Genomic DNA, 72,089 nt, shown 5'->3' on the forward strand with positions numbered 1-72,089 from the left:
AACCAGACGCAGTTGCCTGTGGGGACACCTTGCAACTGGGTTGTATCCTCATCCGTGCGGAATTTCAGCAGGCAGCCGGCCACTCCTGGCCACAAGGCCCTGGACATGAACCATGGCCTTTCCCCAGAGAAACAAAAGTCACCAGGCCAGGTTCCTGATGTCAGTTTGCAGGAGGCACTTGGCACTGTCAAACCAGACGCAGTTGCCTGTGGGGGCATTTTTCATCTGGGAGGCATCCTCAACCGTGTGGAATTTCAGCAGGCAGCCGGCCACTCCGGCCACTCTGGGCCCCGGACAAGAATGATGGCCTTTCCCCAGAGAAACAAAAGTCACCAGGCCAGGTTCCTGATGTCAGTTTGCAGGAGGCATATTGGCACTGTCAAACCAGACGCAGTGCCTGTGGGGGCACATTGCAACTGGGATATATTCTCATCCGTGCGGAATTTCAGCAGGCAGCCGGCCACTCCGGGCCACCAAGTCCTGGATATGAACCATGGCCTTTCCCCAGAGAAACAAAAGTCACCAGGCCAGGTTCCTGATGTCAGTTGGCAGGAGGCACTTGGCACTGTCAAACCAGCCACAGTTGCCTCTGGGGTCATTTTTCATCTGGGAGGCATCCTGATCCATACGGAATTTCAGCAGGCAGCCGGACACTCTGGGCCACCAGGCCCTGGATATGAACCATGGCTTTTCCCCAGAGAAACTAAAGTCACCAGGCCAGGTTCCTGATGTCAGTTTGCAGGAGGCACTTGGCACTGTCAAACCTGACGCAGTTGCCTGTGGGGGTGTTTTTCATGTGGGAGGCATCCTGATCCATGCGGAATTTCAGCAGGCAGCCGGCCACTCCGGGCCACCAGGCCCTGGACATGAACCATGGCTTTTCCCCAGAGAAACTAAAGTCACCAGGCCAGGTTCCTGATGTCAGTTTGCAGGAGGCACTTGGCACTGTCAAACCAGCCATAGTTGCCTCTGGTGGTACTTTCATTCTGGGAGGTATCCTGATCCGTTTGGAATTTCAGCAGGCAGCCTGTCACTCGAGCCACCGGGCCCTGGACATGAACCATGGCCTTTCCCCAGAGAAACAGAACTCAGCAGGCCAGGTCGCTGATGTCTGTTTGCAGGAGGCACTTGGCACTGTCAAACCAGCCACAGTTGCCTTGGGTGGTACTTTCGGTCTGGGAGGCATCCTGATCCATGCGGAATTTCAGCAGGCAGCCTGCCACTCCGGGCCACCGTACCCCAGAAAAGAATCATGGCCTTTCCCCAGAGAAACAAAAGTCAGCAGGCCAGGTACCTGATGTCAGTTTGCAGGTGGCACTTGGCACTGTCAAACCAGCCGCAGTTGCCTCTGGTGGTACCTTTCACCTGGGCGGCATCCTGGTCCGTGCAGAATTTCAGCAGGCAGCCGGCCACTCCAGGACACCAGGCTCAGGATATGAACCATGGCCTTTACCCAGAGAAACAAAAGTCACCAGGCCAGGTTCCTGATGTCAGTTGGCAGGAGGCACTTGGCACTGTCAAACCAGCCACAGTTGCCTGTGGGGGCATTTTTCATGTGGGAGGCATCCTGATCCATGCGGAATTTCAGCAGTCAGTCGGCCACTCGGGGCTACCAGGCCCTGGACAAGAATGATGGCCTTTCCCCAGAGAAACAAAAGTCACCATGCCAGGTTGCTGATGTCAGTTTGCAGGGGGCACTTGGCACTGTCAAACCAGCCACAGTTGCCTGTGGGGGCACCTTTCATCTGGGAGGTATCCTCAACCGTGCGGAATTTCAGCAGGCAGCCGGCCACCCCAGGCCACTCTGGGCCCCGGACAAGAATGATGGCCTTTCCCCAGACAAACAAAAGTCACCAGGCCGGGTTCCTGATGTCAGTTTGCAGGAGGCACTTGGCACTGTCAAACCAGCCACAGTTGCCTTGGGTGGTACTTTCGGTCTGGGAGGCATCCTGATCCATGTGGAATTTCAGCAGGCAGCCGGCCACTCCGGGCCACCAGGCCATGGACATGAACCATGGCTTTTCCCCAGAGAAACAAAAGTCACCAGGCCAGGTTCCTGATGTCAGTTTGCAGGAGGCACTTGGCACTGTCAAACCAGACACAGTTACCTGTGGGGGCACCTTTCATCTGGGAGGTGTCCTCAACCGTGAGGAATTTCAGCAGGCAGCCGGCCACTCCAGGCCGCGGGGCACTGGACACGAATGATGGCCTTTACCCAGAGAAATAAAAGTCACCAGGCCAGGTTCCTGATGTCAGTTTGCAGGAGGCACTTGGCACTGTCAAACCAGCCACAGTTGCCTGTGGGGGCACCTTTCATCTGGGAGGCATCCTGATCCGTTTGGAATTTCAGCAGGCAGCCTGCCACTCGAGCCACCGGGCCCTGGAGAGGAACGATGGCCTTTCCCCAGAGAAACAGAACTCAGCAGGCCAGGTCGCAGATGTCTGTTTGCAGGAGGCACTTGGCACTGTCAAACCAGCCACATTTGCCTTGGGTGGTACTTTCGGTCTGGGAGGCATCCTGATCCGTGCGGAATTTCAGCAGGCAGCCAGCCACTCCGGGCCACCGTACCCTGGAAAAGAATGATGGCCTTTCCACAGAGAAACGAAAGTCACCAGGCCAGGTTCCTGATGTCAGTTGGCAGGAGGCACTTGGCTCTGTCAAACCAGACGCAGTTGCCTGTGGGGGCATTTTTCATGTGGGAGGCATCCTGATCCATGCGGAATTTCAGCAGGCAGCCGGCCACTCCGAGCCCCCAGGCCCTGGACATGAACCATGGCCTTTCCCCAGAGAAACAAAAGTCACCAGGCCAGGTTCCTGATGTCAGTTTGCAGGAGGCACTTGGCACTGTCAAACCTGACGCAGTTTCCTCTGGGGGCATTTTTCATCTGGGAGGCATCCTGATCCATGTGGAATTTCAGCAGGCAGCCGGCCACTCCGAGCCCCCAGGCCCTGGACATGAACCATGGCCTTTCCCCAGAGAAACAAAAGTCACCAGGCCAGGTTCCTGATGTCAGTTTGCAGGAGGCACTTGGCACTGTCAAACCTGACTCAGTTTCCTCTGGGGGCATTTTTCATCTGGGAGGCATCCTGATCCATGTGGAATTTCAGCAGGCAGCCGGCCACTCCTGGCTACCAGGCCCTGGACATGGACCATGGCCTTTGCCCAGAGAAACAAAAGTCAGCAGGCCAGGTTCCTGATGTCAGTTTGCAGGAGGCACTTGGCACTGTCAAACCAGACGCAGTTGCCTGTGGGGGCATTTTTCATCTGGGAGGCATCCTCAACCGTGTGGAATTTCAGCAGGCAGCCGGCCACTCCGGCCACTCTGGGCCCCGGACAAGAATGATGGCCTTTCCCCAGAGAAACAAAAGTCACCAGGCCAGGTTCCTGATGTCAGTTTGCAGGAGGCATATTGGCACTGTCAAACCAGACGCAGTGCCTGTGGGGGCACATTGCAACTGGGATATATTCTCATCCGTGCGGAATTTCAGCAGGCAGCCGGCCACTCCGGGCCACCAAGTCCTGGATATGAACCATGGCCTTTCCCCAGAGAAACAAAAGTCACCAGGCCAGGTTCCTGATGTCAGTTGGCAGGAGGCACTTGGCACTGTCAAACCAGCCACAGTTGCCTGTGGGGGCACCTTTCATCTGGGAGGCATCCTGATCCATGTGGAATTTCAGCAGGCAGCCTGCCACTCGAGCCACCGGGCCCTGGAGAGGAACGATGGCCTTTCCCCAGAGAAACAGAACTCAGCAGGCCAAGTCGCTGATGTCTGTTTGCAGGAGGCACTTGGCACTGTCAAACCAGCCACATTTGCCTTGGGTGGTACTTTCGGTCTGGGACGCATCCTGATCCGTGCGGAATTTCAGCAGGCAGCCGGCCACTCCGGGCCACAGTACCCTGGAAAAGAATGATGGCCTTTACACACAGAAACAAAAGTCACCAGGCCAGGTTCCTGATGTCAGTTTGCAGGAGGCACTTGGCACTGTCAAACCAGATGCAGTTGCCTGTGGGGGCACCTTGCCTCTGGGAGGTATCCTGAACCGTGTGGAATTTCAGCAGGCAGCCTGCCACACCGGGCCACCGGGACCCGGACAAGAATAATGGCCTTTCCCCAGACAAAGAAAAGTCACCAGGCCAGGTTCCTGATGTCAGTTTGCAGGTGGCACTTGGCACTGTCAAACCAGCCGCAGTTGCCTGTGGGGGCACCTTGCAACTGGGATGTATCCTCATCCGTGCGGAATTTCAGCAGGCAGCCGGCCACTCCTGGCCACAAGGCCCTGGACATGAACCATGGCCTTTCCCCAGAGAAACAAAAGTCACCAGGCCAGGTTCCTGATGTCAGTTTGCAGGAGGCACTTGGCACTGTCAAACCAGACGCAGTTGCCTGTGGGGGCATTTTTCATCTGGGAGGCATCCTCAACCGTGTGGAATTTCAGCAGGCAGCCGGCCACTCCGGCCACTCTGGGCCCCGGACAAGAATGATGGCCTTTCCCCAGAGAAACAAAAGTCACCAGGCCAGGTTCCTGATGTCAGTTTGCAGGAGGCACTTGGCACTGTCAAACCAGACGCAGTGCCTGTGGGGGCACATTGCAACTGGGATATATTCTCATCCGTGCGGAATTTCAGCAGGCAGCCGGCCACTCCGGGCCACCAAGTCCTGGATATGAACCATGGCCTTTCCCCAGAGAAACAAAAGTCACCAGGCCAGGTTCCTGATGTCAGTTGGCAGGAGGCACTTGGCACTGTCAAACCAGCCACAGTTGCCTCTGGGGTCATTTTTCATCTGGGAGGCATCCTGATCCATACGGAATTTCAGCAGGCAGCCGGACACTCTGGGCCACCAGGCCCTGGATATGAACCATGGCTTTTCCCCAGAGAAACAAAAGTCACCAGGCCAGGTTCCTGATGTCAGTTTGCAGGAGGCACTTGGCACTGTCAAACCTGACGCAGTTGCCTGTGGGGGTGTTTTTCATGTGGGAGGCATCCTGATCCATGCGGAATTTCAGCAGGCGGCCGGCCACTCCGGGCCACCAGGCCCTGGACATGAACCATGGCTTTTCCCCAGAGAAACTAAAGTCACCAGGCCAGGTTCCTGATGTCAGTTTGCAGGAGGCACTTGGCACTGTCAAACCAGCCATAGTTGCCTCTGGTGGTACTTTCATTCTGGGAGGTATCCTGATCCGTTTGGAATTTCAGCAGGCAGCCTGTCACTCGAGCCACCGGGCCCTGGACATGAACCATGGCCTTTCCCCAGAGAAACAGAACTCAGCAGGCCAGGTCGCTGATGTCTGTTTGCAGGAGGCACTTGGCACTGTCAAACCAGCCACAGTTGCCTTGGGTGGTACTTTCGGTCTGGGAGGCATCCTGATCCATGCGGAATTTCAGCAGGCAGCCTGCCACTCCGGGCCACCGTACCCCAGAAAAGAATCATGGCCTTTCCCCAGAGAAACAAAAGTCAGCAGGCCAGGTACCTGATGTCAGTTTGCAGGTGGCACTTGGCACTGTCAAACCAGCCGCAGTTGCCTCTGGTGGTACCTTTCACCTGGGCGGCATCCTGGTCCGTGCAGAATTTCAGCAGGCAGCCGGCCACTCCAGGACACCAGGCTCAGGATATGAACCATGGCCTTTACCCAGAGAAACAAAAGTCACCAGGCCAGGTTCCTGATGTCAGTTGGCAGGAGGCACTTGGCACTGTCAAACCAGCCACAGTTGCCTGTGGGGTCATTTTTCATGTGGGAGGCATCCTGATCCATGCGGAATTTCAGCAGTCAGTCGGCCACTCGGGGCTACCAGGCCCTGGACAAGAATGATGGCCTTTCCCCAGAGAAACAAAAGTCACCATGCCAGGTTGCTGATGTCAGTTTGCAGGGGGCACTTGGCACTGTCAAACCAGCCACAGTTGCCTGTGGGGGCACCTTTCATCTGGGAGGTATCCTCAACCGTGCGGAATTTCAGCAGGCAGCCGGCCACCCCAGGCCACTCTGGGCCCCGGACAAGAATGATGGCCTCTCCCCAGACAAAGAAAAGTCACCAGGCCAGGTTCCTGATGTCAGTTTGCAGGAGGCACTTGGCACTGTCAAACCAGCCACAGTTGCCTTGGGTGGTACTTTCGGTCTGGGAGGCATCCTGATCCATGTGGAATTTCAGCAGGCAGCCGGCCACTCCGGGCCACCAGGCCATGGACATGAACCATGGCTTTTCCCCAGAGAAACAAAAGTCACCAGGCCAGGTTCCTGATGTCAGTTTGCAGGAGGCACTTGGCAGTGTCAAACCAGCCACAGTTACCTGTGGGGGCACCTTTCATCTGGGAGGTGTCCTCAACCGTGAGGAATTTCAGCAGGCAGCCGGCCACTCCAGGCCGCGGGGCACTGGACACGAATGATGGCCTTTACCCAGAGAAATAAAAGTCACCAGGCCAGGTTCCTGATGTCAGTTTGCAGGAGGCACTTGGCACTGTCAAACCAGCCACAGTTGCCTGTGGGGGCACCTTTCATCTGGGAGGCATCCTGATCCGTTTGGAATTTCAGCAGGCAGCCTGCCACTCGAGCCACCGGGCCCTGGAGAGGAACGATGGCCTTTCCCCAGAGAAACAGAACTCAGCAGGCCAGGTCGCAGATGTCTGTTTGCAGGAGGCACTTGGCACTGTCAAACCAGCCACATTTGCCTTGGGTGGTACTTTCGGTCTGGGAGGCATCCTGATCCGTGCGGAATTTCAGCAGGCAGCCAGCCACTCCGGGCCACCGTACCCTGGAAAAGAATGATGGCCTTTCCACAGAGAAACGAAAGTCACCAGGCCAGGTTCCTGATGTCAGTTGGCAGGAGGCACTTGGCTCTGTCAAACCAGACGCAGTTGCCTGTGGGGGCATTTTTCATGTGGGAGGCATCCTGATCCATGCGGAATTTCAGCAGGCAGCCGGCCACTCCGAGCCCCCAGGCCCTGGACATGAACCATGGCCTTTCCCCAGAGAAACAAAAGTCACCAGGCCAGGTTCCTGATGTCAGTTTGCAGGAGGCACTTGGCACTGTCAAACCTGACGCAGTTTCCTCTGGGGGCATTTTTCATCTGGGAGGCATCCTGATCCATGTGGAATTTCAGCAGGCAGCCGGCCACTCCGAGCCCCCAGGCCCTGGACATGAACCATGGCCTTTCCCCAGAGAAACAAAAGTCACCAGGCCAGGTTCCTGATGTCAGTTTGCAGGAGGCACTTGGCACTGTCAAACCTGACTCAGTTTCCTCTGGGGGCATTTTTCATCTGGGAGGCATCCTGATCCATGTGGAATTTCAGCAGGCAGCCGGCCACTCCGGGCTACCAGGCCCTGGACATGGACCATGGCCTTTGCCCAGAGAAACAAAAGTCAGCATGCCAGGTTCCTGATGTCAGTTTGCAGGAGGCACTTGGCACTGTCAAACCAGACGCAGTTGCCTGTGGGGGCATTTTTCATCTGGGAGGCATCCTCAACCGTGTGGAATTTCAGCAGGCAGCCGGCCACTCCGGCCACTCTGGGCCCCGGACAAGAATGATGGCCTTTCCCCAGAGAAACAAAAGTCACCAGGCCAGGTTCCTGATGTCAGTTTGCAGGAGGCATATTGGCACTGTCAAACCAGACGCAGTGCCTGTGGGGGCACATTGCAACTGGGATATATTCTCATCCGTGCGGAATTTCAGCAGGCAGCCGGCCACTCCGGGCCACCAAGTCCTGGATATGAACCATGGCCTTTCCCTAGAGAAACAAAAGTCACCAGGCCAGGTTCCTGATGTCAGTTGGCAGGAGGCACTTGGCACTGTCAAACCAGCCACAGTTGCCTGTGGGGGCACCTTTCATCTGGGAGGCATCCTGATCCATGTGGAATTTCAGCAGGCAGCCTGCCACTCGAGCCACCGGGCCCTGGAGAGGAACGATGGCCTTTCCCCAGAGAAACAGAACTCAGCAGGCCAGGTCGCTGATGTCTGTTTGCAGGAGGCACTTGGCACTGTCAAACCAGCCACATTTGCCTTGGGTGGTACTTTCGGTCTGGGACGCATCCTGATCCGTGCGGAATTTCAGCAGGCAGCCGGCCACTCCGGGCCACAGTACCCTAGAAAAGAATGATGGCCTTTACACACAGAAACAAAAGTCACCAGGCCAGGTTCCTGATGTCAGTTTGCAGGAGGCACTTGGCACTGTCAAACCAGACGCAGTTGCCTGTGGGGGCACCTTGCCTCTGGGAGGTATCCTGAACCGTGAGGAATTTCAGCAGGCAGCCTGCCACACCGGGCCACCGGGACCCGGACAAGAATAATGGCCTTTCCCCAGACAAAGAAAAGTCACCAGGCCAGGTTCCTGATGTCAGTTTGCAGGTGGCACTTGGCACTGTCAAACCAGCCGCAGTTGCCTGTGGGGGCACCTTGCAACTGGGATGTATCCTCATCCGTGCGGAATTTCAGCAGGCAGCCGGCCACTCCTGGCCACAAGGCCCTGGACATGAACCATGGCCTTTCCCCAGAGAAACAAAAGTCACCAGGCCAGGTTCCTGATGTCAGTTTGCAGGAGGCACTTGGCACTGTCAAACCAGACGCAGTTGCCTGTGGGGGCATTTTTCATCTGGGAGGCATCCTCAACCGTGTGGAATTTCAGCAGGCAGCCGGCCACTCCGGCCACTCTGGGCCCCGGACAAGAATGATGGCCTTTCCCCAGAGAAACAAAAGTCACCAGGCCAGGTTCCTGATGTCAGTTTGCAGGAGGCACTTGGCACTGTCAAACCAGACGCAGTGCCTGTGGGGGCACATTGCAACTGGGATATATTCTCATCCGTGCGGAATTTCAGCAGGCAGCCGGCCACTCCGGGCCACCAAGTCCTGGACATGAACCATGGCCTTTCCCCAGAGAAACAAAAGTCACCAGGCCAGGTTCCTGATGTCAGTTTGCAGGAGGCACTTGGCACTGTCAAACCAGCCATAGTTGCCTCTGGTGGTACTTTCATTCTGGGAGGTATCCTGATCCGTTTGGAATTTCAGCAGGCAGCCTGCCACTCGAGCCACCGGGCCCTGGACATGAACCATGGCCTTTCCCCAGAGAAACAGAACTCAGCAGGCCAGGTCGCTGATGTCTGTTTGCAGGAGGCACTTGACACTGTCAAACCAGCCACAGTTGCCTTGGGTGGTACTTTCGGTCTGGGAGGCATCCTGATCCTTTTGGAATTTCAGCAGGCAGCCGGCCACTCCGGGCCACCGTACCCCGGAAAAGAATCATGGCCTTTCCCCAGAGAAACAAAAGTCACCAGGCCAGGTTCCTGATGTCAGTTGGCAGGAGGCACTTGGCTCTGTCAAACCAGAAGCAGTTGCCTGTGGGGGCATTTTTCATGTGGGAGGCATCCTGATCCATGCGGAATTTCAGCAGTCAGTCGGCCACTCCGGGCTACCAGGCCCTGGACGAGAATGATGGCCTTTCCCCAGAGAAACAAAAGTCACCAGGCCAGGTTGCTGATGTCAGTTTGCAGGGGGCACTTGGCACTGTCAAACCAGCCACAGTTGCCTGTGGGGGCACCTTTCATCTGGGAGGTATCCTCAACCGTGCGGAATTTCAGCAGGCAGCCGGCCACCCCAGGCCACTCTGGGCCCCGGACAAGAATGATGGCCTTTCCCCAGAGAAACAAAAGTCACCAGGCCAGGTTCCTGATGTCAGTTTGCAGGAGGCACTTGGCACTGTCAAACCAGACGCAGTTGCCTGTGGGGGCACCTTGCAACTGGCATGTATCCTCATCCGTGCGGAATTTCAGCAGGCAGCCGGCCACTCCGGGCCACCAGGCCCTGGACATGAACCATGGCTTTTCCCCAGAGAAACAAAAGTCACCAGGCCAGGTTCCTGATGTCAGTTTGCAGGAGGCACTTGGCACTGTCAAACCAGCCACATTTGCCTTGGGTGGTACTTTCGGTCTGGGAGGCATCCTGATCCATGTGGAATTTCAGCAGGCAGCCGGCCACTCCGGGCCACCAGGCCATGGACATGAACCATGGCTTTTCCCCAGAGAAACAAAAGTCACCAGGCCAGGTTCCTGATGTCAGTTTGCAGGAGGCACTTGGCACTGTCAAACCAGACGCAGTTACCTGTGGGGGCACCTTTCATCTGGGAGGTGTTCTCAACCGTGAGGAATTTCAGCAGGCAGCCGGCCACTCCAGGCCGCGGGGCACTGGACACGAATGATGGCCTTTACCCAGAGAAATAAAAGTCACCAGGCCAGGTTCCTGATGTCAGTTTGCAGGAGGCACTTGGCACTGTCAAACCAGCCACAGTTGCCTGTGGGGGCACCTTTCATCTGGGAGGCATCCTGATCCGTTTGGAATTTCAGCAGGCAGCCTGCCACTCGAGCCACCGGGCCCTGGAGAGGAACGATGGCCTTTCCCCAGAGAAACAGAACTCAGCAGGCCAGGTCGCAGATGTCTGTTTGTAGGAGGCACTTGGCACTGTCAAACCAGCCACATTTGCCTTGGGTGGTACTTTCGGTCTGGGAGGCATCCTGATCCGTGCGGAATTTCAGCAGGCAGCCAGCCACTCCGGGCCACCGTACCCTGGAAAAGAATGATGGCCTTTCCACAGAGAAACAAAAGTCACCAGGCCAGGTTCCTGATGTCAGTTGGCAGGAGGCACTTGGCTCTGTCAAACCAGACGCAGTTGCCTGTGGGGGCATTTTTCATGTGGGAGGCATCCTGATCCATGCGGAATTTCAGCAGGCAGCCGGCCACTCCGAGCCCCCAGGCCCTGGACATGAACCATGGCCTTTCCCCAGAGAAACAAAAGTCACCAGGCCAGGTTCCTGATGTCAGTTTGCAGGAGGCACTTGGCACTGTCAAACCTGACGCAGTTTCCTCTGGGGGCATTTTTCATCTGGGAGGCATCCTGATCCATGTGGAATTTCAGCAGGCAGCCGGCCACTCCGAGCCCCCAGGCCCTGGACATGAACCATGGCCTTTCCCCAGAGAAACAAAAGTCACCAGGCCAGGTTCCTGATGTCAGTTTGCAGGAGGCACTTGGCACTGTCAAACCTGACTCAGTTTCCTCTGGGGGCATTTTTCATCTGGGAGGCATCCTGATCCATGTGGAATTTCAGCAGGCAGCCGGCCACTCGGGGCTACCAGGCCCTGGACATGGACCATGGCCTTTCCCCAGAGAAACAAAAGTCAGCAGGCCAGGTTCCTGATGTCAGTTTGCAGGAGGCACTTGGCACTGTCAAACCAGCCACAGTTGCCTGTGGTGGCACCTTCCATCTCGGCGGCATCCGGATCCATGCAGAATTTCAGCAGGCAGCCAGCCACTCCGGGCCCCCAGGCCATGGACATGAACCATGGCCTTTACCCAGAGAAACAAAAGTCAGCAGGCCAGGTTCCTGATGTCAGTTTGCAGGAGGCACTTGGCACTGTCAAACCAGCCACAGTTACCTGTGGGGACACCTTTCATCTGAGAGGTATCCTCAACCGTGAGGAATTTCAGCAGGCAGCCGGCCACTCCAGGCCGCGGGGCACTGGACACGAATGAGGGCCTTTACCCAGAGAAATAAAAGTCACCAGGCCAGGTTCCTGATGTCAGTTTGCAGGAGGCACTTGGCACTGTCAAACCAGCCACAGTTGCCTGTGGGGGCACCTTTCATCTGGGAGGTATCCTCAACCGTGTGGAATTTCAGCAGGCAGCCTGCCACTCGAGCCACCGGGCCCTGGAGAGGAACGATGGCCTTTACCCAGAGAAACAGAACTCAGCTGGCCAGGTCGCTGATGTCTGTTTGCAGGAGGCACTTGGCACTGTCAAACCAGCCACAGTTGCCTTGGGTGGTACTTTCGGTCTGGGACGCATCCTGATCCGTGCGGAATTTCAGCAGGCAGCCGGCCACTCCGGGCCACCGTACCCTGGAAAAGAATGATGGCCTTTACACACAGAAACAAAAGTCACCAGGCCAGGTTCCTGATGTCAGTTTGCAGGAGGCACTTGGTACTGTCAAACCAGACGCAGTTGCCTGTGGGGGCACCTTGCATCTGGGAGGTATCCTGAACCGTGAGGAATTTCAGCAGGCAGCCTGCCACACCGGGCCACCGGGACCCGGACAAGAATAATGGCCTTTCCCCAGACAAAGAAAAGTCACCAGGCCAGGTTCCTGATGTCAGTTTGCAGGTGGCACTTGGCACTGTCAAACCAGCCGCAGTTGCCTGTGGGGGCACCTTGCAACTGGGATGTATCCTCATCCGTGCGGAATTTCAGCAGGCAGCCGGCCACTCCTGGCCACAAGGCCCTGGACATGAACCATGGCCTTTCCCCAGAGAAACAAAAGTCACCAGGCCAGGTTCCTGATGTCAGTTTGCAGGAGGCACTTGGCACTGTCAAACCAGACGCAGTTGCCTGTGGGGGCATTTTTCATCTGGGAGGCATCCTCAACCGTGTGGAATTTCAGCAGGCAGCCGGCCACTCCGGCCACTCTGGGCCCCGGACAAGAATGATGGCCTTTCCCCAGAGAAACAAAAGTCACCAGGCCAGGTTCCTGATGTCAGTTTGCAGGAGGCACTTGGCACTGTCAAACCAGACGCAGTGCCTGTGGGGGCACATTGCAACTGGGATATATTCTCATCCGTGCGGAATTTCAGCAGGCAGCCGGCCACTCCGGGCCACCAAGTCCTGGACATGAACCATGGCCTTTCCCCAGAGAAACAAAAGTCACCAGTCCAGGTTCCTGATGTCAGTTTGCAGGAGGCACTTGGCACTGTCAAACCAGCCACAGTTGCCTCTGGTGGTACTTTCATTCTGGGAGGTATCCTGATCCGTTTGGAATTTCAGCAGGCAGCCTGCCACTCGAGCCACCGGGCCCTGGACATGAACCATGGCCTTTCCCCAGAGAAACAGAACTCAGCAGGCCAGGTCGCTGATGTCTGTTTGCAGGAGGCACTTGGCACTGTCAAACCAGCCACAGTTGCCTTGGGTGGTACTTTCGGTCTGGGAGGCATCCTGATCCTTTTGGAATTTCAGCAGGCAGCCGGCCACTCCGGGCCACCGTACCCCGGAAAAGAATCATGGCCTTTCCCCAGAGAAACAAAAGTCAGCAGGCCAGGTACCTGATGTCAGTTTGCAGGTGGCACTTGGCACTGTCAAACCAGCCGCAATTGCCTCTGGTGGTACCTTTCACCTGGGCGGCAATCTGGTCCGTGCAGAATTTCAGCAGGCAGCCGGCCACTCCAGGACACCAGGCTCAGGATATGAACCATGGCCTTTCCCCAGAGAAACAAAAGTCACCAGGCCAGGTTCCTGATGTCAGTTGGCAGGAGGCACTTGGCTCTGTCAAACCAGACGCAGTTGCCTGTGGGGGCATTTTTCATGTGGGAGGCATCCTGATCCATGCGGAATTTCAGCAGTCAGTCGGCCACTCCGGGCTACCAGGCCCTGGACGAGAATGATGGCCTTTCCCCAGAGAAACAAAAGTCACCAGGCCAGGTTGCTGATGTCAGTTTGCAGGGGGCACTTGGCACTGTCAAACCAGCCACAGTTGCCTGTGGGGGCACCTTTCATCTGGGAGGTATCCTCAACCGTGCGGAATTTCAGCAGGCAGCCGGCCACCCCAGGCCACTCTGGGCCTCGGACAAGAATGATGGCCTTTCCCCAGAGAAACAAAAGTCACCAGGCCAGGTTCCTGATGTCAGTTTGCAGGAGGCACTTGGCACTGTCAAACCAGACGCAGTTGCCTGTGGGGGCACCTTGCAACTGGCATGTATCCTCATCCGTGCGGAATTTCAGCAGGCAGCCGGCCACTCCGGGCCACCCGGCCCTGGACATGAACCATGGCTTTTCCCCAGAGAAACAAAAGTCACCAGGCCAGGTTCCTGATGTCAGTTTGCAGGAGGCACTTGGCACTGTCAAACCAGCCACATTTGCCTTGGGTGGTACTTTCGGTCTGGGAGGCATCCTGATCCATGCGGAATTTCAGCAGGCAGCCGGCCACTCCGGGCCACCAGGCCATGGACATGAACCATGGCTTTTCCCCAGAGAAACAAAAGTCACCAGGCCAGGTTCCTGATGTCAGTTTGCAGGAGGCACTTGGCAGTGTCAAACCAGCCACAGTTACCTGTGGGGGCACCTTTCATCTGGGAGGTGTTCTCAACTGTGAGGAATTTCAGCAGGCAGCCGGCCACTCCAGGCCGCGGGGCACTGGACACGAATGATGGCCTTTACCCAGAGAAATAAAAGTCACCAGGCCAGGTTCCTGATGTCAGTTTGCAGGAGGCACTTGGCACTGTCAAACCAGCCACAGTTGCCTGTGGGGGCACCTTTCATCTGGGAGGCATCCTGATCCGTTTGGAATTTCAGCAGGCAGCCTGCCACTCGAGCCACCGGGCCCTGGAGAGGAACGATGGCCTTTCCCCAGAGAAACAGAACTCAGCAGGCCAGGTCGCAGATGTCTGTTTGCAGGAGGCACTTGGCACTGTCAAACCAGCCACATTTGCCTTGGGTGGTACTTTCGGTCTGGGAGGCATCCTGATCCGTGCGGAATATCAGCAGGCAGCCAGCCACTCCGGGCCGCGGGGCACTGGACACGAATGATGGCCTTTCCCCACAGAAATAAAAGTCACCAGGCCAGGTTCCTGATGTCAGTTTGCAGGAGGCATATTGGCACTGTCAAACCAGACGCAGTGCCTGTGGGGGCACATTGCAACTGGGATATATTCTCATCCGTGCGGAATTTCAGCAGGCAGCCGGCCACTCCGGGCCACCAAGTCCTGGACATGAACCATGGCCTTTCCCCAGAGAAACAAAAGTCACCAGGCCAGGTTCCTGATGTCAGTTGGCAGGAGGCACTTGGCACTGTCAAACCAGCCACAGTTGCCTGTGGGGTCATTTTTCATCTGGGAGGCATCCTGATCCATACGGAATTTCAGCAGGCAGCCGGACACTCCGGGCCACCAGGCCCTGGATATGAACCATGGCTTTTCCCCAGAGAAACAAAAGTCACCAGGCCAGGTTCCTGATGTCAGTTTGCAGGAGGCACTTGGCACTGTCAAACCTGACGCAGTTGCCTGTGGGGGTGTTTTTCATGTGGGAGGCATCCTGATCCATGCGGAATTTCAGCAGGCAGCCGTCCACTCCGGGCCACCAGGCCCTGGACATGAACCATGGCTTTTCCCCAGAGAAACTAAAGTCACCAGGCCAGGTTCCTGATGTCAGTTTGCAGGAGGCACTTGGCACTGTCAAACCAGCCATAGTTGCCTCTGGTGGTACTTTCATTCTGGGAGGTATCCTGATCCGTTTGGAATTTCAGCAGGCAGCCTGTCACTCGAGCCACCGGGCCCTGGACATGAACCATGGCCTTTCCCCAGAGAAACAGAACTCAGCAGGCCAGGTCGCTGATGTCAGTTTGCAGGAGGCACTTGGCACTGTCAAACCTGACGCAGTTTCCTCTGGGGGCATTTTTCATCTGGGAGGCATCCTGATCCATGTGGAATTTCAGCAGGCAGCCGGCCACTCCGAGCCCCCAGGCCCTGGACATGAACCATGGCCTTTCCCCAGAGAAACAAAAGTCACCAGGCCAGGTTCCTGATGTCAGTTTGCAGGAGGCACTTGGCACTGTCAAACCTGACTCAGTTTCCTCTGGGGGCATTTTTCATCTGGGAGGCATCCTGATCCATGTGGAATTTCAGCAGGCAGCCGGCCACTCGGGGCTACCAGGCCCTGGACATGGACCATGGCCTTTCCCCAGAGAAACAAAAGTCAGCATGCCAGGTTCCTGATGTCAGTTTGCAGGAGGCACTTGGCAGTGTCAAACCAGCCACAGTTGCCTGTGGTGGCACCTTCCATCTCGGCGGCATCCGGATCCATGCAGAATTTCAGCAGGCAGCCAGCCACTCCGGGCCCCCAGGCCATGGACATGAACCATGGCCTTTACCCAGAGAAACAAAAGTCAGCAGGCCAGGTTCCTGATGTCAGTTTGCAGGAGGCACTTGGCACTGTCAAACCAGCCACAGTTACCTGTGGGGACACCTTTCATCTGAGAGGTATCCTCAACCGTGTGGAATTTCAGCAGGCAGCCGGCCACTCCAGGCCGCGGGGCACTGGACACGAATGAGGGCCTTTACCCAGAGAAATAAAAGTCACCAGGCCAGGTTCCTGATGTCAGTTTGCAGGAGGCACTTGGCACTGTCAAACCAGCCACAGTTGCCTGTGGGGGCACCTTTCATCTGGGAGGTATCCTCAACCGTGTGGAATTTCAGCAGGCAGCCTGCCACTCGAGCCACTGGGCCCTGGAGAGGAACGATGGCCTTTACCCAGAGAAACAGAACTCAGCTGGCCAGGTCGCTGATGTCTGTTTGCAGGAGGCACTTGGCACTGTCAAACCAGCCACAGTTGCCTTGGGTGGTACTTTCGGTCTGGGACGCATCCTGATCCGTGCGGAATTTCAGCAGGCAGCCGGCCACTCCGGGCCACCGTACCCTGGAAAAGAATGATGGCCTTTATACACAGAAACAAAAGTCACCAGGCCAGGTTCCTGATGTCAGTTTGCAGGAGGCACTTGGCACTGTCAAACCAGACGCAGTTGCCTGTGGGGGCACCTTGCATCTGGGAGGTATCCTGAACCGTGAGGAATTTCAGCAGGCAGCCTGCCACACCGGGCCACCGGGACCCGGACAAGAATAATGGCCTTTCCCCAGACAAAGAAAAGTCACCAGGCCAGGTTCCTGATGTCAGTTTGCAGGTGGCACTTGGCACTGTCAAACCAGCCGCAGTTGCCTGTGGGGGCACCTTGCAACTGGGATGTATCCTCATCCGTGCGGAATTTCAGCAGGCAGCCGGCCACTCCTGGCCACAAGGCCCTGGACATGAACCATGGCCTTTCCCCAGAGAAACAAAAGTCACCAGGCCAGGTTCCTGATGTCAGTTTGCAGGAGGCACTTGGCACTGTCAAACCAGACGCAGTTGCCTGTGGGGGCATTTTTCATCTGGGAGGCATCCTCAACCGTGTGGAATTTCAGCAGGCAGCCGGCCACTCCGGCCACTCTGGGCCCCGGACAAGAATGATGGCCTTTCCCCAGAGAAACAAAAGTCACCAGGCCAGGTTCCTGATGTCAGTTTGCAGGAGGCACTTGGCACTGTCAAACCAGACGCAGTGCCTGTGGGGGCACATTGCAACTGGGATATATCCTCATCCGTGCGGAATTTCAGCAGGCAGCCGGCCACTCCGGGCCACCAAGTCCTGGACATGAACCATGGCCTTTCCCCAGAGAAACAAAAGTCACCAGGCCAGGTTCCTGATGTCAGTTTGCAGGAGGCACTTGGCACTGTCAAACCAGCCACAGTTGCCTCTGGTGGTACTTTCATTCTGGGAGGTATCCTGATCCGTTTGGAATTTCAGCAGGCAGCCTGCCACTCGAGCCACCGGGCCCTGGACATGAACCATGGCCTTTCCCCAGAGAAACAGAACTCAGCAGGCCAGGTCGCTGATGTCTGTTTGCAGGAGGCACTTGGCACTGTCAAACCAGCCACAGTTGCCTTGGGTGGTACTTTCGGTCTGGGAGGCATCCTGATCCTTTTGGAATTTCAGCAGGCAGCCGGCCACTCCGGGCCACCGTACCCCGGAAAAGAATCATGGCCTTTCCCCAGAGAAACAAAAGTCAGCAGGCCAGGTACCTGATGTCAGTTTGCAGGTGGCACTTGGCACTGTCAAACCAGCCGCAATTGCCTCTGGTGGTACCTTTCACCTGGGCGGCATCCTGGTCCGTGCAGAATTTCAGCAGGCAGCCGGCCACTCCAGGACACCAGGCTCAGGATATGAACCATGGCCTTTCCCCAGAGAAACAAAAGTCACCAGGCCAGGTTCCTGATGTCAGTTGGCAGGAGGCACTTGGCTCTGTCAAACCAGACGCAGTTGCCTGTGGGGGCATTTTTCATGTGGGAGGTATCCTGATCCATGCGGAATTTCAGCAGTCAGTCGGCCACTCCGGGCTACCAGGCCCTGGACGAGAATGATGGCCTTTCCCCAGAGAAACAAAAGTCACCAGGCCAGGTTGCTGATGTCAGTTTGCAGGGGGCACTTGGCACTGTCAAACCAGCCACAGTTGCCTGTGGGGGCACCTTTCATCTGGGAGGTATCCTCAACCGTGCGGAATTTCAGCAGGCAGCCGGCCACCCCAGGCCACTCTGGGCCTCGGACAAGAATGATGGCCTTTCCCCAGAGAAACAAAAGTCACCAGGCCAGGTTCCTGATGTCAGTTTGCAGGAGGCACTTGGCACTGTCAAACCAGACGCAGTTGCCTGTGGGGGCACCTTGCAACTGGCATGTATCCTCATCCGTGCGGAATTTCAGCAGGCAGCCGGCCACTCCGGGCCACCAGGCCCTGGACATGAACCATGGCTTTTCCCCAGAGAAACAAAAGTCACCAGGCCAGGTTCCTGATGTCAGTTTGCAGGAGGCACTTGGCACTGTCAAACCAGCCACATTTGCCTTGGGTGGTACTTTCGGTCTGGGAGGCATCCTGATCCATGCGGAATTTCAGCAGGCAGCCGGCCACTCCGGGCCACCAGGCCATGGACATGAACCATGGCTTTTCCCCAGAGAAACAAAAGTCACCAGGCCAGGTTCCTGATGTCAGTTTGCAGGAGGCACTTGGCAGTGTCAAACCAGCCACAGTTACCTGTGGGGGCACCTTTCATCTGGGAGGTGTTCTCAACTGTGAGGAATTTCAGCAGGCAGCCGGCCACTCCAGGCCGCGGGGCACTGGACACGAATGATGGCCTTTACCCAGAGAAATAAAAGTCACCAGGCCAGGTTCCTGATGTCAGTTTGCAGGAGGCACTTGGCACTGTCAAACCAGCCACAGTTGCCTGTGGGGGCACCTTTCATCTGGGAGGCATCCTGATCCGTTTGGAATTTCAGCAGGCAGCCTGCCACTCGAGCCACCGGGCCCTGGAGAGGAACGATGGCCTTTCCCCAGAGAAACAGAACTCAGCAGGCCAGGTCGCAGATGTCTGTTTGTAGGAGGCACTTGGCACTGTCAAACCAGCCACATTTGCCTTGGGTGGTACTTTCGGTCTGGGAGGCATCCTGATCCGTGCGGAATTTCAGCAGGCAGCCAGCCACTCCGGGCCACCGTACCCTGGAAAAGAATGATGGCCTTTCCACAGAGAAACAAAAGTCACCAGGCCAGGTTCCTGATGTCAGTTGGCAGGAGGCACTTGGCTCTGTCAAACCAGACGCAGTTGCCTGTGGGGGCATTTTTCATGTGGGAGGCATCCTGATCCATGCGGAATTTCAGCAGGCAGCCGGCCACTCCGAGCCCCCAGGCCCTGGACATGAACCATGGCCTTTCCCCAGAGAAACAAAAGTCACCAGGCCAGGTTCCTGATGTCAGTTTGCAGGAGGCACTTGGCACTGTCAAACCTGACGCAGTTTCCTCTGGGGGCATTTTTCATCTGGGAGGCATCCTGATCCATGTGGAATTTCAGCAGGCAGCCGGCCACTCCGAGCCCCCAGGCCCTGGACATGAACCATGGCCTTTCCCCAGAGAAACAAAAGTCACCAGGCCAGGTTCCTGATGTCAGTTTGCAGGAGGCACTTGGCACTGTCAAACCTGACTCAGTTTCCTCTGGGGGCATTTTTCATCTGGGAGGCATCCTGATCCATGTGGAATTTCAGCAGGCAGCCGGCCACTCGGGGCTACCAGGCCCTGGACATGGACCATGGCCTTTCCCCAGAGAAACAAAAGTCAGCAGGCCAGGTTCCTGATGTCAGTTTGCAGGAGGCACTTGGCACTGTCAAACCAGCCACAGTTACCTGTGGGGACACCTTTCATCTGAGAGGTATCCTCAACCGTGAGGAATTTCAGCAGGCAGCCGGCCACTCCAGGCCGCGGGGCACTGGACACGAATGAGGGCCTTTACCCAGAGAAATAAAAGTCACCAGGCCAGGTTCCTGATGTCAGTTTGCAGGAGGCACTTGGCACTGTCAAACCAGCCACAGTTGCCTGTGGGGGCACCTTTCATCTGGGAGGTATCCTCAACCGTGTGGAATTTCAGCAGGCAGCCTGCCACTCGAGCCACCGGGCCCTGGAGAGGAACGATGGCCTTTACCCAGAGAAACAGAACTCAGCTGGCCAGGTCGCTGATGTCTGTTTGCAGGAGGCACTTGGCACTGTCAAACCAGCCACAGTTGCCTTGGGTGGTACTTTCGGTCTGGGACGCATCCTGATCCGTGCGGAATTTCAGCAGGCAGCCGGCCACTCCGGGCCACCGTACCCTGGAAAAGAATGATGGCCTTTACACACAGAAACAAAAGTCACCAGGCCAGGTTCCTGATGTCAGTTTGCAGGAGGCACTTGGTACTGTCAAACCAGACGCATTTGCCTGTGGGGGCACCTTGCATCTGGGAGGTATCCTGAACCGTGAGGAATTTCAGCAGGCAGCCTGCCACACCGGGCCACCGGGACCCGGACAAGAATAATGGCCTTTCCCCAGACAAAGAAAAGTCACCAGGCCAGGTTCCTGATGTCAGTTTGCAGGTGGCACTTGGCACTGTCAAACCAGCCGCAGTTGCCTGTGGGGGCACCTTGCAACTGGGATGTATCCTCATCCGTGCGGAATTTCAGCAGGCAGCCGGCCACTCCTGGCCACAAGGCCCTGGACATGAACCATGGCCTTTCCCCAGAGAAACAAAAGTCACCAGGCCAGGTTCCTGATGTCAGTTTGCAGGAGGCACTTGGCACTGTCAAACCAGACGCAGTTGCCTGTGGGGGCATTTTTCATCTGGGAGGCATCCTCAACCGTGTGGAATTTCAGCAGGCAGCCGGCCACTCCGGCCACTCTGGGCCCCGGACAAGAATGATGGCCTTTCCCCAGAGAAACAAAAGTCACCAGGCCAGGTTCCTGATGTCAGTTTGCAGGAGGCACTTGGCACTGTCAAACCAGACGCAGTGCCTGTGGGGGCACATTGCAACTGGGATATATTCTCATCCGTGCGGAATTTCAGCAGGCAGCCGGCCACTCCGGGCCACCAAGTCCTGGACATGAACCATGGCCTTTCCCCAGAGAAACAAAAGTCACCAGTCCAGGTTCCTGATGTCAGTTTGCAGGAGGCACTTGGCACTGTCAAACCAGCCACAGTTGCCTCTGGTGGTACTTTCATTCTGGGAGGTATCCTGATCCATGCGGAATTTCAGCAGGCAGCCTGCCACTCGAGCCACCGGGCCCTGGACATGAACCATGGCCTTTCCCCAGAGAAACAGAACTCAGCAGGCCAGGTCGCTGATGTCTGTTTGCAGGAGGCACTTGGCACTGTCAAACCAGCCACAGTTGCCTTGGGTGGTACTTTCGGTCTGGGAGGCATCCTGATCCTTTTGGAATTTCAGCAGGCAGCCGGCCACTCCGGGCCACCGTACCCCGGAAAAGAATCATGGCCTTTCCCCAGAGAAACAAAAGTCAGTAGGCCAGGTACCTGATGTCAGTTTGCAGGTGGCACTTGGCACTGTCAAACCAGCCGCAATTGCCTCTGGTGGTACCTTTCACCTGGGCGGCATCCTGGTCCGTGCAGAATTTCAGCAGGCAGCCGGCCACTCCAGGACACCAGGCTCAGGATATGAACCATGGCCTTTCCCCAGAGAAACAAAAGTCACCAGGCCAGGTTCCTGATGTCAGTTGGCAGGAGGCACTTGGCTCTGTCAAACCAGACGCAGTTGCCTGTGGGGGCATTTTTCATGTGGGAGGCATCCTGATCCATGCGGAATTTCAGCAGTCAGTCGGCCACTCCGGGCTACCAGGCCCTGGACGAGAATGATGGCCTTTCCCCAGAGAAACAAAAGTCACCAGGCCAGGTTGCTGATGTCAGTTTGCAGGGGGCACTTGGCACTGTCAAACCAGCCACAGTTGCCTGTGGGGGCACCTTTCATCTGGGAGGTATCCTCAACCGTGCGGAATTTCAGCAGGCAGCCGGCCACCCCAGGCCACTCTGGGCCTCGGACAAGAATGATGGCCTTTCCCCAGAGAAACAAAAGTCACCAGGCCAGGTTCCTGATGTCAGTTTGCAGGAGGCACTTGGCACTGTCAAACCAGACGCAGTTGCCTGTGGGGGCACCTTGCAACTGGCATGTATCCTCATCCGTGCGGAATTTCAGCAGGCAGCCGGCCACTCCGGGCCACCAGGCCCTGGACATGAACCATGGCTTTTCCCCAGAGAAACAAAAGTCACCAGGCCAGGTTCCTGATGTCAGTTTGCAGGAGGCACTTGGCACTGTCAAACCAGCCACATTTGCCTTGGGTGGTACTTTCGGTCTGGGAGGCATCCTGATCCATGTGGAATTTCAGCAGGCAGCCGGCCACTCCAGGCCGCGGGGCACTGGACACGAATGATGGCCTTTACCCAGAGAAATAAAAGTCACCAGGCCAGGTTCCTGATGTCAGTTTGCAGGAGGCACTTGGCACTGTCAAACCAGCCACAGTTGCCTGTGGGGGCACCTTTCATCTGGGAGGCATCCTGATCCGTTTGGAATTTCAGCAGGCAGCCTGCCACTCGAGCCACCGGGCCCTGGAGAGGAACGATGGCCTTTCCCCAGAGAAACAGAACTCAGCAGGCCAGGTCGCAGATGTCTGTTTGCAGGAGGCACTTGGCACTGTCAAACCAGCCACATTTGCCTTGGGTGGTACTTTCGGTCTGGGAGGCATCCTGATCCGTGCGGAATTTCAGCAGGCAGCCAGCCACTCCGGGCCACCGTACCCTGGAAAAGAATGATGGCCTTTCCACAGAGAAACAAAAGTCACCAGGCCAGGTTCCTGATGTCAGTTGGCAGGAGGCACTTGGCTCTGTCAAACCAGACGCAGTTGCCTATGGGGGCATTTTTCATGTGGGAGGCATCCTGATCCATGCGGAATTTCAGCAGGCAGCCGGCCACTCCGAACCCCCAGGCCCTGGACATGAACCATGGCCTTTCCCCAGAGAAACAAAAGTCACCAGGCCAGGTTCCTGATGTCAGTTTGCAGGAGGCACTTGGCACTGTCAAACCTGACTCAGTTTCCTCTGGGGGCATTTTTCATCTGGGAGGCATCCTGATCCATGTGGAATTTCAGCAGGCAGCCGGCCACTCCGGGCTACCAGGCCCTGGACATGAACCATGGCCTTTCCCCAGAGAAACAAAAGTCAGCAGGCCAGGTTCCTGATGTCAGTTTGCAGGAGGCACTTGGCACTGTCAAACCAGCCACAGTTGCCTGTGGTGGCACCTTCCATCTCGGCGGCATCCGGATCCATGCAGAATTTCAGCAGGCAGCCGGGCACTCCGGGCCCCCAGGCCATGGACATGAACCATGGCCTTTACCCAGACAAACAAAAGTCAGCAGGCCAGGTTCCTGATGTCAGTTTGCAGGAGGCACTTGGCACTGTCAAACCAGCCACAGTTACCTGTGGGGACACCTTTCATCTGGGAGGTATCCTCAACCGTGAGGAATTTCAGCAGGCAGCCGGCCATTCCAGGCCGCGGGGCACTGGACACGAATGAGGGCCTTTACCCAGAGAAATAAAAGTCACCAGGCCAGGTTCCTGATGTCAGTTTGCAGGAGGCACTTGGCACTGTCAAACCAGCCACAGTTGCCTGTGGGGGCACCTTTCATCTGGGAGGCATCCTGATCCATGTGGAATTTCAGCAGGCAGCCTGCCACTCGAGCCACCGGGCCCTGGAGAGGAACGATGGCCTTTCCCCAGAGAAACAGAATTCAGCAGGCCAGGTCGCTGATGTCTGTTTGCAGGAGGCACTTGGCACTGTCAAACCAGCCACATTTGCCTTGGGTGGTACTTTCGGTCTGGGAGGCATCCTGATCCGTGCGGAATTTCAGCAGGCAGCCGGCCACTCCGGGCCACCGTACCCTAGAAAAGAATGATGGCCTTTACACACAGAAACAAAAGTCACCAGGCCAGGTTCCTGATGTCAGTTTGCAGGAGGCACTTGGCACTGTCAAACCAGACGCAGTTGCCTGTGGGGGCATTTTTCATGTTGGAGGCATCCTGATCCATGCGGAATTTCAGCAGGCAGCCGGCCACTCCGAGCCACCAGGCCCTGGACATGAACCATGGCCTTTCCCCTGAGAAACAAAAGTCAGCAGGCCAGGTTCCTGATGTCAGTTTGCAGGAGGCACTTGGCACTGTCAAACCAGCCACAGTTGCCTGTGGTGGCACCTTCCATCTCGGCGGCATCCTGATCCATGCAGAATTTCAGCAGGCAGCCGGCCACTCCGGGCCCCCAGGCCATGGACATGAACCATGGACTTTCCCCAGAGAAACAAAAGTCACCAGGCCAGGTTCCTGATGTCAGTTTGCAGGAGGCACTTGGCACTGTCAAACCAGCCACAGTTACCTGTGGGGGCACCTTTCATCTGGGAGGTATCCTCAACCGTGAGGAATTTCAGCAGGCAGCCGGCCACTCCAGGCCGCGGGGCACTGGACACGAATGATGGCCTTTACCCAGAGAAATAAAAGTCACCAGGCCAGGTTCCTGATGTCAGTTTGCAGGAGGCACTTGGCACTGTCAAACCAGCCACAGTTGCCTGTGGGGGCACCTTGAATCTCGGAGGCCTCCTGATCCATGTGGAATTTCAGCAGGCAGCTTGTCACACGAGCCACCGGGCCCTGGAGAGGAACGATGGCCTTTCCCCTGAGAAACCGAACTTAGCAGGCCAGGTCGCTGATGTCAGTTTGCAGGAGGCACTTGGCACTGTCAAACCAGCCGCAGTTGCCTCTGGTGGTACCTTTCACCTGGGCGGCATCCTGGTCCGTGCAGAATTTCAGCAGGCAGCCGGCCACTCCAGGACACCAGGCTCAGGATATGAACCATGGCCTTTCCCCAGAGAAACAAAAGTCACCAGGCCAGGTTCCAGATGTCAGTTGGCAGGAGGCACTTGGCACTGTCAAACCAGCCACAGTTGCCTGTGGGGGCATTTTTCATGTGGGAGGCATCCTGATCCATGTGGAATTTCAGCAGTCCGTCGGCCACTCCGGGCTACCAGGCCTTGGACAAGAATGATGGCCTTTCCCCAGAGAAACAAAAGTCACCAGGCCAGGTTCCTGATGTCAGTTTGCAGGGGGCACTTGGCACTGTCAAACCAGCCACAGTTGCCTGTGGGGGCACCTTTCATCTGGGAGGCATCCTGGTCCATGCGGAATTTCAGCAGGCAGCCGGCCACTCCTGGCCCCCAGGCCCTGGACATGAACCATGGCCGTTCCCCAGAGAAAGAAAAGTCACCAGGCCAGGTTGCTGATGTCAGTTTGCAGGAGGCACTTGGCACTGTCAAACCAGCCACAGTTGCCTGTGGGGGCACCTTTCATCTGGGAGGTATCCTCAACCGTGCGGAATTTCAGCAGGCAGCCGGCCACCCCAGGCCACTCTGGGCCCCGGACAAGAATGATGGCCTTTCCCCAGAGAAACAAAAGTCACCAGGCCAGGTTCCTGATGTCAGTTTGCAGGAGGCACTTGGCACTGTCAAACCTGACGCAGTTTCCTCTGGGGGTATTTTTCATCTGGGAGGCATACTGATCCATGTGGAATTTCAGCAGGCAGCCGGCCACTCCGGGCCACTAGGCCCTGGACATGAACCATGGCTTTTCCCCCGAGAAACAAAAGTCACCAGGCCAGGTTCCTGATGTCAGTTTGCAGGAGGCACTTGGCACTGTCAAACCAGCCACATTTGCCTTGGGTGGTACTTTCGGTCTGGGAGGCATCCTGATCCATGCGAAATTTCAGCAGGCAGCCGGCCACTCCGGGCCACCAGGCCATGGACATGAACCATGGCTTTTCCCCAGAGAAACAAAAGTCAGCAGGCCAGGTTCCTGATGTCAGTTTGCAGGAGGCACTTGGCACTGTCAAACCAGATGCAGTTACCTGTGGGGGCACCTTTCATCTGGGAGGTGTCCTCAACCGTGAGGAATTTCAGCAGGCAGCCGGCCACTCCAGGCCGCGGGGCACTGGATACGAATGAGGGCCTTTACCCAGAGAAATAAAAGTCACCAGGCCAGGTTCCTGATGTCAGTTTGCAGGAGGCACTTGGCACTGTCAAACCAGCCACAGTTGCCTGTGGGGGCACCATTCATCTGGGAGGCATCCTGATCCGTTTGGAATTTCAGCAGGCAGCCTGCCACTCGAGCCACCGGGCCCTGGAGAGGAACGATGGCCTTTCCCCAGAGAAACAGAACTCAGCAGGCCAGGTCGCAGATGTCTGTTTGCAGGAGGCACTTGGCACTGTCAAACCAGCCACATTTGCTTTGGGTGGTACTTTCGGTCTGGGACGCATCCTGATCCGTGCGGAATTTCAGCAGGCAGCCAGCCACTCCGGGCCACCGTACCCTGGAAAAGAATGATGGCCTTTCCACAGAGAAACAAAAGTCACCAGGCCAGGTTCCTGATGTCAGTTGGCAGGAGGCACTTGGCTCTGTCAAAACAGACGCAGTTGCCTGTGGGGGCATTTTTCATGTGGGAGGCATCCTGATCCATGCGGAATTTCAGCAGGCAGCCGGCCACTCCGAGCCCCCAGGCCCTGGACATGAACCATGGCCTTTCCCCAGAGAAACAAAAGTCACCAGGCCAGGTTCCTGATGTCAGTTTGCAGGAGGCACTTGGCACTGTCAAACCTGACGCAGTTTCCTCTGGGGGCATTTTTCATCTGGGAGGCATCCTGATCCATGCGGAATTTCAGCAGGCAGCCGGCCACTCCGAGCCCCCAGGCCCTGGACATGAACCATGGCCTTTCCCCTGAGAAACAAAAGTCAGCAGGCCAGGTTCCTGATGTCAGTTTGCAGGAGGCACTTGGCAGTGTCAAACCAGCCACAGTTACCTGTGGGGGCACCTTTCATCTGGGAGGTATCCTCAACCGTGAGGAATTTCAGCAGGCAGCCGGCCACTCCAGGCCGCGGGGCACTGGACACGAATGATGGCCTTTACCCAGAGAAATAAAAGTCACCAGGCCAGGTTCCTGATGTCAGTTTGCAGGAGGCACTTGGCACTGTCAAACCAGCCACAGTTGCCTGTGGGGGCACCTTTCATCTGGGAGGCCTCCTGATCCATGTGGAATTTCAGCAGGCAGCCTGCCACTCGAGCCACCGGGCCCTGGAGAGGAACGATGGCCTTTCCCCAGAGAAACAGAACTCAGCAGGCCAGGTCGCTGATGTCTGTTTGCAGGAGGCACTTGGCACTGTCAAACCAGCCACAGTTGCCTTGGGTGGTACTTTCGGTCTGGGAGGCATCCTGATCCTTTTGGAATTTCAGCAGGCAGCCGGCCACTCCGTCCACCGGTACCCGGAAAAGAATGTTGGCCTTTCCCCAGAGAAACAAAAGTCACCAGGCCAGGTTCCTGATGTCAGTTTGCAGGTGGCACTTGGCACTGTCAAACCAGACGCAGTTGCCTGTGGGGGCACCTTGCAACTGGGATGTATCCTCATCCGTGCGGAATTTCAGCAGGCAGCCGGCCACTCCTGGCCACAAGGCCCTGGACATGAACCATGGCCTTTCCCCAGAGAAACAAAAGTCACCAGGCCAGGTTGCTGATGTCAGTTTGCAGGAGGCACTTGGCACTGTCAAACCAGCCACAGGTGCCTGTGGGGGCACCTTTCATCTGGGAGGTATCCTCAACCGTGCGGAATTTCAGCAGGCAGCCGGCCACCCCAGGCCACTCTGGGCCCCGGACTAGAATGATGGCCTTTCCCCAGAGAAACAAAAGTCACCAGGCCAGGTTCCTGATGTCAGTTTGCAGGAGGCACTTGGCACTGTCAAACCAGACGCAGTTTCCTCTGGGGGCATTTTTCATCTGGGAGGCATCCTGATCCATGTGGAATTTCAGCAGGCAGCCGGCCACTCCGGGCCACCAGGCCCTGGACATGAACCATGGCTTTTCCCCAGAGAAACAAAAGTCACCAGGCCAGGTTCCTGATGTCAGTTTGCAGGAGGCACTTGGCACTGTCAAACCAGCCAGATTTGCCTTGGGTGGTACTTTCGGTCTGGGAGGCATCGTGATCCATGCGGAATTTCAGCACGCAGCCGGCCACTCCGGGCCACCAGGCCATGGACATAAACCATGGCTTTTCCCCAGAGAAACAAAAGTCACCAGGCCAGGTTCCAGATGTCAGTTGGCAGGAGGCACTTGGCACTGTCAAACCAGCCACAGTTGCCTGTGGGGGCATTTTTCATGTGGGAGGCATCCTGATCCATGTGGAATTTCAGCAGGCAGCCGGCCACTCCGGGCTACCAGGCCCTGGACAAGAATGATGGCCTTTCCCCAGAGAAACAAAAGTCACCAGGCCAGGTTCCTGATGTCAGTTTGCAGGGGGCACTTGGCACTGTCAAACCAGCCACAGTTGCCTGTGGGGGCACCTTTCATCTGGGAGGCATCCTGGTCCATGCGGAATTTCAGCAGGCAGCCGGCCACTCCGGGCCCCCAGGCCCTGGACATGAACCATGGCCTTTCCCCAGAGAAAGAAAAGTCACCAGGCCAGGATGCTGATGTCAGTTTGCAGGAGGCACTTGGCACTGTCAAACCAGCCACAGTTGCCTGTGGGGGCACCTTTCATCTGGGAGGCATCCTGATCCATGCGGAATTTCAGCAGGCAGCCGGCCACTCCGAGCCCCCAGGCCCTGGACATGAACCATGGCCTTTCCCCTGAGAAACAAAAGTCAGCAGGCCAGGTTCCTGATGTCAGTTTGCAGGAGGCACTTGGCAGTGTCAAACCAGCCACAGTTGCCAGTGGTGGCACCTTCCATCTCGGCGGCATCCTGATCCATGCAGAATTTCAGCAGGCAGCCGGCCACTCCGGGCCCCCAGGCCATGGACATGAACCATGGACTTTCCCCAGAGAAACAAAAGTCAGCAGGCCAGGTTCCTGATGTCAGTTTGCAGGAGGCACTTGGCACTGTCAAACCAGCCACAGTTACCTGTGGGGGCACCTTTCATCTGGGAGGTATCCTCAACCGTGCGGAATTTCAGCAGGCAGCCGGCCACTCCAGGCCGAGGGGCACTGGACACGAATGATGGCCTTTACCCAGAGAAATAAAAGTCACCAGGCCAGGTTCCTGATGTCAGTTTGCAGGAGGCACTTGGCACTGTCAAACCAGCCACAGTTGCCTGTGGGGGCACCTTTCATCTGGGAGGCCTCCTGATCCATGTGGAATTTCAGCAGGCAGCCTGCCACTCGAGCCACCAGGCCCTGGAGAGGAACGATGGCCTTTCCCCAGAGAAACAGAACTCAGCAGGCCAGGTCGCTGATGTCTGTTTGCAGGAGGCACTTGGCACTGTCAAACCAGCCACAGTTGCCTTGGGTGGTACTTTCGGTCTGGGAGGCATCCTGATACTTTTGGAATTTCAGCAGGCAGCCGGCCACTCCGTCCACCGGTACCCGGAAAAGAATGTTGGCCTTTCCCCAGAGAAACAAAAGTCACCAGGCCAGGTTCCTGATGTCAGTTTGCAGGTGGCACTTGGCACTGTCAAACCAGACGCAGTTGCCTGTGGGGGCACCTTGCAACTGGGATGTATCCTCATCCGTGCGGAATTTCAGCAGGCAGCCGGCCACTCCTGGCCACAAGGCCCTGGACATGAACCATGGCCTTTCCCCAGAGAAACAAAAGTCACCAGGCCAGGTTGCTGATGTCAGTTTGCAGGAGGCACTTGGCACTGTCAAACCAGCCACAGGTGCCTGTGGGGGCACCTTTCATCTGGGAGGTATCCTCAACCGTGCGGAATTTCAGCAGGCAGCCGGCCACCCCAGGCCACTCTGGGCCCCGGACTAGAATGATGGCCTTTCCCCAGAGAAACAAAAGTCACCAGGCCAGGTTCCTGATGTCAGTTTGCAGGAGGCACTTGGCACTGTCAAACCAGCCACATTTGCCTTGGGTGGTACTTTCGGTCTGGGAGGCATCGTGATCCATGCGGAATTTCAGCACGCAGCCGGCCACTCCGGGCCACCAGGCCATGGACATGAACCATGGCTTTTCCCCAGAGAAACAAAAGTCACCAGGCCAGGTTCCAGATGTCAGTTGGCAGGAGGCACTTGGCACTGTCAAACCAGCCACAGTTGCCTGTGGGGGCATTTTTCATGTGGGAGGCATCCTGATCCATGTGGAATTTCAGCAGGCAGCCGGCCACTCCGGGCTACCAGGCCCTGGACAAGAATGATGGCCTTTCCCCAGAGAAACAAAAGTCACCAGGCCAGGTTCCTGATGTCAGTTTGCAGGGGGCACTTGGCACTGTCAAACCAGCCACAGTTGCCTGTGGGGGCACCTTTCATCTGGGAGGCATCCTGGTCCATGCGGAATTTCAGCAGGCAGCCGGGCACTCCGGGCCCCCAGGCCCTGGACATGAACCATGGCCTTTCCCCAGAGAAAGAAAAGTCACCAGGCCAGGTTGCTGATGTCAGTTTGCAGGAGGCACTTGGCACTGTCAAACCAGCCACAGTTGCCTGTGGGGGCACCTTTCATCTGGGAGGTATCCTCAACCATGCGGAATTTCAGCAGGCAGCCGGCCACCCCAGGCCACTCTGGGGCCCGGACAAGAATGATGGCCTTTCCCCAGAGAAACAAAAGTCACCAGGCCAGGTTCCTGATGTCAGTTTGCAGGAGGCACTTGGCACTGTCAAACCTGACGCAGTTTCCTCTGGGGGCATTTTTCATGTGGGAGGCATCCTGATCCATGTGGAATTTCAGCAGGCAGCCGGCCACTCCGGGCCACCAGGCCCTGGACATGAACCACGGCTTTTACCCCGAGAAACAAAAGTCACCAGGCCAGGTTCCTGATGTCAGTTTGCAGGAGGCACTTGGCACTGTCAAACCAGCCACATTTGCCTTGGGTGGTACTTTCGGTCTGGGAGGCATCCTGATCCATGCGGAATTTCAGCAGGCAGCCGGCCACTCCTGGACACCAGGCCATGGACATGAACCATGGCTTTTCCCTAGAGAAACAAAAGTCACCAGGCCAGGTTCCTGATGTCAGTTTGCAGGAGGCACTTGGCACTGTCAAACCAGACGCAGTGCCTGTGGGGGCACATTGCAACTGGGATATATTCTCATCCGTGCGGAATTTCAGCAGGCAGCCGGCCACTCCGGGCCACCAAGTCCTGGACATGAACCATGGCCTTTCCCCAGAGAAACAAAAGTCACCAGGCCAGGTTCCTGATGTCAGTTTGCAGGAGGCACTTGGCACTGTCAAACCAGCCACAGTTGCCTCTGGGGTCATTTTTCATCTGGGAGGCATCCTGATCCATACGGAATTTCAGCAGGCAGCCGGACACTCCGGGCCACCAGGCCCTGGATATGAACCATGGCTTTTCCCCAGAGAAACAAAAGTCACCAGGCCAGGTTGCTGATGTCAGTTTGCAGGAGGCACTTGGCACTGTCAAACCTGACGCAGTTGCCTGTGGGGGTGTTTTTCATGTGGGAGGCATCCTGATCCATGCGGAATTTCAGCAGGCAGCCGGCCACTCCGGGCCACCAGGCCCTGGACATGAACCATGGCTTTTCCCCAGAGAAACTAAAGTCACCAGGCCAGGTTCCTGATGTCAGTTTGCAGGAGGCACTTGGCACTGTCAAACCAGCCATAGTTGCCTCTGGTGGTACTTTCATTCTGGGAGGTATCCTGATCCGTTTGGAATTTCAGCAGGCAGCCTGCCACTCGAGCCACCGGGCCCTGGACATGAACCATGGCCTTTCCCCAGAGAAACAGAACTCAGCAGGCCAGGTCGCTGATGTCTGTTTGCAGGAGGCACTTGGCACTGTCAAACCAGCCACAGTTGCCTTGGGTGGTACTTTCGGTCTGGGAGGCATCCTGATCCTTTTGGAATTTCAGCAGGCAGCCGGCCACTCCGGGCCACCGTACCCCGGAAAAGAATCATGGCCTTTCCCCAGAGAAACAAAAGTCAGCAGGCCAGGTACCTGATGTCAGTTTGCAGGAGGCACTTGGCACTGTCAAACCAGACGCAGTTGCCTGTAGGGGCACCTTGCAACTGGCATGTATCCTCATCCGTGCGGAATTTCAGCAGGCAGCCGGCCACTCCGGGCCACCAGGCCCTGGACATGAACCATGGCTTTTCCCCAGAGAAACAAAAGTCACCAGGCCAGGTTCCTGATGTCAGTTTGCAGGAGGCACTTGGCACTGTCAAACCAGCCACATTTGCCTTGGGTGGTACTTTCGGTCTGGGAGGCATCCTGATCCATGCGGAATTTCAGCAGGCAGCCGGCCACCCCAGGCCACTCTGGGCCATGGACATGAACCATGGCTTTCCCCCAGAGAAACAAAAGTCACCAGGCCAGGTTCCTGATGTCAGTTTGCAGGAGGCACTTGGCAGTGTCAAACCAGCCACAGTTACCTGTGGGGGCACCTTTCATCTGGGAGGTGTCCTCAACCGTGAGGAATTTCAGCAGGCAGCCGGCCACTCCAGGCCGCGGGGCACTGGACACGAATGATGGCCTTTACCCAGAGAAATAAAAGTCACCAGGCCAGGTTCCTGATGTCAGTTTGCAGGAGGCACTTGGCACTGTCAAACCAGCCACAGTTGCCTGTGGGGGCACCTTTCATCTGGGAGGCCTCCTGATCCATGTGGAATTTCAGCAGGCAGCCGGCCACTCCGGGCCCCCAGGCCCTGGACATGAACCATGGCCGTTCCCCAGAGAAAGAAAAGTCACCAGGCCAGGTTGCTGATGTCAGTTTGCAGGAGGCACTTGGCACTGTCAAACCAGCCACAGTTGCCTGTGGGGGCACCTTTCATCTGGGAGGTATCCTCAACCGTGTGGAATTTCAGCAGGCAGCCGGCCACCCCAGGCCACTCTGGGCCCCGGACAAGAATGATGGCCTTTCCCCAGAGAAACAAAAGTCACCAGGCCAGGTTCCTGATGTCAGTTTGCAGGTGGCACTTGGCACTGTCAAACCAGACGCAGTTGCCTGTGGGGGCACCTTGCAACTGGGATGTATCCTCATCCGTGCGGAATTTCAGCAGGCAGCCGGCCACTCCTGGCCACAAGGCCCTGGACATGAACCATGGCCTTTCCCCAGAGAAACAAAAGTCACCAGGCCAGGTTCCTGATGTCAGTTTGCAGGAGGCACTTGGCACTGTCAAACCAGACGCAGTTGCCTGTGGGGGCATTTTTCATCTGGGAGGCATCCTCAACCGTGTGGAATTTCAGCAGGCAGCCGGCCACTCCGGCCACTCTGGGCCCCGGACAAGAATGATGGCCTTTCCCCAGAGAAACAAAAGTCACCAGGCCAGGTTCCTGATGTCAGTTTGCAGGAGGCACTTGGCACTGTCAAACCAGACGCAGTGCCTGTGGGGGCACATTGCAACTGGGATATATTCTCATCCGTGCGGAATTTCAGCAGGCAGCCGGCCACTCCGGGCCACCAAGTCCTGGACATGAACCATGGCCTTTCCCCAGAGAAACAAAAGTCACCAGGCCAGGTTCCTGATGTCAGTTTGCAGGAGGCACTTGGCACTGTCAAACCAGCCACAGTTGCCTCTGGGGTCATTTTTCATCTGGGAGGCATCCTGATCCATACGGAATTTCAGCAGGCAGCCGGACACTCCGGGCCACCAGGCCCTGGATATGAACCATGGCTTTTCCCCAGAGAAACAGAACTCAGCAGGCCAGGTCACTGATGTCTGTTTGCAGGAGGCACTTGGCACTGTCAAACCAGCCACATTTGCCTTGGGTGGTACTTTCGGTCTGGGAGGCATCCTGATCCGTGCGGAATTTCAGCAGGCAGCCGGCCACTCCGGGCCACCGTACCCTGGAAAAGAATGATGGCCTTTACACACAGAAACAAAAGTCACCAGGCCAGGTTCCTGATGTCAGTTTGCAGGAGGCACTTGGCACTGTCAAACCAGACGCAGTTGCCTGTGGGGGCATTTTTCATGTTGGAGGCATCCTGATCCATGCGGAATTTCAGCAGGCAGCCGGCCACTCCGAGCCCCCAGGCCCTGGACATGAACCATGGCCTTTCCCCTGAGAAACAAAAGTCAGCAGGCCAGGTTCCTGATGTCAGTTTGCAGGAGGCACTTGGCACTGTCAAACCAGCCACAGTTGCCTGTGGGGGCACCTTTCATCTGGGAGGCCTCCTGATCCATGTGGAATTTCAGCAGGCAGCCTGCCACTCGAGCCACCAGGCCCTGGAGAGGAACGATGGCCTTTCCCCAGAGAAACAGAACTCAGCAGGCCAGGTCACTGATGTCTGTTTGCAGGAGGCACTTGGCACTGTCTAACCAGCCACAGTTGCCTTGGGTGGTACTTTCGGTCTGGGAGGCATCCTGATCCTTTTGGAATTTCAGCAGGCAGCCGGCCACTCCGTCCACCGGTACCCGGAAAAGAATGTTGGCCTTTCCCCAGAGAAACAAAAGTCACCAGGCCAGGTTCCTGATGTCAGTTTGCAGGTGGCACTTGGCACTGTCAAACCAGACGCAGTTGCCTGTGGGGGCACCTTGCAACTGGGATGTATCCTCATCCGTGCGGAATTTCAGCAGGCAGCCGGCCACTCCTGGCCACAAGGCCCTGGACATGAACCATGGCCTTTCCCCAGAGAAACAAAAGTCACCAGGCCAGGTTGCTGATGTCAGTTTGCAGGAGGCACTTGGCACTGTCAAACCAGCCACAGGTGCCTGTGGGGGCACCTTTCATCTGGGAGGTATCCTCAACCGTGCGGAATTTCAGCAGGCAGCCGGCCACCCCAGGCCACTCTGGGCCCCGGACTAGAATGATGGCCTTTCCCCAGAGAAACAAAAGTCACCAGGCCAGGTTCCTGATGTCAGTTTGCAGGAGGCACTTGGCACTGTCAAACCAGCCACATTTGCCTGTGGTGGTACTTTCGGTCTGGGAGGCATCGTGATCCATGCGGAATTTCAGCAGGCAGCCGGCCACTCCGGGCCACCAGGCCATGGACATGAACCATGGCTTTTCCCCAGAGAAACAAAAGTCACCAGGCCAGGTTCCTGATGTCAGTTTGCAGGAGGCACTTGGCACTGTCAAACCAGCCGCAGTTGCCTCTGGGGGCATTTTTCATGTGGGAGGCATCCTGATCCATGCGGAATTTCAGCAGGCAGCCGGCCATTCCGGTGCACCGCGCCCCGGAAAGGAATTATGGCCTTTTCCCAGAGAAACAAAAGTCACCAGGCCAGGTTCCTGATGTCAGTTTGCAGGAGGCACTTGGCACTGTCAAACGAGACGCAGTTGCCTGTCGGGGCTTTTTTCCTGTGGGAGGCATCCTGATCCATGCGGAATTTCAGCAGGCAGCCGGCCACTCCGAGCCCCCAGGCCCTGGACACGAACCATGACCTTTCCCCAGAGAAACAAAAGTCACCAGGCCAGGTTGCTGATGTCAGTTTGCAGGAGGCACTTGGCACTGTCAAACCAGACGCAGTTGCCTCTGGGGGCACCTTGCATCTGGGAGGCATCCTCAACCGTGAGGAATTTCAGCAGGCAGCCGGCCACTCCGGGCCACCGGGACCCGGACAAGAATAATGGCCTTTCCCCAGAGAAACAAAAGTCACCAGGCCAGGTTCCTGATGTCAGTTTGCAGGTGGCTCTTGGCACTGTCAAACCAGCCACAGTTGCCTGTGGTGGCACCTTGCAACTGGGATGTATCCCGATCCGTGCGGAATTTCAGCAGGCAGACGGCCACTCCGGCCACTCTGGGGCCCGGACAAGAATGATGGCCTTTCCCCAGAGAAACAAAAGTCACCAGGCCAGGTTCCTGATGTCAGTTTGCAGGAGGCACTTGGCACTGTCAAACCAGACGCAGTTGCCTGTGGGGGCATTTTTCATGTTGGAGGCATCCTGATCCATGCGGAATTTCAGCAGGCAGCCGGCCACTCCGAGCCCCCAGGCCCTGGACATGAACCGTGGCCTTTCCCCTGAGAAACAAAAGTCAGCAGGCCAGGTTCCTGATGTCAGTTTGCAGGAGGCACTTGGCACTGTCAAACCAGCCACAGTTGCCTGTGGTGGTACTTTCGGTCTGGGAGGTATCCTGATCCATGCTGAATTTCAGCAGGCAGCCGGCCACTCCGGGCCACCAAGCCCTGGACGTGAACCATGGCCTTTCCACTGAGAAACAAAAGTCACCAGGCCAGGTTCCTGATGTCTGTTTGCAGGAGGCACTTGGCACTGTCAAACCAGCCGCAGTTGCCTCTGGGGGCATTTTTCATGTGGGAGGCATCCTGATCCATGCGGAATTTCAGCAGGCAGCCGGCCATTCCGGTGCACCGCGCCCCGGAAAAGAATTATGGCCTTTTCCCAGAGAAACAAAAGTCACCAGGCCAGGTTCCTGATGTCAGTTTGCAGGAGGCACTTGGCACTGTCAAACGAGACGCAGTTGCCTGTCGGGGCTTTTTTCCTGTGGGAGGCATCCTGATCCATGCGGAATTTCAGCAGGCAGTCGGCCACTCCGAGGCCCCAGGCCCTGGACACGAACCATGACCTTTCCCCAGAGAAACAAAAGTCACCAGGCCAGGTTGCTGATGTCAGTTTGCAGGAGGCACTTGGCACTGTCAAACCAGACGCAGTTGCCTGTGGGGGCACCTTGCATCTGGGAGGTATCCTCAACCGTGAGGAATTTCAGCAGGCAGCCGGCCACTCCGGGCCACCGGGACCCGGACAAGAATAATGGCCTTTCCCCAGAGAAACAAAAGTCACCAGGCCAGGTTCCTGATGTCAGTTTGCAGGTGGCTCTTGGCACTGTCAAACCAGACACAGTTGCCTGTGGTGGCACCTTGCACCTGGGATGTATCCCGATACGTGCGGAATTTCAGCAGGCAGACGGCCACTCCGGCCACTCTGGGGCCCGGACAAGAATGATGGCCTTTCCCAGAGAAACAAAAGTCACCAGGCCAGGTTCCTGATGTCAGTTTGCAGGAGGCACTTGGCACTGTCAAACCAGCCACAGTTACCTGTGGGGGCACCTTTCATCTGGGAGGTATCCTGATCCATTTGGAATTTCAGCAGGCAGCCAGCCACTCCGGGCCAAAAAGCCCTGGACATGAACCATGGCCTTTCCCCAGAGAAACAAAAGTCACCAGGCCAGGTTCCTGATGTCAGTTTGCAGGAGGCACTTGGCACTGTCAAACCAGCCACAGTTGCCTCTGGGGGCATTTTTCATGTGTGAGGCATCCTGATCCATGCTGAATTTCAGCAGGCAGCCGGCCACTCCGGGCCACCAGGCCCTGGACATGAACCATGGCTTTTCCCCAGAGAAACAAATGTCACCAGGCCAGGTTGCTGATGTCAGTTTGCAGGAGGCACTTGGCACTGTCAAACCAGCCACAGTTGCCTGTAGGGGCACATTTCATCTCGGAGGCATCCTGATCCATGCGGAATTTCAGCAGGCAGCCGGCCACTCCGGGCCACAAGGCCCTGGACATGAACGATGGCCTTTACCCAGAGAAACAAAAGTCACCAGGCCAGGTTCCTGATGTCTGTTTGCAGGAGGCACTTGGCACTGTCAAACCAGACGCAGTTGCCTGTGGGGGCGTTTTTCATCTGGGAGGCATCCTGATCCATGCGGAATTTCAGCAGGCGGCCGGCCACTCCGGGCCACCAAGCCCTGGACATGAACCATGGCTTTTCCCCAGAGAAACAAAAGTCACCAGGCCAGGTTCCTGATGTCAGTTTGCAGGAGGCACTTGGCACTGTCAAACCTGACGCAGTTTCCTCTGGGGTCATTTTTCATCTGGGAGGCATCCTGATCCATGCGGAATTTCAGCAGGCAGCCGGCCACTCCGGGCCACCAGGCCCTGGACAAGAATGATGGCCTTTCCCCAGAGAAACAAAAGTCACCAGGCCAGGATCCTGATGTCAGTTTGCAGGTGGCTCTTGGCACTGTCAAACCAGCCACAGTTGTCTGTGGGGCCACCTTGCATCTGGGAGGTATCCTCAACCGTGTGGAATTTCAGCAGGCAGCCAGCCACTCCGGGCAACAGTGCCCCGGACAAGAACGATGGCCTTTCCCCAGAGAAACAGAACTCAGCAGGCCAGGTTCCTGATGCCTGTTTGCAGGAGGCACTTGGCACTGTCAAACCTGCCACAGTTGCCTCTGGGGGCATTTTTCATCTGGGAGGCATCCTGATCCATGCGGAATTTCAGCAGGCAGCCGGCCACTCCGGGCCACCAGGCCCTGGACATGAGCCATGTCCATTCCCCTGAGAAACAAAAGTCACCAGGCCAGGTTCCTGATGTCAGTTTGCAGGAGGCACTTGGCACTGTCAAACCAGCCACAGTTGCTTGTGGGGGCATATTTCATCTGAGACCCATCCTGATCCATGCGGAATTTCAGCAAGCAGCCGGCCACTCCGGGCCACGCTGCCCCGGACATGAACCATGGCCTTTCCCCAGAGAAACAAAAGGCACCAGGCTCGGTTCCTGATGTCAGTTTGCAGGAGGCACTTGGCACTGTCAAACCAACCGCAGTTGCCTGTGGTGGCACCTTCCATCTCGGCGGCATCCTGATCCATGCAGAATTTCAGCAGGCGGCCGGCCACTCCGGGCCACCAGGCCCTGGACATGAACCATGGCTTTTCCCCAGAGAAACAAAAGTCAGCAGGCCAGGTTCCTGATGTCAGTTTGCAGGAGGCACTTGGCACAGTCAAACCAGACGCAGTTTCCTCTGGGGACATTTTTCATCTGGGAGGCATCCTGATCCATGCGGAATTTCAGCAGGCAGCCGGCCACTCCAGGCCACGAGGCCCTGGACATGAACAGTGGCCTTTCATCAGAGAAACAGAAGTCACCAGGCCAGGTTCCTGATGTCAGTTTGCAGGAGGCACTTGGCACTGTCAAACCAGCCACAGTTTCCTCTGGGGGCATTATTCATCTGGGAGGCATCCTGATCCATGTGGAATTTCAGCAGGCAGCCTGCCATTCGAGCCACCGGGCCCTGGAGTGGAACGATGGCCTTTCCCCAGAGAAACAGAACTCAGCAGGCCAGGTCGCTGATGTCTGTTTGCAGGAGGCACTTGGCACTGTCAAACCAGCCACAGTTGCCTGTGGTGGTACTTTCGGTCTGGGAGGTATCCTGATCCATGCGGAATTTCAGCAGGCAGCCAGCCACTCCCGGCCACCAAGCCCTGGACATGAACCATGGCCTTTTCCCAGAGAAACAAAAGTCACCAGGCCAGGTTCCTGATGTCAGTTTGCAGGAGGCACTTGGCACTGTCAAACCAGACGCAGTTTCCTCTGGGGGCATTTTTCATCTGGGAGGCATCCTGATCCATGCGGAATTTCAGCAGGCAGCCTGCCACTCCGGGCCACCAGGCCCTGGACATGAACCATGGCTTTTCCCCAGAGAAACTAAAGTCACCAGGCCAGGTTCCTGATGTCAGTTTGCAGGAGGCACTTGGCACTGTCAAACCAGCCACAGTTGCTTGTGGGGGCATATTTCATCTGAGAGGCATCCTGATCCATGCGGAATTTCAGCAGGCAGCCGGCCACTCCGGGCCACCGTGCCCCGGACAAGAACCATGGCCTTTCCCCAGAGAAACAAAAGTCACCAGGCTCGGTTCCTGATGTCAGTTTGCAGGAGGCACTTGGCACTGTCAAACCAACCGCAGTAGCCTGTGGTGGCACCTTCCATCTCGGCGGCATCCTGATCCATGCAGAATTTCAGCAGGCAGCCGGCCACTCCGGGCCACCAGGCCCCGGACAAGAATGATGGCCTTTCCCCTGAGAAACAAAAGTCAGCAGGCCAGGTTCCTGATGCCAGTTTGCAGGAGGCACTTGGCACTGTCAAACCAGACACAGTTGCCTGTGGTGGCACCTTGCATCTGGGAGGTATCCTCAACCGTGCGGAATTTCAGCAGGCAGCCAGCCACCCCGGTCCGCCAGACCCTGGACACGTACAATGGTCATTCCAAAGAGAAACAAAAGTCACCAGGCCAGGTTCCTGATGTCAGTTTGCAGGAGGCACTTGGCAGTGTCAAACCAGCCACAGTTGCCTGTGGGGGCATTTTTCATCTGGGAGGCATCCTGATCCATGCGGAATTTCAGCAGGCAGCCGGCCACTCCGGGCCACAGGCCCTGGACATGAACCATGGCTTTTCCCCAGAGAAACAAAAGTCACCAGGCCAGGTTCCTGATGTCAGTTTGCAGGAGGCACTTGGCACTGTCAAACCAGACACAGTTGCCTGTGGTGGCACCTTGCATCTGGGAGGTATCCTCAACCGTGCGGAATTTCAGCAGGCAGCCAGCCACCCCGGTCCGCCAGACCCTGGACACGTACAATGGTCATTCCAAAGAGAAACAAAAGTCACCAGGCCAGGTTCCTGATGTCAGTTTGCAGGAGGCACTTGGCACTGTCAAACCAGCCATAGTTGCCTCTGGTGGTACTTTCATTCTGGGAGGTATCCTCAACCGTGAGGAATTTCAGCAGGCAGCCGGCCACTCCGGGCCACCGTGACCCGGACAAGAATAATGGCCTTTCCCCAGAGAAACAAAAGTCACCAGGCCAGGTTCCTGATGTCAGTTTGCAGGTGGCTCTTGGCACTGTCAAACCAGCCACAGTTGCCTGTGGTGGCACCTTGCACCTGGGATGTATCCCGATACGTGCGGAATTTCAGCAGGCAGACGGCCACTCCGGCCACTCTGGGGCCCGGACAAGAATGATGGCCTTTCCCAGAGAAACAAAAGTCACCAGGCCAGGTTCCTGATGTCAGTTTGCAGGAGGCACTTGGCACTGTCAAACCAGCCACAGTTACCTGTGGGGGCACCTTTCATCTGGGAGGTATCCTGATCCATTTGGAATTTCAGCAGGCAGCCAGCCACTCCGGGCCAAAAAGCCCTGGACATGAACCATGGCCTTTCCCCAGAGAAACAAAAGTCACCAGGCCAGGTTCCTGATGTCAGTTTGCAGGAGGCACTTGGCACTGTCAAACCAGCCACAGTTGCCTCTGGGGGCATTTTTCATGTGTGAGGCATCCTGATCCATGCTGAATTTCAGCAGGCAGCCGGCCACTCCGGGCCACCAGGCCCTGGACATGAACCATGGCTTTTCCCCAGAGAAACAAATGTCACCAGTCCAGGTTGCTGATGTCAGTTTGCAGGAGGCACTTGGCACTGTCAAACCAGCCACAGTTGCCTGTAGGGGCACATTTCATCTCGGAGGCATCCTGATCCATGCGGAATTTCAGCAGGCAGCCGGCCACTCCGGGCCACAAGGCCCTGGACATGAACGATGGCCTTTACCCAGAGAAACAAAAGTCACCAGGCCAGGTTCCTGATGTCTGTTTGCAGGAGGCACTTGGCACTGTCAAACCAGACGCAGTTGCCTGTGGGGGCGTTTTTCATTTGGGAGGCATCCTGATCCATGCGGAATTTCAGCAGGCGGCCGGCCACTCCGGGCCACCAAGCCCTGGACATGAACCATGGCTTTTCCCCAGAGAAACAAAAGTCACCAGGCCAGGTTCCTGATGTCAGTTTGCAGGAGGCACTTGGCACTGTCAAACCTGACGCAGTTTCCTCTGGGGTCATTTTTCATCTGGGAGGCATCCTGATCCATGCGGAATTTCAGCAGGCAGCCGGCCACTCCGGGCCACCAGGCCCTGGACAAGAATGATGGCCTTTCCCCAGAGAAACAAAAGTCACCAGGCCAGGATCCTGATGTCAGTTTGCAGGTGGCTCTTGGCACTGTCAAACCAGCCACAGTTGTCTGTGGGGCCACCTTGCATCTGGGAGGTATCCTCAACCGTGTGGAATTTCAGCAGGCAGCCAGCCACTCCGGGCAACAGTGCCCCGGACAAGAACGATGGCCTTTCCCCAGAGAAACAGAACTCAGCAGGCCAGGTTCCTGATGCCTGTTTGCAGGAGGCACTTGGCACTGTCAAACCTGCCACAGTTGCCTCTGGGGGCATTTTTCATCTGGGAGGCATCCTGATCCATGCGGAATTTCAGCAGGCAGCCGGCCACTCCGGGCCACAAGGCCCTGGACATGAGCCATGTCCATTCCCCTGAGAAACAAAAGTCACCAGGCCAGGTTCCTGATGTCAGTTTGCAGGAGGCACTTGGCACTGTCAAACCAGCCACAGTTGCTTGTGGGGGCATATTTCATCTGAGACCCATCCTGATCCATGCGGAATTTCAGCAAGCAGCCGGCCACTCCGGGCCACGCTGCCCCGGACATGAACCATGGCCTTTCCCCAGAGAAACAAAAGGCACCAGGCTCGGTTCCTGATGTCAGTTTGCAGGAGGCACTTGGCACTGTCAAACCAACCGCAGTTGCCTGTGGTGGCACCTTCCATCTCGGCGGCATCCTGATCCATGCAGAATTTCAGCAGGCGGCCGGCCACTCCGGGCCACCAGGCCCTGGACATGAACCATGGCTTTTCCCCAGAGAAACAAAAGTCACCAGGCCAGGTGCCTGATGTCAGTTTGCAGGAGGCACTTGGCACTGTCAAACCAGCCACAGTTTCCTCTGGGGGCATTATTCATCTGGGAGGCATCCTGATCCATGTGGAATTTCAGCAGGCAGCCTGCCATTCGAGCCACCGGGCCCTGGAGTGGAACGATGGCCTTTCCCCAGAGAAACAGAACTCAGCTGGCCAGGTCGCTGATGTCTGTTTGCAGGAGGCACTTGGCACTGTCAAACCAGCCACAGTTGCCTGTGGTGGTACTTTCGGTCTGGGAGGTATCCTGATCCATGCGGAATTTCAGCAGGCAGCCAGCCACTCCCGGCCACCAAGCCCTGGACATGAACCATGGCCTTTTCCCAGAGAAACAAAAGTCACCAGGCCAGGTTCCTGATGTCAGTTTGCAGGAGGCACTTGGCACTGTCAAACCAGACGCAGTTTCCTCTGGGGGCATTTTTCATCTGGGAGGCATCCTGATCCATGCGGAATTTCAGCAGGCAGCCTGCCACTCCGGGCCACCAGGCCCTGGACATGAACCATGGCTTTTCCCCAGAGAAACTAAAGTCACCAGGCCAGGTTCCTGATGTCAGTTTGCAGGAGGCACTTGGCACTGTCAAACCAGCCACAGTTGCTTGTGGGGGCATATTTCATCTGAGAGGCATCCTGATCCATGCGGAATTTCAGCAGGCAGCCGGCCACTCCGGGCCACCGTGCCCCGGACAAGAACCATGGCCTTTCCCCAGAGAAACAAAAGTCACCAGGCTCGGTTCCTGATGTCAGTTTGCAGGAGGCACTTGGCACTGTCAAACCAACCGCAGTTGCCTGTGGTGGCACCTTCCATCTCGGCGGCATCCTGATCCATGCAGAATTTCAGCAGGCAGCCGGCCACTCCTGGCCACCAGGCCCCGGACAAGAATGATGGCCTTTCCCCTGAGAAACAAAAGTCACCAGGCCAGGTTCCTGATGCCAGTTTGCAGGAGGCACTTGGCACTGTCAAACCAGACACAGTTGCCTGTGGTGGCACCTTGCATCTGGGAGGTATCCTCAACCGTGCGGAATTTCAGCAGGCAGCCAGCCACCCCGGTCCGCCAGACCCTGGACACGTACAATGGTCATTCCAAAGAGAAACAAAAGTCACCAGGCCAGGTTCCTGATGTCAGTTTGCAGGAGGCACTTGGCACTGTCAAACCAGCCACAGTTGCCTGTGGGGGCATTTTTCATCTGGGAGGCATCCTGATCCATGCGGAATTTCAGCAGGCAGCCGGCCACTCCGGGCCACAGGCCCTGGACATGAACCATGGCTTTTCCCCAGAGAAACAAAAGTCACCAGGCCAGGTTCCTGATGTCAGTTTGCAGGAGGCACTTGGCACTGTCAAACCAGACACAGTTGCCTGTGGTGGCACCTTGCATCTGGGAGGTATCCTCAACCGTGCGGAATTTCAGCAGGCAGCCAGCCACCCCGGTCCGCCAGACCCTGGACACGTACAATGGTCATTCCAAAGAGAAACAAAAGTCACCAGGCCAGGTTCCTGATGTCAGTTTGCAGGAGGCACTTGGCACTGTCAAACCAGCCACAGTTGCCTGTGGTGGTACTATCGGTCTGGGAGGTATCCTGATCCATGCGGAATTACAGCAGGCGGCCGGCCACTCCGGTCCACCAGGCCCTGGACATGAACCATGGCTTTTCCCCAGAGAAACAAAAGTCACCAGGCCAGGTTCCTGATGTCAGTTTACAGGTGGCACTTGGCGATGTCAAACCAGCCACAGTTGCCTGTGGGGGTACCTTTCATCTGGGATATATCCTCATTCGTGCGGAATTTCAGCAGGCAGCCGGCCTCTCCAGGCCACCGGACACAGGACACGAACCATGGCCTTTCCTCAGAGAAACAAAAGTCACCAGGCCAGGTTCCTGATGTCAGTTTGCAGGAGGCACTTGGCACTGTCAAACCAGCCACAGTTGCCTGTGGTGGCACCTTGCATCTGGGAGGTATCCTCAACCGTGCGGAATTTCAGCAGGCAGCCGGCCACTCGAGCCCCCAGGCCCTGGACATGAACCGTGGCCTTTCCCCAGAGAAACAAAAGTCACCAGGCCAGGTTCCTGATGTCAGCTTGCAGGCGGCACTTGGCACTGTCAAACCAGCCACAGTTGCCTGTGGGGGCAACTTGCATCTAGGAGGTATCCTCATCCGTGCTGAATTTTAGCAGGCAGCCGGCCACTTCCGGCCACTGGGCACTGGACACAAACAATGGCCTTTCCCCAGAGAAAAACAAGTCACCAGGCCAGGTTGCTGATGTCAGTTGGCAGGAGGCACTTGGCACTGTCACACCAGACACAATTGACTGTGGTGGTACTATCTCTCTGGGAGGTATCCTGATCCGTGCGGAATTTCAGCAGGCGGCCAGCCACTCCGGGCCACCAGGCACTGGACATGAACCATGGCCTTTCCCCAGAGAAACAAAAGTCACCAGGCCAGGTTCCCGATATCAGTTTGCAGGAGGCACATGGCACTGTCAAACCAGCCACTGTTGCCTGTGGCGGCACCTTGCATCTCGGCGGTATACGGATCCGTTCGGAATTTCAGCAGGAATCCGGCCACTCCGGGCCACACTGCCCTGGCCATGAAAGGTGGCCTTTCCCCAGAGAAACAAAAGTCACCAGGCCAGGTTCCTGATGTCAGTTTGCAGGAGGCACTTGGCACTGTCAAACCAGCCACAGTTGCCTGTGGGAGCACCTTGAATCTCGGCGGTATCCTGATCCATGCGGAATTTCAGCAGGCAGCCGGCCAATCCTGGCCTGGAGGCCTCGAACTAGAATGATGACCTTTCCCCAGAGAAACAGAAGTCACGAGGCCAGGTTCCCGATATCAGTTTGCAGGAGGCACTTGGCACTGTCAAACCAGCCACAGTTGCCTGTGGGAGCACCTTGAATCTCAGCGGTATCCTGATCCGTGCTGAATTTCAGCAGGGAGCCAGCAGCTCTGGGCTACCAGGCCCTGGACATGAACCGTGGCCTTTCCCCAGAGAAACAAAAGTCACCGGGCCAGGTTCCTGATGTCAGTTTGCAGGAGGCACTTGGCACTGTCAAACCAGACGCAGTTGCCTGTGGGGGCACCTTGCGTCTGGGAGGTATCATCATCCGTGCGGAATTTCAGCAGGCAGCCGGCCACTCCCGGCCACCGTGCCCCGGACAAGAATGATGGCCTTTCCCCTGAGAAACAAAACTCAGCAGGCCAGGTTCCCGATATCAGTTTGAAGGAGGCACTTGGCACTGTCAAACCAGCCGCAGTTGCCTGTGGCGGCACCTTTCATCTCGGCGGTGTACGGATCCGTTCGGAATTTCAGCAGGAATCCGGCCACTCCGGGCCACACTGCCCTGGCCATGAAAGGTGGCCTTTCCCCAGAGAAACAAAAGTTACCAGGCCAGGTTCCTGATGTCAGTTTGCAGGAGGCACTTGGCACTGTCAAACCAGCCACAGTTGCCTGTGGGAGCACCTTGAATCTCGGCGGTACCCTGATCCGTTCGGAATTTCAGCAGGCAGCCGGCCAACCCTGGCCTGCAGGCCTCGAACTAGAATGATGGCCTTTCCCCAGAGAAACAAAAGTCACGAGGCCAGGTTCCCGATATCTGTTTGCAGGAGGCACTTGGCACTGTCAAACAGGCCACTGTTGCCTGTGGGAGCAGCTTGAATCTCAGCGGTATCCTGATCCGTTCGGAATTACAGCAGGCAACCGTCCACTCCGGGCCACCCGGTCAGGGCCATGAACAGTGGCCTTTCATCAGAGAAACAGAAGTCACCAGGCCAGGTTCCTGATGTCAGTTTGCAGGAGGCACTTGGCACTGTCAAACCAACCACAGTTGCCTGTGGGGGCACCTTGCATCTGGGAGGTATCCTCAACCGTGAGGAATTTCAGCAGGCAGCCAGCCACTCCAGGCCTCAGGGCACTGGACACGAACCATGGCCTTTCCCCAGAGAAACAAAAGTCACCAGGCCAGGTTCCTGACGTCAGTTTGCAGGAGGCACTTGGCACTGTCAAACCAGGCACAGTTGCCTTGTTTGGTACTTTCGGTCTGGGATGTATCCTGATCCTTGCAGAATTTCAGCAGGCAGCCGGCCAATCCGGGCCACCAGGCCCTGGACATGGACCATGGCTTTTCCCCAGAGAAACAAAAGTCACCAGTCCAGGTTCCTGATGTCAGTTTGCAGGAGGCACTTGGCACTGTCAAACCAGCCACAGTTTCCTGTGGGACACCTTGCATCTGGGAGGTATCCTCAACCGTGAGAAATTTCAGCAGGCAGCCGGCCACTCCGGCCACTCTGGGCCCCGGACAAGAATGATGCCCTTTCCCCAGAGAAACAAAAGTCACCAGGCCAGTTTCCTGATGTCAGTTTGCAGGAGGCACTTGGCACTGTCAAACCTGACGCAGTTTCCTCTGGGGACATTTTTCCTCTGGGAGGCATCCTGATCCATGCGGAATTTCAGCAGGCAGCCGGCCACTCCGGGCCACCAGGCCCTGGACATGAACCATGGCCTTTCCCCAGAGAAACAAAAGTCACCTGGCCAGGTTCCTGATGTCAGTTTGCAGGAGGCACTTGGCACTGTCAAACCAGCCACAGTTGACTGTGGGGGCACCTTGCATCTGGGAGGTATCCTCAACCGTGCAGAATTTCAGCAGGCAGCCGGCCACTCCTGGCCACCAGGCCCTGGACATGAACCATGGCCTTTACCCAGAGAAACAAAAGCCACCAGGCCAGGTTGCTGATGTCAGTTTGCAGGAGGCACTTGGCACTGTCAAACCAGCCACTGTTGCCTGTGGCCGCACCTTACATCAAGGTGGTATTCTGATCCCTTCGGAATTTCAGCAGGCAGCCGGCCACTCCGGGCCACCGGGCCCTAGAGAGGATCGATGGCCTTTCCCCAGAGAAACAAAAGTCACCAGGCCAGGTTCCTGATGTCAGTTTGCAGGAGGCACGTGGCACTGTCAAACCAGCCACATTTGCCTTGGGTGGTACCATCTGTCTGGGAGGTATCCTGATCCGTGCTGAATTTCAGCAGGGAGCCGGCAGCTCCGGGCCGCAAGGCCATGGACATGAATGATGGCCTTTCCCCAGAGAAACAAAAGTCACCAGGCCAGGTTCTGATGTCAGTTTGCAGGTGGCACTTGGCACTGTCAAACCAGCCACAGTTGCCTGTGGGGGCACCTTGCATCTGGGAGGTATCATCATCCGTGCGGAATTTCAGCAGGCAGCCGGCCACTCCAGGCCACAGGGCACTGGACACGAACCATGGCCTTTCCCCAGAGAAACAAAAGTCACCAGGCCGGGTTCCTGACGTCAGTTTGCAGGAGGCACTTGGCACTGTCAAACCAGACGCAGTTGCCTTGTTTGGTACTTTCGGTCTGGAAGGTATCCTGATCCTTGCGGAATTTCAGCAGGCAGCCGGCCACTCCGGGCCACCGTGCCCCGGACAAGAATGATGGCCAATCCCCAGAGAAACAAAAGTCACCAGGCCAGGTTCCTGATGTCAGTTTGCAGGAGGCACTTGGCACTGTCAAACCAGACGCAGTTGCCCCTGGGGGCATTTTTCATCTGGGAGGCATCCTGATCCATGCGGAATTTCAGCAGGCAGCCGGCCACTCCGGGCCAGCGGGCCCTGGAGATGAACGATGGCCTTTCCCCAGAGAAACAAAAGTCACCAGGCCAGGTTCCTGATGTCAGTTGGCAGGAGGCACTTGGCACTGTCAAACAAGCCACAGTTGCCTGTGGGGACACCTTGCATCTGGGAGGTATCCTCAACCGTGTGGAATTTCAGCAGGCAGCCGGACACTCCGGCCACTCTGGGCCCCGGAAAAGAATGATGGCCATTCCATAGAGAAACAAAAGTCACCAGGCCAGGTTCCTGATGTCAGTTTGCAGGAGGCACTTGGCACTGTCAAACCAGCCACAGTTGCCTCTGGGGGCACCTTGCATCTGGGAGGTATCCTCAACCGTGCGGAATTTCAGCAGGCAGCTGGCCACTCCGGGCCGCGAGGCCCTGGACATGAACCGTGGCCTTTACCCAGAGAAACAAAAGTCACCAGGCCAGGTTCCTGATGTCAGTTTACAGGTGGCACTTGGCAATGTCAAACCAGCCACAGTTGCCTGTGGGGGCAAATTGCATCTGGGATATATCCTCATCCGTGCGAAATTTCAGCATGCAGCCGGCCACTCCAGGCCACCGGACAATGGACACGAAACATGGCCTTTCCCCAGAGAAACAAAAGTCACCAGGCCAGGTTCCTGATGTCAGTTTGCAGGAGGCACTTGGCACTGTCAAACCAGCCACAGTTGCCTGTGGGGGCACCTTGCATCTGGGGCGTAACCTCAACCGTGCGGAATTTCAGCTGGCGGCCGGCCTCTCCGGGCCACCAGGCCCTGGACACGTACAATGGTCATTCCAAAGAGAAACAAAAATCACCAGGCCAGGTTCCTGATGTCAGTTTGCAGGAGGCACTGGGCACTGTCAAACCAGCCACTGTTGCCTGTGGCGGCACCTTACATCTCGGCGGTATTCTGATCCATGCGGAATTTCAGCAGGGAGCTGGCCACTCCAGGCCACCGGGCACTGGACACGAACCATGGCCTTTCCCCAGAGAAACAAAAGTCACCAGGCCGGGTTCCTGATGTCAGTTTGCAGGAGGCACTTGGCACTGTCAAACCAGCCACTGTTGCCTGTGGTGGTACTATCTGTCTCGTAGGTACCCTGATCCGTGCTGAATTTCAGCAGGCGGCCAGCCACTCCGGGAAGCTTGCCCTGCACACGTACAATGGCCTTTCCAAAGAGAAACAAAAATCACCAGGCCACGTTCCTGATGTCAGTTTGCAGGAGGCACTTGGCACTGTCAAACCAGCCACAGTTGCCTGTGGGAGCACGTCGCATCTGGGAGATATCCTGATCCGTGCGGAATTTCAGCAGGCAGCCGGCCACTCGAGCCACCGGGCCCTGGAGAGGAACCATGGCCTTTCCCCAGAGAAACAAAAGTCACCAGGCCAGGTTCCTGATGTCAGTTTGCAGGAGGCACTTGGCACTGTCAAACCAGCCACAGTTGCCTGTGGGAGCACCTTGAATCTCGGCGGTATCCTGATCCATGCGGAATTTCAGCAGGCAGCCGGCCAATCCTGGCCTGGAGGCCTCGAACTAGAATGATGACCTTTCCCCAGAGAAACAGAAGTCACGAGGCCAGGTTCCCGATATCAGTTTGCAGGAGGCACTTGGCACTGTCAAACCAGCCACAGTTGCCTGTGGGAGCACCTTGAATCTCAGCGGTATCCTGATCCGTGCTGAATTTCAGCAGGGAGCCAGCAGCTCTGGGCTACCAGGCCCTGGACATGAACCGTGGCCTTTCCCCAGAGAAACAAAAGTCACCGGGCCAGGTTCCTGATGTCAGTTTGCAGGAGGCACTTGGCACTGTCAAACCAGACGCAGTTGCCTGTGGGGGCACCTTGCGTCTGGGAGGTATCATCATCCGTGCGGAATTTCAGCAGGCAGCCGGCCACTCCCGGCCACCGTGCCCCGGACAAGAATGATGGCCTTTCCCCTGAGAAACAAAACTCAGCAGGCCAGGTTCCCGATATCAGTTTGAAGGAGGCACTTGGCACTGTCAAACCAGCCGCAGTTGCCTGTGGCGGCACCTTTCATCTCGGCGGTGTACGGATCCGTTCGGAATTTCAGCAGGAATCCGGCCACTCCGGGCCACACTGCCCTGGCCATGAAAGGTGGCCTTTCCCCAGAGAAACAAAAGTTACCAGGCCAGGTTCCTGATGTCAGTTTGCAGGAGGCACTTGGCACTGTCAAACCAGCCACAGTTGCCTGTGGGAGCACCTTGAATCTCGGCGGTACCCTGATCCGTTCGGAATTTCAGCAGGCAGCCGGCCAACCCTGGCCTGCAGGCCTCGAACTAGAATGATGGCCTTTCCCCAGAGAAACAAAAGTCACGAGGCCAGGTTCCCGATATCTGTTTGCAGGAGGCACTTGGCACTGTCAAACAGGCCACTGTTGCCTGTGGGAGCAGCTTGAATCTCAGCGGTATCCTGATCCGTTCGGAATTACAGCAGGCAACCGTCCACTCCGGGCCACCCGGTCAGGGCCATGAACAGTGGCCTTTCATCAGAGAAACAGAAGTCACCAGGCCAGGTTCCTGATGTCAGTTTGCAGGAGGCACTTGGCACTGTCAAACCAACCACAGTTGCCTGTGGGGGCACCTTGCATCTGGGAGGTATCCTCAACCGTGAGGAATTTCAGCAGGCAGCCAGCCACTCCAGGCCTCAGGGCACTGGACACGAACCATGGCCTTTCCCCAGAGAAACAAAAGTCACCAGGCCAGGTTCCTGACGTCAGTTTGCAGGAGGCACTTGGCACTGTCAAACCAGGCACAGTTGCCTTGTTTGGTACTTTCGGTCTGGGATGTATCCTGATCCTTGCAGAATTTCAGCAGGCAGCCGGCCAATCCGGGCCACCAGGCCCTGGACATGGACCATGGCTTTTCCCCAGAGAAACAAAAGTCACCAGTCCAGGTTCCTGATGTCAGTTTGCAGGAGGCACTTGGCACTGTCAAACCAGCCACAGTTTCCTGTGGGACACCTTGCATCTGGGAGGTATCCTCAACCGTGAGAAATTTCAGCAGGCAGCCGGCCACTCCGGCCACTCTGGGCCCCGGACAAGAATGATGCCCTTTCCCCAGAGAAACAAAAGTCACCAGGCCAGTTTCCTGATGTCAGTTTGCAGGAGGCACTTGGCACTGTCAAACCTGACGCAGTTTCCTCTGGGGACATTTTTCCTCTGGGAGGCATCCTGATCCATGCGGAATTTCAGCAGGCAGCCGGCCACTCCGGGCCACCAGGCCCTGGACATGAACCATGGCCTTTCCCCAGAGAAACAAAAGTCACCTGGCCAGGTTCCTGATGTCAGTTTGCAGGAGGCACTTGGCACTGTCAAACCAGCCACAGTTGACTGTGGGGGCACCTTGCATCTGGGAGGTATCCTCAACCGTGCAGAATTTCAGCAGGCAGCCGGCCACTCCTGGCCACCAGGCCCTGGACATGAACCATGGCCTTTACCCAGAGAAACAAAAGCCACCAGGCCAGGTTGCTGATGTCAGTTTGCAGGAGGCACTTGGCACTGTCAAACCAGCCACTGTTGCCTGTGGCCGCACCTTACATCAAGGTGGTATTCTGATCCCTTCGGAATTTCAGCAGGCAGCCGGCCACTCCGGGCCACCGGGCCCTAGAGAGGATCGATGGCCTTTCCCCAGAGAAACAAAAGTCACCAGGCCAGGTTCCTGATGTCAGTTTGCAGGAGGCACGTGGCACTGTCAAACCAGCCACATTTGCCTTGGGTGGTACCATCTGTCTGGGAGGTATCCTGATCCGTGCTGAATTTCAGCAGGGAGCCGGCAGCTCCGGGCCGCAAGGCCATGGACATGAATGATGGCCTTTCCCCAGAGAAACAAAAGTCACCAGGCCAGGTTCTGATGTCAGTTTGCAGGTGGCACTTGGCACTGTCAAACCAGCCACAGTTGCCTGTGGGGGCACCTTGCATCTGGGAGGTATCATCATCCGTGCGGAATTTCAGCAGGCAGCCGGCCACTCCAGGCCACAGGGCACTGGACACGAACCATGGCCTTTCCCCAGAGAAACAAAAGTCACCAGGCCGGGTTCCTGACGTCAGTTTGCAGGAGGCACTTGGCACTGTCAAACCAGACGCAGTTGCCTTGTTTGGTACTTTCGGTCTGGAAGGTATCCTGATCCTTGCGGAATTTCAGCAGGCAGCCGGCCACTCCGGGCCACCGTGCCCCGGACAAGAATGATGGCCAATCCCCAGAGAAACAAAAGTCACCAGGCCAGGTTCCTGATGTCAGTTTGCAGGAGGCACTTGGCACTGTCAAACCAGACGCAGTTGCCCCTGGGGGCATTTTTCATCTGGGAGGCATCCTGATCCATGCGGAATTTCAGCAGGCAGCCGGCCACTCCGGGCCAGCGGGCCCTGGAGATGAACGATGGCCTTTCCCCAGAGAAACAAAAGTCACCAGGCCAGGTTCCTGATGTCAGTTGGCAGGAGGCACTTGGCACTGTCAAACAAGCCACAGTTGCCTGTGGGGACACCTTGCATCTGGGAGGTATCCTCAACCGTGTGGAATTTCAGCAGGCAGCCGGACACTCCGGCCACTCTGGGCCCCGGAAAAGAATGATGGCCATTCCATAGAGAAACAAAAGTCACCAGGCCAGGTTCCTGATGTCAGTTTGCAGGAGGCACTTGGCACTGTCAAACCAGCCACAGTTGCCTCTGGGGGCACCTTGCATCTGGGAGGTATCCTCAACCGTGCGGAATTTCAGCAGGCAGCTGGCCACTCCGGGCCGCGAGGCCCTGGACATGAACCGTGGCCTTTACCCAGAGAAACAAAAGTCACCAGGCCAGGTTCCTGATGTCAGTTTACAGGTGGCACTTGGCAATGTCAAACCAGCCACAGTTGCCTGTGGGGGCAAATTGCATCTGGGATATATCCTCATCCGTGCGAAATTTCAGCATGCAGCCGGCCACTCCAGGCCACCGGACAATGGACACGAAACATGGCCTTTCCCCAGAGAAACAAAAGTCACCAGGCCAGGTTCCTGATGTCAGTTTGCAGGAGGCACTGGGCACTGTCAAACCAGCCACTGTTGCCTGTGGCGGCACCTTACATCTCGGCGGTATTCTGATCCATGCGGAATTTCAGCAGGGAGCTGGCCACTCCAGGCCACCGGGCACTGGACACGAACCATGGCCTTTCCCCAGAGAAACAAAAGTCACCAGGCCGGGTTCCTGATGTCAGTTTGCAGGAGGCACTTGGCACTGTCAAACCAGCCACTGTTGCCTGTGGTGGTACTATCTGTCTCGTAGGTACCCTGATCCGTGCTGAATTTCAGCAGGCGGCCAGCCACTCCGGGAAGCTTGCCCTGCACACGTACAATGGCCTTTCCAAAGAGAAACAAAAATCACCAGGCCACGTTCCTGATGTCAGTTTGCAGGAGGCACTTGGCACTGTCAAACCAGCCACAGTTGCCTGTGGGAGCACGTCGCATCTGGGAGATATCCTGATCCGTGCGGAATTTCAGCAGGCAGCCGGCCACTCGAGCCACCGGGCCCTGGAGAGGAACCATGGCCTTTCCCCAGAGAAACAAAAGTCACCAGGCCAGGTTCCTGATGTCAGTTTGCAGGAGGCACTTGGCACTGTCAAACCAGCCGCAGTTGCCTGTGGGAGCATGTTGCATCTGGGAGGTATCCTCAACTGTGCGGAAATTCACCAGGCAGCCAGCCAATCCGGGCCAGCAGGCCTCGAACAAAAATGATGGCCTTTCCCCAGAGAAACAAAAGTCACCAGGCCAGGTTCCCGATATCAGTTTGCAGGAGGCACTTGGCACTGTCAAACCAGCCACAGGTGCCTGTGTGGGCACATTTCATCTGGGAGGTATCCTGATCCGTGCAGAATTTCAGCAGGCAGCCGGCCAATCCGGGCCTGCAGGCCTCGAACAAGAATGATGGCCTTTCCCCAGAGAAACAAAAGTCACCAGGCCAGGTTCCCGATATCAGTTTGCAGGAGGCACTTGGCACTGTCAAACCAGCCACAGTTGCCTGTGGGGGCACCTTGAATCTCGGCGGTATCCTGATCCGTTTGGAATTTCAGCAGGCAGCCGGCCAATCCGGGCCTGCAGGCCTCGAACTAGAATGATGGCCTTTCATCAGAGAAACAAAAGTCACCAGGCCAGTTTCCCGATATCTGTTTGCAGGAGGCACTTGGCACTGTCAAACCAGCCACTGTTGCCTGTGGCGGCACCTTCCATCTAGGCGGTATTCTGATCCCTTCGGAATTTCAGCAGGCAGCCGGCCACTCGAGCCACCGGGCCCTGGAGAGGAACCATTGCCTTTCCCCAGAGAAACAAAAGTCACCAGGCCAGGTTCCTGATGTCAGTTTGCAGGAGGCACTTGGCACTGTCAAACCAGCCACAGTTGCCTCTGGGAGCACCTTGCATCTGGGAGGCATCCTCAACTGTGCGGAAATTCAGCAGGCAGTCAGCCAATCCGGGCCTGCAGGCCTCGAACAAGAATGATGGCCTTTCCCCAGAGAAACAAAAGTCACCAGGCCAGGTTCCCGATATCAGTTTGCAGGAGGCACATGGCACTGTCAAACCAGCCACTGTTGCCTCTGGGGGCACCTTGCATCTCGGCGGTATACGGATCCATTCGGAATTTCAGCAGGCATCCGGCCACTCCGGGCCACACTGCCCTGGCCATGAATGGTGGCCTTTCCCCAGGGAAACAAAATTCACCAGGCCAGGTTGCTGATGTCAGTTTGCAGGAGGCACTTGGCACTGTCAAACCAGCCACAGTTGCCAGTGGCGGCACCTTGCATCTAGGCGGTATCCTCCACCGTGAGGAATTTCAGCAGGCAGTCGGCCACTCCGGGCCACCAGGCCCTGGACGTGATCCATGGCTTTTCCCCAGAGAAACAAAAGTCACCAGGCCAGGTTCCTGATGTCAGTTTGCAGGAGGCACTTGGCACTGTCAAACTAGCCACAGTTTCCTGTGGTGGTACTTTCGGTCCTGGAGTTATCCTGATCCTTGCGGAATTTCAGCAGGAAGCCGGCAACTCCGGGCCGCAAGGCCCTGGACATGAACCGTGGCCTTTCCCCAGAGAAACAAAAGTCAGCAGGCCAGGTTCCTGATGTCAGTTTGCAGGTGGCACTTGGCACTGTCAAACCAGCCACAGTTGCCTCTGGGGGCACCTTGCATCTGGGAGGTATCATCATCCGTGCGGAATTTCAGCAGGCAGCCGGCCACTCCAGGCCACAGGGCCCTGGACATGAATGATGGACTTTCCCCAGAGAAACAAAAGTCACCAGGCCAGGTTCCTGATGTCAGTTTACAGGTGGCACTTGGCACTGTCAAACCAGCCACAGTTGCCTGTGGGGGCAACTTGCATCTGGGATGTATCCTCATCCGTGCGGAATTTCAGCAGGCAGCCGGCCACTCCAGGCCCCCGGACACTGGACACGAACCATGGCCTTTCCCCAGAGAAACAAAAGTCACCAGGCCAGGTTCCTGTTGTCTGTTTGCAGGAGGCACTTTTCACTGTAAAAATCAGCCACAGTTGCATTTTCTGGCAGCTTGCCGCTCGGAGGCATCCTGCGATGTTCGGAATTTTGGTAGTCAGTCAGCCACTCTGGGCCACTGTCACCTGCAAACGAACACTGGGCCTTTTGCCTTGGAAACAAATCTGACCAGGCCAGATGCCTGATGTCAGTTTGCAGGAGGCACTTGGCACTGTCAAACCAGCCACAGTTGCTCATGTTGGTACCTTCGTCTGGGAGGCATCATGCGACATTCGGAATTTCTGGAGGCATCTGGCCATCCTGCGCCGTTGGCACCTTGCAAAAAACAGTGGACCTTTTTGCTGGGGAACAAAACTGATCATCCCTGGTTCTTGATGTCCGTTTGCAGGAGGCACGTGACACTGTCAGTCCAGCCGCAGTTGCCTCTGGTGGCACCTTGCGTCTGAGATGCATCCTGCCACCTTTGGAATTTCAGCAGGCAGTTGTCCATTCCATGCCCCTTGCCCCTCAACATGAACCCTGACCCTTTTCCCTGGGAAACAAAACTCACCAGGCCAGGTACCTGATGTCAGTTTGCAGGAGGCACTTGGATCTTTCAAACCAGCCACCATTGCTGATGGTGGCACATTGGTCTGGGTGGCATCCTGCGACTTTTGGAATTTCAGCAGGCATCCGGCCTGTCTGGGCCACTGGTGGTTGGGCCCAAATGCTGGCCCTTTTCCCTGGGAAATAAAACTCATCCGCCCAGTTTCCTGATAGTTCGCAGGAGGCACGTATTACTGTCATACCAGCCAGACTTGCTGATGTTTGCACTTTGTGTCCTGGCGGCATCCTGCTACCTTTGCAATTTCAGCAGGCAGCAGGCCACTCCCTGCCACTGGCCGTTTTACACAACTGCTGGCCCTTTTAACTGGGAAACAAAACTTACCAGTCCAGGTTCCTGATGTCAATTTGCAGGAGACACTTGGCACTGTCAAACCATCCATGTAGTATTGCATTTTATTTAAACGGTATTCTCTGTCTCACCCCTCCAAAAGTTATTGTCTATCCCAAGCCTGTGGTCCTGTCCTGGAGCATCCCGTATCTGTAATCCTTTGGCATCCTGTATCTGTAATCCAAGTCTCATTCCGTGCCCACTTTCAATCTGCCTTATAAACCGTGCGAGTGAGACCAGTTGCTCTCTTATCCTTTCCTCCCTCTTCGCCTTCCTACCCTGTTGGCCCTTCCCTCCCCTAGGCTCCCCCTCCTTCCCCCTCCCCCTTCCCCCTTTTTCCCTCAGAAACCGTGCTGTTCCCGGGGATGGGACCCCCAATAAACCCTCATTTAATCTGCACCCTCAGAATCCCTGTGGAATCTCCTTGCCTGCCTGCTGCTGCCAGTGCACTCACAGCCTAGGGGGCCCTCCGGTAACTCCCCGGGGTGCCCCCTCCCAAAATGGACTGCAACACAGCCAAGGTTGCATTTGGTGGCAGCTGCATCTGGGAGGCATCCTGTGATCTTTGGAATTTCAGCAGGCAGCCATTGACTCCAGAACTCTTTCCCATGGACAGGGACGCGACCATTTTCCCTGGGAAAAAAAAACTCATGTGCCTATGTTCCTGATGTCAGTTTACAGGAGGCACGTGGCACTGTCAAAGTAGACACAGTGGCGTCTGGAGGCACATTGCACCTGGATACAGAGCATTAGAACATAAGTACTACTGCCAGGCGTCATGCCACAGAAGCGCCACGAAGCGCCCCGAAACTGGCACCATAATCTCTGCGAGAAGAGCCAAAATATTAAAAATTCTAAAAACACGCCAAAATATAAAACCAGCCAGAAGTGATCGAAACATTCAAAAAAACCCGCCAAAATATAGTAAAAACAATCTAAAGAAACCACAATATTATAAACAACCTCTAAAATATCTTAAAACTCGCCAAAACTGATCAAAACATTCTGAAAATCGGCCAACATATTAGAAACCCAGCCAGAACTGATCAAACCAAAAAAAAACCTTGCCAAAACATAACCAAAAAAAATGAAAACAAACAAAACCTTCCAAATACATGCCAAAATATTTTAAACTAGACAAAACAAATCAAAACATTCCAAAACCCACAAAATAATATTTAAAAGAAATCAAAACCAACCAAAACATTCTGAAAACCCGCAAAATCAAAATAAAAACGACTCAAAACCAACCAAAACATTCCAAAAACCCGACAAAATATTATAGAACCCGCCAAAACTGATCAAAACATTCTGAAAAGATGCCAAAATACTAGAAAACCAGTCAGAAGTGATCGAAACTTTCAATAACTTGCCAAAACATAATCAAAACAAATGAAAGCAAACCAAAACATTCCAAATACCCGCCAAAATATTTTAAAACCTGCCAAAACAAATCCAAACATTCCAAAACCTGCCAACACAATAAAAACAACACAAGAGAAAACAAAACATTCTAAAACACCACCAAAACATTCCGAAAACCCGCCAAAAGATCATAAAAACAAATCAAAACAAACCAAACAATAGGAGGAACACGGCAACATATTGGCAAGCAAGAGACAGAGAACGCGGCACCTTCTAGGAGGCCAAGAAGGAAATCGGACAACACCTGCACTGTGTCTGCAACTTTCAAACTGCTAGAAGCTAGTGGCTTGCCACTGGCCTGCCTCTTCAATTGCCATTAGCATTCCAATGGAAGCTATTCTTGGACAACTTTGCTCTGCTTGCTGCTAGTTCTGCCCCAGCCTACCATAGATAACCTTGCTCTTCCCTTGAGGCTCTGAGATGCCAAGAACTTGTCAACTTCAAAGGGCGGGCCGGGCTACATCTACTCAGCTGCCACAGTTTCTCCTTGCTAGACCTAGTGGGAAAGCATTTTGCTGAGATGCAGAAGGCAAGAAACGCAGAATACGGAGACGCGGAGCTGTCCCAAGTGCCGCTGCCAGGCGTCTTTCCGCAGAAGGAGCGCCCCGGAGCGCACCGCAACCGGCACCGTCATCTCTGCGCAAAAAGCCAAAATATTTTCAAACCCGCCAAAACTCATCCAAAAATATTTTCAAACCCGCCAAAATAGAAAACCAGACAGAAGTGATCAATACATTCGAAAAAACCTGACAAAACATGATAAAGCCCACCAAAGCTAATCCAAACACACCAAAAACTGGGCTAAACAGAATCAAAACAAATCAAAACAAATCTAAAACCTCTAAAAACCCGCCAAAATATTTCAAAACCCGTCAAAACTAATCAAAACCTTCCGAATACCCGTTAAAAAACATTCCAAATACCCGCCAAAATATTTTAAAACCCGCCAAAATGAATCCAAACATTCCAAACCCTGCCAACACAATAAAAACAACTCAAGAGAATACAAAACATTCTAAAACCCAACCAAAAACATTCCGAAAACCCGCCAAAACATCATCAAAACAAATCAAAACCAACCAAAACATTCCGAAAACCCGCCAAAATTATTTAGACCCCCAAAACTCATCAAAACATTCTGAAAAGATGCCAAAACATTAGAAAACCAGCCAGAACTGATCAAAACATTCAAAAAACTTGGCAATGCATCATAAAAACAAATCAAAACCAACCAAAACATTCCAAAAACCCGACAAAATAGTTTAGAACCCGCCAAAACTCATCAAAACATTCTGAAAAGATGCCAAAATACTAGAAAACCAGTCTGAAGTGATCGAAACTTTCAATAACTTGCCAAAACATAATCAAAACAAATGAAAGCAAACCAAAACATTCCAAATACCCGCCAAAAGATTTTAAAACCCGCCAAAACAAATCCAAACATTCCAAAACCTGCCAAGACAATATAAACAATACAAGAGAAAACAAAACATTCTGAAACACCACCAAAACATTCCGAAAACCCGCCAAAACATCATAAAAACAAATCAAAACAAACCAAACAATAAGAGGAACACGGCAACATATTGGCAAGCAAGAGACAGAGAGCGCGGCACCTTCTAGGAGGCCAAGAAGGAAATCGCACAACACCTGCACTGTGTCTGCAACTTTCAAACTGCTAGAAGATAGTGGCTTGCCACTGGCCTGCCTCTTCAATTGCCATTAGCATTCCAATGGAAGCTATTCTTGGACAACTTTGCTCTGCTTGCTGCTAGTTCTGCCCCAGCCTACCATAGATAACCTTGCTCTTCCCTTGAGGCTCTGAGATGCCAAGAACTTGTCAACTTCAAAGGGCGGGCCGGGCTACATCTACTCAGCTGCCACAGTTTCTCCTTGCTAGACCTAGTGGGAAAGCATTTTGCTGAGATGCAGAAGGCAAGAAACGCAGAATACGGAGACGTGGAGCTGTCCCAAGTGCCGCTGCCAGGCGTCTTTCCGCAGAAGGAGCGCCCCGGAGCGCACCGCAACCGGCACCGTCGTCTCTGCGCAAAGAGCCAAAATATTTTCAAACCCGCCAAAACTCATCCAAAAATATTTTCAAACCCGCCAAAATAGAAAACCAGACAGAAGTGATCAATACATTCGAAAAAACCTCACAAAACATGATAAAGCCCACCAAAGCTAATCCAAACACATCAAAAACTGGGCTAAACAGAATCAAAACAAATCAAAACAAACCTAAATCTTCTAAAAACCCGCCAAAATAATTCAAAACCCGTCAAAACTAATCAAAACCTTCCGAATACCCGTTAAAAAACATTCCAAATACCCGCCAAAAGATTTTAAAACCCGCCAAAAGGAATCCAAACATTCCAAAACCTGCCAAGACAATAAAAACAACTCAAGAGAATACAAAACATTCTAAAACCCAACCAAAACATTCCGAAAACCCGCCAAAACATCATCAAAACAAATCAAAACCAACCAAAATATTCCAAAAACCCACCAAAATGATTTAGACCCGCAAAACTCATCAAAACATTCTGAAAAGATGCCAAAACATTAGAAAACCAGCCAGAACTGATCAAAACATTCAAAAAACTTTGCAAAACATCATAAAAACAAATCATAAACCAACCAAAACATTCTAAAAACCAGCCAAAATATTCCGAAATCCGGCCAAAACATCATAAAAACAAATCATAACCAACCGAAACATTCCAAAAACCCGACAAAGTAGTTTAGAACCCGCCAAAACTCATCAAAACATTCTGAAAAGATGCCAAAATACTAGAAAACCAGTCTGAAGTGATCCAAACTTTCAATAACTTGCCAAAACATAATCAAAACAAATGAAAGCAACCCAAAACATTCCAAATACCCGCCAAAATATTTTAAAACCCGCCAAAACTCATCCAAAAATATTTTCAAACCCGCCAAAATAGAAAACCAGACAGAAGTGATCAATACATTCGAAAAAACCTCACAAAACATGATAAAGCCCACCAAAGCTAATCCAAACACATCAAAAACTGGGCTAAACAGAATCAAAACAAATCAAAACAAACCTAAACCTTCTAAAAACCCGCCAAAATAATTAAAAACCCGTCAAAACTAATCAAAACCTTCCGAATACCCGTTAAAAAACATTCCAAATACCCGCCAAAAGATTTTAAAACACGCAAAAATGAATCCAAACATTCCAAAACCTGCCAACACAATAAAAACAACTCAAGAGAATACAAAACATTCTAAAACCCAACCAAAACATTCCGAAAACCCGCCAAAACATCATCAAAACAAATCAAAACCAACCAAAATATTCCAAAAACCCGCCAAAATGATTTAGACCCGCAAAACTCATCAAAACATTCTGAAAAGATGCCAAAACATTAGAAAACCAGCCAGAACTGATCAAAACATTCAAAAAACTTTGCAAAACATCATAAAAACAAATCATAAACCAACCGAAACATTCCAAAAACCAACCAAAATATTCCGAAATCCGGCCAAAACATCATAAAAACAAATCATAACCAACCGAAACATTCCAAAAACCCGACAAAGTAGTTTAGAACCCGCCAAAACTCATCAAAACATTCTGAAAAGATGCCAAAATACTAGAAAACCAGTCTGAAGTGATCGAAACTTTCAATAACTTGCCAAAACATAATCAAAACAAATGAAAGCAAACCAAAACATTCCAAATACCCGCCAAAAGATTTTAAAACCCGCCAAAACAAATCCAAACATTCCAAAACCTGCCAAGACAATATAAACAATACAAGAGAAAACAAAACATTCTGAAACACCACCAAAACATTCCGAAAACCCGCCAAAACATCATAAAAACAAATCAAAACAAACCAAACAATAAGAGGAACACGGCAACATATTGGCAAGCAAGAGACAGAGAGCGCGGCACCTTCTAGGAGGCCAAGAAGGAAATCGCACAACACCTGCACTGTGTCTGCAACTTTCAAACTGCTAGAAGATAGTGGCTTGCCACTGGCCTGCCTCTTCAATTGCCATTAGCATTCCAATGGAAGCTATTCTTGGACAACTTTGCTCTGCTTGCTGCAAGTTCTGCCCCAGCCTACCATAGATAACCTTGCTCTTCCCTTGAGGCTCTGAGATGCCAAGAACTTGTCAACTTCAAAGGGCGGGCCGGGCTACATCTACTCAGCTGCCACAGTTTCTCCTTGCTAGACCTAGTGGGAAAGCATTTTGCTGAGATGCAGAAGGCAAGAAACGCAGAATACGGAGACGCGGAGCTGTCCCAAGTGCCGCTGCCAGGCGTCTTTCCGCAGAAGGAGCGCCCCGGAGCGCACCGCAACCGGCACCGTCGTCTCTGCGCAAAGAGCCAAAATATTTTCAAACCCGCCAAAACTCATCCAAAACTATTTTCAAACCCGCCAAAATAGAAAACCAGACAGAAGTGATCAATACATTCGAAAAAACCTCACAAAACATGATAAAGCCCACCAAAGCTAATCCAAACACACCAAAAACTGGGCTAAACAGAATCAAAACAAATCAAAACAAATCTAAAACCTATAAAAACCCGCCAAAATATTTCAAAACCCGTCAAAACTAATCAAAACCTTCCGAATACCCGTTAAAAAACATTCCAAATACCCGCCAAAATATTTTAAAACCCGCCAAAATGAATCCAAACATTCCAAACCCTGCCAACACAATAAAAACAACTCAAGAGAATACAAAACATTCTAAAACCCAACCAAAAACATTCCGAAAACCCGCCAAAACATCATCAAAACAAATCAAAACCAACCAAAACATTCCGAAAACCCGCCAAAATTATTTAGACCCCCAAAACTCATCAAAACATTCTGAAAAGATGCCAAAACATTAGAAAACCAGCCAGAACTGATCAAAACATTCAAAAAACTTGGCAAAACATCATAAAAACAAATCAAAACCAACCAAAACATTCCAAAAACCCGACAAAATAGTTTAGAACCCGCCAAAACTCATCAAAACATTCTGAAAAGATGCCAAAATACTAGAAAACCAGTCTGAAGTGATCCAAACTTTCAATACCTTGCCAAAACATAATCAAAACAAATGAAAGCAACCCAAAACATTCCAAATACCCGCCAAAAGATTTTAAAACCCGCCAAAACAAATCCAAACATTCCAAAACCTGCCAAGACAATATAAACAATACAAGAGAAAACAAAACATTCTGAAACACCACCAAAACATTCCGAAAACCCGCCAAAACATCATAAAAACAAATGAAAACAAACCAAACAATAAGAGGAACACGGCAACATATTGGCAAGCAAGAGACAGAGAGCGCGGCACCTTCTAGGAGGCCAAGAAGGAAATCGCACAACACCTGCACTGTGTCTGCAACTTTCAAACTGCTAGAAGCTAGTGGCTTGCCACTGGCCTGCCTCTTCAATTGCCATTAGCATTCCAATGGAAGCTATTCTTGGACAACTTTGCTCTGCTTGCTGCTAGTTCTGCCCCAGCCTACCATAGATAACCTTGCTCTTCCCTTGAGGCTCTGAGATGCCAAGAACTTGTCAACTTCAAAGGGCGGGCCGGGCTACATCTACTCAGCTGCCACAGTTTCTCCTTGCTAGACCTAGTGGGAAAGCATTTTGCTGAGATGCAGAAGGCAAGAAACGCAGAATACGGAGACGCGGAGCTGTCCCAAGTGCCGCTGCCAGGCGTCTTTCCGCAGAAGGAGCGCCCCGGAGCGCACCGCAACCGGCACCGTCGTCTCTGCGCAAAGAGCCAAAATATTTTCAAACCCGCCAAAACTCATCCAAAAATATTTTCAAACCCGCCAAAATAGAAAACCAGACAGAAGTGATCAATACATTCGAAAAAACCTCACAAAACATGATAAAGCCCACCAAAGCTAATCCAAACACACCAAAAACTGGGCTAAACAGAATCAAAACAAATCAAAACAAACCTAAACCTTCTAAAAACCCGCCAAAATAATTCAAAACCCGTCAAAACTAATCAAAACCTTCCGAATACCCGTTAAAAAACATTCCAAATACCCGCCAAAAGATTTTAAAACACGCAAAAATGAATCCAAACATTCCAAAACCTACCAACACAATAAAAACAACTCAAGAGAATACAAAACATTCTAAAACCCCACCAAAACATTCCGAAAACCCGCCAAAACATCATCAAAACAAATCAAAACCAACCAAAATATTCCAAAAACCCGCCAAAATGATTTAGACCCGCAAAACTCATCAAAACATTCTGAAAAGATGCCAAAACATTAGAAAACCAGCCAGAACTGATCAAAACATTCAAAAAACTTTGAAAAACATCATAAAAACAAATCATAAACCAACCGAAACATTCCAAAAACCAACCAAAATATGCCGAAATCCGGCCAAAACATCATAAAAACAAATCATAACCAACCGAAACATTCCAAAAACCCGACAAAGTAGTTTAGAACCCGCCAAAACTCATCAAAACATTCTGAAAAGATGCCAAAATACTAGAAAACCAGTAAGAAGTGATCCAAACTTTCAATAACTTGCCAAAACATAATCAAAACAAATGAAAGCAAACCAAAACATTCCAAATACCCGCCAAAATATTTGAAAACCCGCCAAAAGGAATCCAAACATTCCAAAACCGGCCAAGACAATATAAACAACACAAGAGAAAACAAAACATTCTAAAACACCACCAAAACATTCCGAAAACCCACCAAAACATCATCAAAACAAATCAAAACAAACCAAACAATAAGAGGAACACGGCAACATATTGGCAAGCAAGAGACGGAGAGCGCGGCACCTTCTAGGAGGCCAAGAAGGAAATCGCACAACACCTGCACTGTGTCTGCAACTTTCAAACTGCTAGAAGCTAGTGGCTTGCCACTGGCCTGCCTCTTCAATTGCCATTAGCATTCCAATGGAAGCTATTCTTGGACAACTTTGCTCTGCTTGCTGCTAGTTCTGCCCCAGCCTACCATAGATAACCTTGCTCTTCCCTTGAGGCTCTGAGATGCCAAGAACTTGTCAACTTCAAAGGGCGGGCCGGGCTACATCTACTCAGCTGCCACAGTTTCTCCTTGCTAGACCTAGTGGGAAAGCATTTTGCTGAGATGCAGAAGGCAAGAAACACAGAATACGGAGACGCGGAGCTGTCCCAAGTGCCACTGCCAGGCGTCTTTCCGCAGAAGGAGCGCCCCGGAGTGCACCGCAACCGGCACCGTCATCTCTGCGCAAAGAGTCAAAATATTTTAAAACCCGCCAAAACTAATCCAAAAATATTTTCAAACCCGCCAAAATAGAAAACCAGACAGAAGTGATCAATACATTCAAAAAAACCTGACAAAACATGGTAAGGCCCACCAAAGCTAATCCAAACACACCAAAAACTGGGCTAAACAGAATCAAAAGAAATCAAAACAAATCTAAACCTTCTAAAAACCTGCCAAAATATTTCAAAACCCGTCAAAACAAATCAAAACCTTCCGAATACCCGCCAAAACATTCCAAATACCCGCCAAAATATTTTAAAACCCGCCAAAAGGAATCCAAACATTCCAAAACCTGCCAAGACAATATAAACAACACAAGAGAAAACAAAACATTCTAAAACCCAACCAAAACATTCCAAAAACCCGCCAAAACATCATCAAAACAAATCAAAACCAACCAAAATATTCCGAAAACCCGCCAAAATGATTTAGACCCGCAAAACTCATCAAAACATTCTGAAAAGATGCCAAAACATTAGAAAACCAGCCTGAACTGATCAAAACATTCAAAAAACTTTGCAAAACATCATAAAAACAAGTCAAAACCAACCGAAACATTCCAAAAACCCGACAAAGTAGTTTAGAACCCGCCAAAACTCATCAAAACATTCTGAAAAGATGCCAAAATACTAGAAAACCAGTCAGAAGTGATCGAAACTTTCAATAACTTGCCAAAACATAATCAAAACAAATGAAAGCAAACCAAAACATTCCAAATACCCGCCAAAAGATTTGAAAACCCGCCAAAAGGAATCCAAACATTCCAAAACCGGCCAAGACAATATAAACAACACAAGAGAAAACAAAACATTCTAAAACACCACCAAAACATTCCGAAAACCCACCAAAACATCATCAAAACAAATCAAAACAAACCAAACAATAAGAGGAACACGGCAATATATTGGCAAGCAAGAGACAGAGAGCGCGGCACCTTCTAGGAGGCCAAGAAGGAAGCCGCACAACACCTGCACTGTGTCTGCAACTTTCAAACTGCTAGAAGCTAGTGGCTTGCCACTGGCCTGCCTCTTCAATTGCCATTAGCATTCCAATGGAAGCTATTCTTGGACAACTTTGCTCTGCTTGCTGCTAGTTCTGCCCCAGCCTACCATAGATAACCTTGCTCTTCCCTTGAGGCTCTGAGATGCCAAGAACTTGTCAACTTCAAAGGGTGGGCCGGGCTACATCTACTCAGCTGGCACAGTTTCTCCTTGCTAGACCTAGTGGGAAAGCATTTTGCTGAGATGCAGAAGGCAAGAAACACAGAATACGGAGACGCGGAGCTGTCCCAAGTGCCGCTGCCAGGCGTCTTTCCGCAGAAGGAGCGCCCCGCAGCGCACCGCAACCGGCACCGTCATCTCTGCGCAAAGAGCCAAAATATTTTCAAACCCGCCAAAACTCATCCAAAACTATTTTCAAACCCGCCAAAATAGAAAACCAGACAGAAGTGATCAATACATTCGAAAAAACCTCACAAAACATGATAAAGCCCACCAAAGCTAATCCAAACACATCAAAAACTGGGCTAAACAGAATCAAAACAAATCAAAACAAACCTAAACCTTCTAAAAACCCACCAAAATAATTCAAAACCCGTCAAAACTAATCAAAACCTTCCGAATACCCGTTAAAAAACATTCCAAATACCCGCCAAAAGATTTTAAAACACGCAAAAATGAATCCAAACATTCCAAAACCTACCAACACAATAAAAACAACTCAAGAGAATACAAAACATTCTAAAACCCAACCAAAACATTCCGAAAACCCGCCAAAACATCATCAAAACAAATCATAACCAACCGAAACATTCCAAAAACCCGCCAAAATGATTTAGACCCGCAAAACTCATCAAAACATTCTGAAAAGATGCCAAAACATTAGAAAACCAGCCAGAACTGATCAAAACATTCAAAAAACTTGGCAATGCATCATAAAAACAAATCAAAACCAACCAAAACATTCCAAAAACCCGACAAAATAGTTTAGAACCCGCCAAAACTCATCAAAACATTCTGAAAAGATGCCAAAATACTAGAAAACCAGTCTGAAGTGATCCAAACTTTCAATAACTTGCCAAAACATAATCAAAACAAATGAAAGCAACCCAAAACATTCCAAATACCCGCCAAAATATTTTAAAACCCGCCAAAACAAATCCAAACATTCCAAAACCTGCCAAGACAATATAAACAATACAAGAGAAAACAAAACATTCTGAAACACCACCAAAACATTCCGAAAACCCGCCAAAACATCATAAAAACAAATCAAAACAAACCAAACAATAAGAGGAACACGGCAACATATTGGCAAGCAAGAGACAGAGAGTGCGGCACCTTCTAGGAGGCCAAGAAGGAAATCGCACAACACCTGCACTGTGTCTGCAACTTTCAAACTGCTAGAAGCTAGTGGCTTGCCACTGGCCTGCCTCTTCAATTGCCATTAGCATTCCAATGGAAGCTATTCTTGGACAACTTTGCTCTGCTTGCTGCTAGTTCTGCCCCAGCCTACCATAGATAACCTTGCTCTTCCCTTGAGGCTCTGAGATGCCAAGAACTTGTCAACTTCAAAGGGCGGGCCGGGCTACATCTACTCAGCTGCCACAGTTTCTCCTTGCTAGACCTAGTGGGAAAGCATTTTGCTGAGATGCAGAAGGCAAGAAACGCAGAATACGGAGACGCGGAGCTGTCCCAAGTGCCGCTGCCAGGCGTCTTTCCGCAGAAGGAGCGCCCCGGAGCGCACCGCAACCGGCACCGTCATCTCTGCGCAAAGAGCCAAAATATTTTCAAACCCGCCAAAACTCATCCAAAAATATTTTCAAACCCGCCAAAATAGAAAACCAGACAGAAGTGATCAATACATTCGAAAAAACCTCACAAAACATGATAAAGCCCACCAAAGCTAATCCAAACACATCAAAAACTGGGCTAAACAGAATCAAAACAAATCAAGACAAATCTAAACCTTCTAAAAACCCGCCAAAATGATTTAGACCCGCAAAACTCATCAAAACATTCTGAAAAGATGCCAAAACATTAGAAAACCAGCCAGAACTGATCAAAACATTCAAAAAATTTGCAAAACATCATAAAAACAAATCATAAACCAACCGAAACATTCCAAAAACCAGCCAAAATATTCCGAAATCCGGCCAAAACATCATAAAAACAAATCATAACCAACCGAAACATTCCAAAAACCCGACAAAGTAGTTTAGAACCCGCCAAAACTCATCAAAACATTCTGAAAAGATGCCAAAATACTAGAAAACCAGTCAGAAGTGATCCAAACTTTCAATAACTTGCCAAAACATAATCAAAACAAATGAAAGCAACCCAAAACATTCCAAATACCCGCCAAAATATTTTAAAACCCGCCAAAACTCATCCAAAAATATTTTCAAACCCGCCAAAATAGAAAACCAGACAGAAGTGATCAATACATTCGAAAAAACCTCACAAAACATGATAAAGCCCACCAAAGCTAATCCAAACACATCAAAAACTGGGCTAAACAGAATCAAAACAAATCAAAACAAACCTAAACCTTCTAAAAACCCGCCAAAATAATTCAAAACCCGTCAAAACTAATCAAAACCTTCCGAATACCCGTTAAAAAACATTCCAAATACCCGCCAAAAGATTTTAAAACACGCAAAAATGAATCCAAACATTCCAAAACCTGCCAAGACAATAAAAACAACTCAAGAGAATACAAAACATTCTAAAACCCAACCAAAACATTCCGAAAACCCGCCAAAACATCATCAAAACAAATCAAAACCAACCAAAATATTCCAAAAACCCGCCAAAATGATTTAGACCCGCAAAACTCATCAAAACATTCTGAAAAGATGCCAAAACATTAGAAAACCAGCCAGAACTGATCAAAACATTCAAAAAACTTTGCAAAACATCATAAAAACAAATCAAAACCAACCGAAACATTCCAAAAACCAACCAAAATATTCCGAAATCCGGCCAAAACATCATAAAAACAAATCATAACCAACCGAAACATTCCAAAAACCCGACAAAGTAGTTTAGAACCCGCCAAAACTCATCAAAACATTCTGAAAAGATGCCAAAATACTAGAAAACCAGTCTGAAGTGATCGAAACTTTCAATAACTTGCCAAAACATAATCAAAACAAATGAAAGCAAACCAAAACATTCCAAATACCCGCCAAAAGATTTTAAAACCCGCCAAAACAAATCCAAACATTCCAAAACCTGCCAAGACAATATAAACAATACAAGAGAAAACAAAACATTCTGAAACCCAACCAAAACATTCCGAAAACCCACCAAAACATCATCAAAACAAATCAAAACAAACCAAACAATAAGAGGAACACGGCAACATATTGGCAAGCAAGAGACGGAGAGCGTGGCACCTTCTAGGAGGCCAAGAAGGAAATCGCACAACACCTGCACTGTGTCTGCAACTTTCAAACTGCTAGAAGCTAGTGGCTTGCCACTGGCCTGCCTCTTCAATTGCCATTAGCATTCCAATGGAAGCTATTCTTGGACAACTTTGCTCTGCTTGCTGCTAGTTCTGCCCCAGCCTACCATAGATAACCTTGCTCTTCCCTTGAGGCTCTGAGATGCCAAGAACTTGTCAACTTCAAAGGGCGGGCCGGGCTACATCTACTCAGCTGCCACAGTTTCTCCTTGCTAGACCTAGTGGGAAAGCATTTTGCTGAGATGCAGAAGGCAAGAAACACAGAATACGGAGACGCGGAGCTGTCCCAAGTGCCACTGCCAGGCGTCTTTCCGCAGAAGGAGCGCCCTGGAGTGCACCGCAACCGGCACCGTCATCTCTGCGCAAAGAGTCAAAATATTTTAAAACCCGCCAAAACTAATCCAAAAATATTTTCAAACCCGCCAAAATAGAAAACCAGACAGAAGTGATCAATACATTCAAAAAAACCTGACAAAACATGGTAAGGCCCACCAAAGCTAATCCAAACACACCAAAAACTGGGCTAAACATAATCAAAAGAAATCAAAACAAATCTAAACCTTCTAAAAACCTGCCAAAATATTTCAAAACCCGTCAAAACAAATCAAAACCTTCCGAATACCCGCCAAAACATTCCAAATACCCGCCAAAATATTTTAAAACCCGCCAAAAGGAATCCAAACATTCCAAAACCTGCCAAGACAATATAAACAACACAAGAGAAAACAAAACATTCTAAAACCCAACCAAAACATTCCAAAAACCCGCCAAAACATCATAAAAACAAATCAAAACCAACCAAAATATTCCGAAAACCCGCCAAAATGATTTAGACCCGCAAAACTCATCAAAACATTCTGAAAAGATGCCAAAACATCAGAAAACCAGCCTGAACTGATCAAAACATTCAAAAAACTTTGCAAAACATCATAAAAACAAGTCAAAACCAACCAAAACATTCCAAAAACCCGACAAAGTAGTTTAGAACCCGCCAAAACTCATCAAAACATTCTGAAAAGATGCCAAAATACTAGAAAACCAGTCAGAAGTGATCGAAACTTTAAATAACTTGCCAAAACATAATCAAAACAAATGAAAGCAAACCAAAACATTCCAAATACCCGCCAAAATATTTGAAAACCCGCCAAAAGGAATCCAAACATTCCAAAACCGGCCAAGACAATATAAACAACACAAGAGAAAACAAAACATTCTAAAACACCACCAAAACATTCCGAAAACCCACCAAAACATCATCAAAACAAATCAAAACAAACCAAACAATAAGAGGAACACGGCAATATATTGGCAAGCAAGAGACAGAGAGCGCGGCACCTTCTAGGAGGCCAAGAAGGAAGCCGCACAACACCTGCACTGTGTCTGCAACTTTCAAACTGCTAGAAGCTAGTGGCTTGCCACTGGCCTGCCTCTTCAATTGCCATTAGCATTCCAATGGAAGCTATTCTTGGACAACTTTGCTCTGCTTGCTGCTAGTTCTGCCCCAGCCTACCATAGATAACCTTGCTCTTCCCTTGAGGCTCTGAGATGCCAAGAACTTGTCAACTTCAAAGGGTGGGCCGGGCTACATCTACTCAGCTGGCACAGTTTCTCCTTGCTAGACCTAGTGGGAAAGCATTTTGCTGAGATGCAGAAGGCAAGAAACGCAGAATACGGAGACGCGGAGCTGTCCCAAGTGCCGCTGCCAGGCGTCTTTCCGCAGAAGGAGCGCCCCGCAGCGCACCGCAACCGGCACCGTCATCTCTGCGCAAAGAGCCAAAATATTTTCAAACCCGCCAAAACTCATCCAAAACTATTTTCAAACCCGCCAAAATAGAAAACCAGACAGAAGTGATCAATACATTCGAAAAAACCTCACAAAACATGATAAAGCCCACCAAAGCTAATCCAAACACATCAAAAACTGGGCTAAACAGAATCAAAACAAATCAAAACAAACCTAAACCTTCTAAAAACCCGCCAAAATAATTCAAAACCCGTCAAAACTAATCAAAACCTTCCGAATACCCGTTAAAAAACATTCCAAATACCCGCCAAAAGATTTTAAAACACGCAAAAATGAATCCAAACATTCCAAAACCTACCAACACAATAAAAACAACTCAAGAGAATACAAAACATTCTAAAACCCAACCAAAACATTCCGAAAACCCGCCAAAACATCATCAAAACAAATCAAAACCAACCAAAATATTCCAAAAACCCGCCAAAATGATTTAGACCCGCAAAACTCATCAAAACATTCTGAAAAGATGCCAAAACATTAGAAAACCAGCCAGAACTGATCAAAACATTCAAAAAACTTTGCAAAACATCATAAAAACAAATCATAAACCAACCGAAACATTCCAAAAACCAACCAAAATATGCCGAAATCCGGCCAAAACATCATAAAAACAAATCATAACCAACCGAAACATTCCAAAAACCCGACAAAGTAGTTTAGAACCCGCCAAAACTCATCAAAACATTCTGAAAAGATGCCAAAATACTAGAAAACCAGTCAGAAGTGATCGAAAC

The sequence above is a fragment of the Passer domesticus genome, chromosome 9 (genome assembly GCF_036417665.1).
Source record: "Passer domesticus isolate bPasDom1 chromosome 9, bPasDom1.hap1, whole genome shotgun sequence".
Lineage (NCBI taxonomy): Eukaryota > Metazoa > Chordata > Aves > Passeriformes > Passeridae > Passer > Passer domesticus.